The 70,444-nt window shown below is 45.9% G+C and overlaps 3 protein-coding genes across 18 annotated transcripts in view; 1 reads left to right on the top strand and 2 right to left on the bottom strand.

The window, feature by feature from the left end:
- IST1 (IST1 factor associated with ESCRT-III) overlaps positions 1-21,198 on the bottom strand; it is a 35,703-nt gene extending 14,505 nt beyond the window's left edge. For 4 of the 7 annotated variants that reach the window (XM_063611704.1, XM_055298512.2, XM_055298515.2 and 1 more), the window contains exon 1: positions 19,420-21,198. The gene's annotated coding sequence lies outside the window, so the exon portion shown is untranslated. The remainder of the gene's footprint in view (positions 1-19,419) is intronic. The other 3 variants (XM_063611705.1, XM_055298514.2, XM_055298513.2) reach the window with 2 other exon arrangements.
- A 6,463-nt stretch (positions 21,199-27,661) lies between these two features.
- Positions 27,662-69,501, bottom strand: ATXN1L (ataxin 1 like). 3 transcript variants are annotated; one of them, XR_010114151.1, is made up of 4 exons: positions 69,371-69,486; positions 67,412-67,473; positions 31,164-31,452; positions 27,662-29,332 (listed from the first exon to the last, which is right to left on the bottom strand). XR_010114151.1 is itself a non-coding variant. In XM_055298500.2 (3 exons), exon 3 carries the CDS (start codon positions 65,758-65,760, stop codon positions 63,691-63,693), a length of 2,070 nt encoding a protein of 689 aa, XP_055154475.1. In that variant the 5' UTR covers positions 65,761-65,877; positions 67,412-67,473; positions 69,371-69,501; the 3' UTR covers positions 58,169-63,690. The 3 variants fall into 3 exon arrangements, 2 of the variants coding, with proteins under 2 accessions (XP_055154475.1, XP_063467700.1); XM_055298500.2 differs by lacking the exons at positions 27,662-29,332; positions 31,164-31,452 and adding an exon at positions 58,169-65,877 and having other exon boundaries at positions 69,371-69,501; XM_063611630.1 differs by lacking the exons at positions 27,662-29,332; positions 31,164-31,452 and adding an exon at positions 58,169-65,880.
- Positions 30,401-55,866, top strand: ZNF821 (zinc finger protein 821). 8 transcript variants are annotated; one of them, XM_055298503.2, is made up of 9 exons: positions 30,401-30,668; positions 31,296-31,358; positions 33,128-33,245; positions 34,536-34,652; positions 47,190-47,315; positions 50,502-50,647; positions 51,308-51,412; positions 53,605-53,771; positions 54,881-55,866. In XM_055298503.2, exons 4-9 carry the CDS (start codon positions 34,613-34,615, stop codon positions 55,533-55,535), a joined length of 1,239 nt encoding a protein of 412 aa, XP_055154478.1. In that variant the 5' UTR covers positions 30,401-30,668; positions 31,296-31,358; positions 33,128-33,245; positions 34,536-34,612; the 3' UTR covers positions 55,536-55,866. The 8 variants fall into 8 exon arrangements, with proteins under 8 accessions (XP_055154478.1, XP_055154477.1, XP_055154481.1 ...); XM_063611682.1 differs by lacking the exon at positions 30,401-30,668 and adding an exon at positions 31,011-31,144; XM_055298502.2 differs by lacking the exon at positions 33,128-33,245 and having other exon boundaries at positions 30,592-30,668.
- Positions 69,502-70,444: the final 943 nt, after the last annotated feature.

Below are 70,444 nucleotides of genomic sequence, written 5' to 3'. Positions count from 1 at the left end.
AATAGCAGAGTTACAGTCAACAAAACCACCCCTCCTCTACCCACAAGACTTTAGGTTATACCATTGTGCACTGACCACTGTGCATTCTATTTCAAAACAGCACAATTTCTATTTCTCTAAATTTAAATTCTGGACTCAAACTTAAAAACATGTAATATCCAAACAAAAGATAGGTCAAACAAAGTAACTGAAGAACAGACAAATCAAAAGAGCACCAAAGAAAGAAAGAGCAGTAGGAATAGTACTGTCTACTAGTGAATTAACCACTAATAAAAAACATCAGACGTGTTTTCCTTTTGTAAAATTGCCCCCAAAAGCCTTTACCCTACATTTAAGAATTAACCTAAGTCCCAGGTTAAAATGGGGCTTTTATGTCATCAAGTATCTGGAATCCAGTAATTAAATTACGTTCAATCCATGCAGTAAGTATTTACTGATTACATGTATGTCAGACATTGGCTTGATGGAGATAAAAAGCATAAATTAAGGTACAGTCCTGGCTGGGTGTGGCGGCTCACATCTGCAATCCCAGCACTTTGGGAGGCCGAGGTGGGCAGTCCATGAGGTCAGGAGATGGAAACCATCCTGGCCAACATGGTGAAACCCCATCTCTCCTAAAAATACAAAAAAAAAAATTAGCTGGGCGTGGTGACGCACAACTGTAGTCCCAGCTACACGGGAGGCTGAGACAGGAGAATCGCTTGAACCCGGGAGGTTGAGGTTGCAGTGAGCCAAGATCATGCACTCCAGCCTGGAGAAGGAGCAACACTCTGTCTCAAAAAAAAAAAAAAAAAAAAAAAAAAAAAAAAAAAAAAAAAGGTACAACCCCTGTCTTCAAAGGAACCTGTATTCTACTGGAAAAACAACAAACAAACAACAAAAACTGGCCGGGCACAGTGGCTCACACCTGTAATCCCAGCACTTTGGGAGGCCTAGGTGGGCGGATCATCTGAGGTCAGGAGTTCGAGATCAGCCTGACCATCATGGAGAAACCTCCATCTCTACTAAAAATACAAAATTAGCCCGGCGTGGTGGTGCATGCCTGTAATCTCAGCTACTCGGGAGGCTGAGGCAGGAGAATTGCTTTAACCCAGGAGGCGGAGTTTGCAGTGAGCTGAGATCACGCCATTGTACTCCAGCCTGGGCAACAAGAGTGAAACGCCGTATCCAAAAATAAAAAGCTAAATAGTAGGGTATGTGTGTGGTGGCTCATGTCTGTAATCCCAGTGCTTTGGGAGGCCAAGGTGGGAGGATTGCTTGAGCCCATGAGTTCAAGACCAGCCTAGGCAACACGGAGAAACCCCATCTTTACAAAAAATACAAAAATTAGCTGGGCATGGTGGCATGCACTGTGGTCCCAGCTACTCGGGAGGCTGAGCCGGGAGGATTGCTGGAGTCCCAGAAGCAGAGGCTGTGGTGAGCCGAGATCACACCCCAGTATTCCAGGCAGGGTGAGAGAGCAAGACTCTGTCTCAAAAACAAACAAACAAAAACCAAGAGCTAATTGCATGTAAAGAACTCCTATAACTCAATAACAACAACGTGATTAAAAACTGGGCAAAACACTTGAAGACATTTCTCCAAAAATGATATACAAACGGTCAACAAGCATATCAAAAGTGCCAATATCATTAATCTCTAGAGAAAGGCAAAATGAAATCACAATGAGATACCACCTCACACACATTAGGATGGCTACTCTCAAAAAAAAAAAAGAAAATTTCAAGTACTGATGAGGCTGTGGAGAAAATGGAACCCTTGTGCACTGTTGGTGGGACTGCAAAATGGTACAACCATTATGGAAAAACAGTATGGCGGTCCCTCAAAAAATTAAAATTAAAAATAGAACTACCATATAATCTAGAAATCCCACTTCTGGTATATATCCAAAAGAACTGAAAGCAGAACTTTAAAGAGCTATTTGCATACCTATGTTCCCAGCAGCATTATTCACAATGGCCAAGACATAAAGGCAACCCAAATGGCCACTGAGGGATGCATGGATAAACAAAATGTGGTCTACACATACAACAGAGTACTAATCAGCCTTAGAAAAGAAAGGAAATCCTACCTACCACATGCTACAACATGGATGAACTTTGAGGACATCATGGTAAGTGAAATAAGCCAGTCACGAAAAACAAATACTGTAAGATTCTACTTGTGTGAGGTATCAAAATTCAGAGAAACAGAAAGTAGAATGGTGGTTACCAGGGTCCGGGAGTAGGGGGAAATAGGGAATTGTTTAATGAGTACAGAGTTTCAGTTTCGAAAGATGAAAAGTTTATGGAGATCTGTTGCACAACAATGTGAGTACACACTACTGAACTCTACACTTAAAAATGGGTAAGTTGGTAAATTCTGTCATGTTGCCATGTGTTCTTCACCACAGTTAAATTTTTAATTCTCAAGAGCTAAAATAAAACTATTAACATAGCATAAACATAAAAGAGTATTTTAGGCCGGGCACGGCGGTTCACATCTGTAATCCCAGCACTTTGGGAGGCCGAGGTGGGCAGATCACGAAGTCAGGAGATCAAGACCACCCTGGCTAAGATGGTGAAACCCCGTCTCTACTAAAAATACAAAAAATTAGCCGGGCATGGTGGCGGGCACCTGTAGTCCCAGCTACTTGGGAGGCTGAGGCAGGAGAATGGCGTGAACCCAGGAGGTGGAGCTTGCAGTAAACTGGGACCGCGCCACTGCACTCCAGCCTGGGCGACAGAGCGAGACTCCGTCTCAAAAGAAAAAAAAAAAAAATTTATAATGGAGATAGAACACGCCTTTTTAAGAAGAGACATAAAATTATTTTGTATGGAAAAATTACTTAAACTATAAAAAAATTAAAAGGTAAGCAATATTTGGGGGGAAATCTACCATGGAGATTATTCTAAACTTGATCATGATGAGTGAGAAAACTGGTGCATTCTCAAACTCCTGCTGGAAATGTAAACTGGCACCAGCTCTCAAGGTCACTCTTTCAAACTTCCAAGTTTGGCCAGGAGCAGTGGCTCACGCCTGTAGTCCCAACACTTTGGGAGGCAGAGACTTGAGCTCAGGAGTGAGACTAGCCTGGGCAACATGGTGAAACTCCAACTGTACCAAAACTACAAAAATTCGCCAAGGCATGGTGGTGTGAGCCTGTAGTTCCAGCTACTTGGGAGGCAGGAGTGGGAGGATCACTAGAGCCTGGGAAGTCGAGGCTAAGGTGAGCCAGGACTGTGCCACTGCACTCCAGCCTGGGCAACAGAGCAAGACCCTGTCTCAAAAAAAAAAAAAAGAATATTGAAGTTTAAATGTCTATCCTGAAGAACAGTTCACATTCATATGTATACAGAGGGGAACATACAATGATAAAATCATCTAAATTCCAACAATTAGAAACTGATTAAATTAAGACACATCTATTTTATGGGATACATGGCAGTAGCTTTGTTTTGTTTTTTGGTGTTTTTTTTGTTTGTTTTTGAGACAGTCTTTTGTTGCCCAGGCTGGAGTGTGGTGGTGTGATCTTAGCTCACTGCAACCCCTGCCTCCCAAGTTCAAGCAATTCTCTTGCCTCAGCCTCCGGAGTCTCTGGGATTACAGGCATGAACCACCACACCTGGCTGATCTTTGTATAGCAATAGTTTTTTTTTTAAAAAAAAAGGTAACGTAGCATTCTAAAACATTTTAGCACACAGCAAGCACTCAGATAATAACTGCCGAACAAATGAAAGGGAGGAGCTCCAAGATGTGTTACTTTTATTGTTTTGTTTTTGAGACGAGTGTCTCACTCTCGCCCAGGCTGGAGTGCAGTGGCACAATCAGAGCTCACTGCAACCTCCGCCTCCTGGGTTCAAGCTATTCTCCTGCCTCAGCCTCCCAAGTAACTGAGCTTATAGGCACGCACCACCACACCTAGCTAATTTTGTGTATTTTTAGTAGAGACGGGGTTTCACCATGTTGGACACGCTGGTCTTGAACTCCTGACCTCAAGTGATCCACCCACCTCAGCCTCCCAATGTTTTTTTTTGTTTGTTTTTAAATCAAGCTGAAAAGTAGCATACACATTATAATACTACCTCATACACATACATAAATGCATGGAGAAGGGGCCTATAAGAACAGGTATTAACATTTTAATGGTGTTAACTCTGGAAAGTAAAGCTGAAGGAAAGCCTCAGTATTTTCTCTTATATACTCCAAATTGATGAATATTTACAAAAATGTATTCACATATATTTGAGTAAGAATGTTTCTATTAATACTTAACAACCCTTGCCCTTATGAAGTACAGTAGTATCCCCTTATCCAAAGGTTACGTTCCAAGACCCTAGTGGATGCCTGAAATTGCAGATCATACCGAATCCTATACATAGTACCATTTTTTTTTTTTTTTTTTTTGAGACAGAGTCTTGCTCTGTCACCCAGGCTGGAGTGCCCAGCACAATCTCAGCCCACTGCAAGCTCCGCCTCCCGAGTTCACGCCATTCTCCTGCCTCAGCCTCCGGAGTAGCTGGGACTACAGGCGCCCGCCACCACACTCAGCTTATTTTTTGTATTTTTAGTAGAGATGGGGTTTCACCTTCTTAGCCAGGATGGTCTCGATCTCCTGACCTTGTGATCCGCCTGCCTCGGCCTCCCAAAGTGCTGGGATTACAGGCTTGAGCCACCACGCCTGGCCAGTACCATGTTTTTCAATCTGATATCCAAGAGGGCTAAGTGACTAATGGGCAGGTAGCATATACAGTGTGGATATGCTGGACAAAGGGGTAATTCACATCCCAGGTGGGATGAACAGGATGGCACGAGATTTCATCAAACTACTCGGAATGACACACAATTTAAAACGTATGAACCGTTTTATTCCTGCAATTTTAGACCACACTTGACGAAAGTAGCTGAAACCCCAGAAAATGAAAACATGGATAAGGGAGGACTGCTGTACATCAAGGCCTTTTATTATATAACCAAGATAACAAATCAACTCCCACACAATTTATTTTTATCAGCAGTGACTGAAATTAGAAGACATTAACCTAAGGAACATTATCCAACTTGCCATTAAATTACTCAATATACCCATGATTAATAAGGTAATTAGGTTTAAAAAGGTACAAAAAATATTCCTGAGTATGCCTCTATCATAGGTCCTACAAAGATCTTGCCCTTAGTAGACAACTACTCCAGCTTAAACACGGATACACCAAACTTGTCAAGTAAACAGTGACATTTCTAAGAGAAGGATAACCTAAGGAGTTATTCTCAAGTTTTCATTTACTATTTTTTATAATCCTAGAAGTGAACATGTTAAGAAAGATAAGATTATACCTGCCAGACTGGCAAAAATTAGAAGTAGGATTTCAAATATTGGCCAATATAAATGTATAAATTGATATGACCATTTTAGACACTAATTTGGCAGTATTTAATGAAAAGTATGCTTTAATGAAAGGTATCCATATACCTTAAGACACAGCAATCCCATTCCTGGACACACACCACCAAAGAAATTTGTACACAGCACCATGAAGACACATGTATGCATTTTGTGGTAGTACGGAAGTAGAAGAATGCTAAGTGTCCATTTCAACAGGACAAATGAGGCCAAGTACAGTGGTCCATGCCTATAATCCCAGCAGTTTGGGAGGTCCAGGCAGGAGGATTGCTTGAGGCCGGAGTTCAAGACCAGCCTGGGCAACATGGCAAGACTCTCTCTACAGAATATTTAGAAATTAGCTGGGTGTGGGGGTGCACGCCTGTAGTCCTAGCTACTTGCAAGGGTGAGGTGGGAGGCTCACTTGCTGCCAGGAGGTCAAGTCAAGGAGGCAACAGAGAGCTATGTTCATGACACTGCACTCCAGCCTGGGTGACAGAGTGAGACCCTGTATCCAAAAAAAAAAAAAAAAAGGACAAATAAAATTTGACCAAAACATGACAGAATACCATGCAGCAGACAAAACTAATTAAACAGCTGTACTTAAAGCAACACTGGTGGTCCTTAAAAATAGAAACAAAAAATGTAAGGAACAGGGTTCTAGGTTCAGTGTCTCTTTCACTGAATGAAGCTGTAAAATCTGAACAGAGTGCATGTAGCAGCTGAGAACTATGAAAACTAACAGCAGAGGGACAAAGACCACAATTTGAAGTACCAATAAACTGGCAGCGAGTTTATCATTTTTCCCTCTGATGTTCCCCGGCCTGGATGCACAGCAGGCTGAAACCCAGAAACGAGCATAAGCAGACAGAAAGAGCATCAAGAGCTCTCTAGTCCTGGCTTGAGGAACTAGAAAGGGGATCCCTGCTACAGACAGAGAGTGGGTGATACCCACTGGGAAAATCTCAACTCACACATCAACCTGAGACAACACCAACGTTGGAATTAACTGACAAAGACTTTAAAGCAGCTACTATAAAAATGCTGGCTGGGCACAGTCGCTCACGCCTGTAATCCCAACACTGTGGGAGACCAAGGCGGGTGGTGTTCGAGACCAGGCTGGCCAACAAGGTGAAACCCCTCCTCTACGAAAAATACAAAAATTATCCGGGTGTGGTGGCACACGCCTGTAGTCCCAGCTACTCAAGGGGCTGAGGCAGGAGAATCGCTTGAACTGGGGAGGCGGAGGTTGCAGTGAGCCGAGATCGTGCCATTGCACTCCAGCCTGGGCGACAGAGCAAGACTGTCTCCAAAAAAAAAAAAGCCGCAACAAGTAAGGGAAATTTATCTTGAATGGAAAGATTAAAAAGTAAAGACAGGCCGGGCGCAGTGGCTCACGCCTGTAATCCCAGCACTTTGGGAGGCCGAGGCGGGTGGATCGCGAGGTCAGGAGTTCGAGACCACCCTGGCTAACATGGTGAAACTCCATTTCTACTCAAAATACAAAAATTAGCTTGGTGTGCTGGCACATGCCTGTATTCCCAGCTTCTCAGGAGGCTGAGGGAGAGAACTGTTTGAACCCAGGAGGCGGAGGTTGCAGTGGGCTAAGATCACACCACTGCACTCCAGCTGGGCGACAGAGCAAGACTCTGTCTCAACAAAAAAAAAAAAAAAAATTAAAGACATAAAGAGGAAACAAATCTTAGAACTAATCCTTGCTTCTCAGGAGGCTGAGGCAGGAGGACTGCTTGAGTCTAGTTGACTAGCCTGAGCAATATGGTAAGATCCTGTCTCAAAATAAAAATAAAAAATCTTAGAATAAAAAAATACAAACCAAACAAAGAAACTGTATGGACTAAACACCAGAATGGGAAATGACAGAGAAAAGAGCCAGGACATTTGTAGGTAAGCCAATAGAAAGTATCTAATCTGAAAAACAGAGAAAAAAATTGAAGAAAGTGAACAAAGCCTTACAAATCTGTAGGACAACAGCAAGGGGTCTTAACGTCTTAGTGACAGTTGGGTCATTAAATCCCATAAGGGGGCCGGGCACAGTGGCTCACGCCTGTAATCCCAGCACTTTGGGAGGCCGAGGCGGGCGGATCACAAGGTCAGAAGATCGAGACCACCCTGGCTAACACGGTGAAACCCCGTCTCTACTAAAAATGCAAAAAATTAGCCGGACGTGGTGGCAGGCACCTGTAGTTCCAGCTAGTCGGGAGGCTACGGCAGAAGAATGGCATGAACCCGGGAAGTGGAGCCTGCAGTGAGCCGAGATCGCACCACTGCACTCCAGCATGGGCGACAGAGAGATTGTCTCAAAAAAAAGAAAAAAAAAAAAAAAAAAAAAAAAATTCCCATAAGGATAGGAGAAAGAATATTTTTATTCTTTAAAAACATTATTTAAAATACTGCCTTTCTCAGATCTCAATTTAAAAAAAAAATACTGCCTGAAAACTTCTCAAATTTAGCAAAATATATTAACTCTACAGACTCCAAAAGCTTAGCAAACTTGAACCAGACAAAATCCAAAGAAATTCATGTCCAGACTCATAATCAAACTGCTAAAATCCAAAGATAATTTTTTTTTTTTTTTGAGACAGAGTCTCGCTCTGTTACCCAGGCTGGAGTGTAGTGGCACAATCTAGGCTCACTGCAACTTCTGCCTTCCAGGTTCAAGTGATTCTCCTGCCTCGGCCTCCCGAGTAGCTGAGACTACAGGCATGAGCCACCGCACCCAGCTGACAGTTTTTTAAAATATTGAAAGCAGTCAGGGAAAAACGATGCATTATCTACAAGGGACCTATTAAATGACTGTAGATTTCACTTCAGAAACCAGGGAGACCAAAAGGAAGCGAAACAGTGTTTTTAAAGTGCTGAAAAAAAAAGAACTGTCAACTTAAAATTATATATCCAGGGAAAATATCCCTCAAAAATAAAGTCCTTCTCGGATGAGGGAAAACTAGTAAGAGAATTTGTCACCAGTAGATCTGCTGTGAAAGAATTGCGGGCCAGGTCTGGTGGCTCACACCTGGTAATCTCAGCACTTTGGGAGGCCAAGTCAGGTGGATCACCTGGCGTCAGGAGTTTGAGACCAGCCTGGCCAACATGGTAAAACCCCGTCTCTACGAAAAAAAATACAAAAAATTAGCTGGGAGTGGTGGCAGGCGCCTGTAATCCTAGCTACCCAGGAGGCTGAGGCAGGAGAACCGCTTGAACCCAGGAGGTAGAGGCTGCAGTGAGCCGAGATCAGACCATTATTGCATTCCAGCCTGGACAACAAGCGCAAAACTGTGTCTCAAAAAACAAAACAAAACAAAAAGGCCGGGCGCGGTGGCTCTCGCCTCTAATCTCAGCACTTTGGGAGGCTGAGGTGGGCGGATCACGAGGTCAGGAGATTGAGACCATCCTGGCTAACACAGTGAAACCCCGTCTCTACTAAAAACACAAAAAATCAGCTGGGTGCAGTGGCGCTCACCTGTAGTCTCAGCTACTCGGGAGGCTGAGGCAGGAGAATCGCTTGTACCCAGGTGGCAGAGGTTGCAGTGAGCCGAGATGGCACCACTGCACTAAAGCCTGGGTGACAGAGCGAGACTCCGTCTCCAAAAAAAAAAAAAAAAATTGCTCAAGAAGTTTTTAATGCAGAAAGGAAGTGACAACCAGAAGGAAACCTGGAACATTATAAAGCAAGAGTTACAGAAATGGCAAATATCTGTTATAGATGGCTCTGCAAGTCTCTTAAAATATGTTTGACAATTAAAAACAAAACCAGTACTGTCTGATAAAGCTTTCAATGTATGTAAATGTAATACATAAGATAACCAAAACATTATGGGATAAAGGGAAGAAGGGTAAAGAGATCATCTACAGAATAGTAAGGTTTTCATGCTCCACGAGAAGTGGAAAAACATTGACTGGAAGTAGCTTATGAAAACAAGTTTGGCTGTGTGAGGTGGCTCACGCCTGTAATCCCAGCACTTTGGGAGGCCAAGGCAGGTGGATTGCCTGAGGTCAGGAGTTCAAGACCAGCCTGGCCAACATGGTAAAACCCCGTCTCTACTAAAAATACAAAAAATTAGCTGGGCATGGTGGTGGGCGCCTATAATCCCAGCTACTAGGGAGGCTGAGGCAGGAGAATCACTTGAACCCAGCAGACGGAGGTTGCAGTGAGCTGGATGGTTCCATTGCACTCCAGCCTGGGCAATGAGAGTGAAACTCTGTCTCAGAAAAAAAAAAGAAAAGAAAAGAAAAGAAAAGTTAAGTTCATCCATTGTAATCCCTAGAGCAACCACTAAAAAATACTATATGGCCGGGCATGGTGGCTCATGCCTATAATCCCAGCACTTTGGGAGGGCGAGGCAGGTGGATCACGAGGTCAGGAGTTCGAGACCAGCCTGGCCAACATAGTAAAACCCCATCTCTACTAAAAATACAAAAATTAGCCCGGTGTGATGGCACGCACCTGCAGTCCCAGCTACTTGGGAGGCTGAGGTGGGAGAATCTCTTGAACCCGGGAGGCGGAGGCTGCAGTGAGGTGAGACCACGTGACTACACTCCAGCCTGGGTGACACAGTGAGACTCCATCTCAAAAAACAAATAAACAAAAATACTATACAAAAAAAGCAAAAAAAAAAAATTTTTTTAATGGAATTTAAAAATGTGTTCAAATAGCCCAAAAAGCAAGAAACAGAAACAAAAATGAGAGAACAGAAAACAAATAATAAAATGTAGACCTAAACTCAAACATTCAAAAATTACATAAATGAAAATGGTATAAACACAATTAAAAGACAGATATTGTGAGAATGAACCAAAAAATGATCCACTATATACTGTCAACAACAAATACTTCAAATATAATAATGTAGGTAGTTTAAAAGTAAAGTATAGGAAAGGTATATATGCAAACACTAATCAAAAGTTGGAGGCCAGGTATGGTGGCTCATGCTGTAAGCCCAGCACTTTGGGAGGCTGATGTGGGAGGATCGCTGGAGCTCAGGAGTTCAAAACCAGCCTAAGAGCAAGATCTCATCTCTACAATTAAAAATAAAAATTAGCTGGACATGGTAGCATGTGCCTATAGTCCCAGCTACTTGGGGGGACTGAGGTGGGAGAATCGCTTAAGCCCAGGAGGTCAAGGCTGCAGACGGCCATGTTTGTGCAAGTGCACTCCAGACTGGGCAACAGAGCAAGATCCTGTCTCAAAACAACAACAGGCCGGGCGCAGTGGCTCACACCTGTAATCCCAGAACTTTGGCAGGCCGAGGCAGGTGGATCACTTAGGTAAGGAGTTCGAGATCAGCCTGGTCAACATGACGAAACCCCATCTCTACTAAAAATACAAAATTAGCCAGGCGTGGTGGCATAAGCCTGTAATCCCAGCTACTTGGGAGGCTGAGGCAGGAGAATCGCCTGAACCTGGAAGGCAGAGATTGCAGTGAGCCGAGATCACACCACTGCACTCAGCCTAGGCAACAACAGCAAAACTCCGTCTCAAAACAACCACCACCACCACCACCAAACAAACAGAACGTTGGAGGGGTTACATTAAAATCAGACAAAGTAGACTTCAGAGAAAGGAAAACCAGGGATACAGAAGGACATTACATAAGCATAAAAGGGTGAAGTCACCAGGAAGATACAACAATCCTAATTGTGAATGCACCCAACAACAGAGCTTCAAAAACACAAAGCAAAAACAGAGAGGAAAGGAGAAATAAATCTAATTATAGTTAGAGGCTTCAACATACCTCCCACCGTAATTGATCAACCTAGCAGACAGAACACAAACAAGGACAGAGAACTGAACACCACCACCAACTGACGGCATCTCATTGACATTTATAGAACATTACACCCAACACAGCAGTGTACATAGAACATTCACGAATGCAGGACATAGCTGGGGTTCTAAAACCAAACTTAACAAATTAAATAGGACCACGCATGGTAGCTCTCACCTATAACCTCAGCTACTTGAGGCTGAGGTAGAAGGATCGTTTGAGACCAGGGACCAGCCTGAGTAACACAGTAAGACCACGTCTCTATTAAATTTTTAAAAAAGAAGAAAACAAAACCCAAATTAAATAGAATTGAAGTCATACCAAGAATGTTCTTTAACTGTAATGGAATTAAACCAGAAATCAACAGAAAATCTCTTAACATTTGGGAATTCAACAATATACTTCTAGATGAACTGCTTGGAGGTCAAAGAGAAAGCTTCAAGTGAAAAAAATTTTTAAAGGGTTATACTGAAAAAAAATTATATATATAACAAATTTGTGGGATGTAGCTAAGGTAGTGCTTAGAGAAAAATTTATATCATTAAGGTTTTAATTAGAAAAGAAGAGGCCAGGCTCAGTGGTTCACACCTGTAATTCCAGCACTTTGGGAGGCCAAGGGGAGAGGATCACTTGAGGCCAGGAGTTTGAGACCAGCTTGGACAACGTAGCAAGGCCCCATTCTCTACAAAAAAATTAAAACATTAGCAGGGCATGGTGGCACACATCTGGAGTCCCAGCTACTTGCAAGGCTGAGGCAGTGAGCACAAGAGTCTGAGGAGGCAGTGAGCTATGATCATGCCACTGCACTCTAAGCTGGACAACAGAGCAAGACTCTGTTCTCTCCAGGAAAAAGGTCTCAAATTACTAATCTAAGCTTCCACGTTAAGGAACCAGAAAAAGAGCAGAATCAAACCAAAGTAAGCAAAAACAACAAAAAGAAAGCAAAAATCAATGAAATAGAAGAAAAAATAGAAAAAAAAAATCAGAGAAACTAAATGCTGATTCTTCAAAACGATTTTTTAAAAACTGACATACCTATATAACAAACTCACAAAGAAAAGGAACATATAAACATATAAATTACCAGTATCGGGGATGAAAGGGTGAATATCAATACAGATTCTGAAGACTTTTAAAGGCGGTATTATAACCAACATATATCTATAAATTCAACAATTAAATGAAATAAACAAATCCCTCAGAAACTCAAAATTTACTAAATTTGAAACAAAGAAACAGAAAATACAGCTGCACTAGATCTATTACAAAAATTGAACCTAGGCTGGGCATGGTGGCTTACGCCTATAATCCCAGCACTTTGGGAAGCCGAGGTGGGCAGATTACTTGCGGTCGGGAGTTTGAAACCAGGCTGGCCAACATGGTGAAACCCCATCTCTACTAAAAATACAAAAATTAGCCAGGCGTGGTGGCAGGCATCTGTAATCCCAGCTACTCAGGAGGCTGAAGCAGAAGAATTGCTTGAACCCAGGAGGTGGAGGTTTCAGTGAGCCGAGATCACACCACTGCATTCCAGCCTGGGTGACAGAGCCAGACTTTGTCTCCAAATAAAAACAAAAAAAAAAAAAAAAAAATTAAATCTAAAATTAAGAATCATTTCCAAAGAAAATCCAGGCCCAGGTGGCTTCTCTGGCAAATTCTATCAAACATCTAAGGAAAATCAGTACCAATATTATATGAACCTTCACAACTCTTGGGCTGTTATGAGAATTAAGTGAAAATTTGTAAAGAAATTAGCACATTGTGTTATATGTACACAGTAAGCACCATGTAAACATTTGTTAAATAAATTCCAGTCAATGGACCCATACTTTAAAAAGTCTTAGCTCTTCATCTAAAGATTAGCTAGCCTTTTTTGTGTGTTTTATGTTAAAATGTTTAAGGCATGCTTTATATCTTTTTCCCCCAGTTTAACAATCCTGATTAATCTGTTTCAATCTCACCTCAAGACAACTGTTTCTTACATACTGCCTAGCACAGTATGTCCCCCCACATTGCCTAGTACAGTGTTTTGTTCAAAGCTGTCACGCATGTATTATGTTGATTAGTAAAAAATTTAATTAAAAACCACATGCTTTTAAAAAATTCTGCAAATTGACATAATCTAGTTTTGTTTTAGAATTAAGGAAAGAAGGCCGGGCGCGGTGGCTCACGCTTGTAATCCCAGCACTTTGGGAGGCCGAGGCGGGTGGATCACGAGGTCAGGAGATCGAGACCACGGTGAAACCCCGTCTCTACTAAAAATACAAAAAAATTAGCCGGGCGTGTTGGCGGGCGCCTGTAGTCCCAGCTACTCGGAGAGGCTGAGGCAGGAGAATGGCGTGAACCCGGGAGGCGGAGCTTGCAGTGAGCCAAGATTGCGCCACTGCACTCCAGCCTGGGTGACAGAGCGAGACTCCATCTCACAAAAAAAAAAAAAAAAAAAAAAAAAAAAGAATTAAGGAAAGAAAAGCAATTTGCTAAACTATTTTGTTAAGTACTGAGGATTTTTCAACTATTCGACAGATCCCCATCTTATGAAGAAATTAATCATTAAAGACAATGACAGTAAACCACAAAAGTAATAACTAAAGGATATATCCTAAATGATTACCAGTACATTAAATAAATTAGACTAAAAATGAATTTAAAGCAAAAGACTAGGCAGGGCGAGGTGGCTCACACCTGTAATCTCAGCACTTTGGGAGGCCAAGGCGGGCGGATCACGAGGTCAGGAGATCGAGACCATTCTGGCTAACACAGTGAAACCCCGTCTCTACTAAAAATACAAAAAATTAGCTGGGCGTGGTGATGGGTGCCTGTAGTCTCAGTTACTCGGGAGGCTGTGGCAGGAGAATGGCGTGAACCCAGGAGATGGAGCTTGCAGTGAGCCGAGATCGTGCCACTGCACTCCACCCTGGGCAACAGAGCAAGACTCCGTCTCAGAAAAAAAGAAAAAAAAAGCAAAAGACTGACTTAATTACTATCTCAGAATTTGAACCTGTTTCCAAAGCTAAACATAACATAAACTTTATCTTGTATAATTAGGAACATTAATTTTGGAGATAATAACCTACAAGTTAATAAAATATTCTAGTCTACATTCACTATTCATATATACATTAACAAACATATAAACAAATTTTTATACATATGTGATTATATACACATCACATACTAACACTGTCCAGTAAGTAATCTAAAATTTTTTGTGATTCAGAGGTTACTCTAAAATCACTCTGTGCTTCAACATCTTTACTGTCATTCACTCACTCACCAAATATTTATTGAGTGCTATTCTATTAAGCACTGTGCTAAGCCACTGTCTACAACAGACATTCAAATGAGAGCTTCCTTAGCCTTCAAGGGGCTCACAATCAAATGAGTATAGCTGACATAAAAACAACTATAAGACAAGTAAGCAATTATAACATAAACTCTAAAAAATGGTTATGAACTAGTGACCACAATACTAGTTCTCGGTATTCTGTTTATATACATACTTATCTTTACTAGTGTAACACCATTATTTTTATTAATGTCACACATGGATCAGCAGCCCAATCCTTCACTTTACTCCAATTCTTAACACTGGCACAGCAAACCCATCTAGTTCCTCTTTTATCACTCAGCTTGCTGAGACTTCGGGAGCTAGATAGCCTCTCCATCCTGAATGAGCAAAGTAAAACGGTGGACTGAGTCCTTCCTCTTAGGATATTTGGGGGAGGAAAAGAATCAGAACTGCTGCCCAAAATAGTGAAGCTGCCCAGAGGTAGTGATCCTGAAAGTTCTATTCAAAGTAGTAGTAGCTAAAAGTAGCCAAAAAAAAAAAAAAAAAAAGACTTCCTAACGGAGTAACTTCAGTGTTTGTAGCTCTAAAAGTACGAAGTGAGGAGGGGAGAGAGAAGGTTCAAGAGTGGCTACAGACACTCCAATACGTCCAAAAGCTTTTGGTTTTGAAATGTATTATTTTATCTATTCTGACCTTTTTTTTTTTTTTTTGAGACCGAGTTTCGGTCTTGTTGCCCAGGCTGGAGTGCAATGGTGCAATTTCAGCCTACTGTAACCTCTGCCTCCCAGGTCCAAGCGATTCTCCTGCCTCAACCTCCCAAGTAGCTAGGATTACAGGTGTGTGCCACCACACCCAGCTAATTTTTTCTATTTTTAGTAGAGATGGGGTTTCACCATGTTGGCCAGGCTGGTCTCAAACTCCTGCCCTCAGGTGATCCACCCGCCTCGGCCTCCCAGAGTGCTGGGATTACAGGTGTGAGCCACCGCTCCCAGCCTGAGTTTTTTTTTTGTTGTTCTTATAAAAGAAGTAATTCGAACAAATTTAGGTATGACCACTGTATTGCAGTTATGAAGATGTGACGTTAGAGTAGAAACAGACACAATGAGGTGCTAGGACACATTTCCAAGATAATACAGCCCAATTCCTTTATCTTTTTAAAAATTTTTATTAGTAGAGATGGGGCCTTGCTATGTTCCCCAGGCTGGTCTCCCAACTCTTGGGCTCAGCAATCCTCCCGCCTCAACCTCCTGAAGTGCTGGGATTATAGGCATGAGCCACCACGCCTGGTGGTCCAGTTCCTTTAGAAGCATTACATGTACAAGTGGCACCAAGTTTACCGTGTATTTTCACACTATAATCAAATCTTCACTGGCCAAACTAAGACTGAAAATTTAATTTAAAAAAAGACTATAAGATCAACAGCATCATGTGTTATTCACAAGAAAATAAGGCTTCAGAATTCAGAGACCATCAAAATTTTCTTGAAGGAGCTATAAATACTGAAATGCATGGGCAATACAAAAGTATCTTCATCTTGTTCTCAATAAAATTGAGATAAAAACATTATGGAAAATTCATTGGGTCTTTTACCAAGAGTGGTTTTTTTTTTTTTTTTTTTTTGACACAGAGGCTTGCTCTGCTGCCCAGGCTGGAGTGCAGTGGTGCCATCTCGGCTCACTGCAATCTCCGCCTCCCAGGTTCAAGCGATTCTCCTGCCTCAGCCTCCCAAGTAGCTGGAGAACAAGCACCCCGCTAATTTTTGTATTTTTAGTAGCGACAAGGTTTCGCCATGTTGACGAGGCTGGTCTCGAACGCCTGATCCTGTGATCTGCCCGCCTCAGCCTCCCAAAGTGCTGGGATTACAGGCGTGAGCCACCACTCCCGACCTGAGTGTTTCTTTTTTTGTTGTTTTATTTAAGAGAGTCTCACTCTGTGGCCCAAGCTGGATCTTGGCTCCCTGCAACCTCCGCTCCTGGGTTCAAGCAATTCTCCTGCCTCAGCCTCCCAAGTATTACAGGCGCCCGCCACCATGCCCAACTAATTTTTGTATTTATAGTAGAGACGGGGTTTCACCATGTTGGCCAGGCTGGTCTTGAACTCCTAACCTCAGATGATCCGCTCACCTCGGCCTCTCAAAGTGCTGGGATTATAGGCATGAGCCACAGTGCCCCGCCCCAAGAGTGTTTCATTTTTTTTTTTTTTTTTTGAGAGAGAGTCTCTGTCACCCAGGCAGGAGTGCAGTGGCCCAATCTTGGCACATTGCAACCTCCACCTCCCAGGTTCAAATGATTCCCCTGCCTCGGCCTCCCAAGTAGCTGGGATTATAGGTGCCCACCACCACACCTGGCTAATTTTTTTGTATTTTCAGTAGAGAAGGGGTTTTACCATGTTGGCCAGGCTGGTCTCGAACTCTTTACCTCAAGTGATCCTCCTGCCTCAGCCTCCCAAAGTGCTGAGATTACAGGTGTGAGCCACGGTGTCTGGCCAAGAGTGTTTCTTAAGGCATAGTTTTACAAAGCTATACTCATGGACTGAGCAATATAGAATCCTTCTCATAGAATCTTGTTACAGTCTAAAACCTTGTAGTAGACGCTGTCTAATATTCCACTCAGTAATAATTTTTTTTTTTTTTTTTTTGAGACAGATTTTCACTCTGTCACCCAGGCTGGAGTGCAGTGGCACGATCTCAGCTCACTGCAACCTCCGCCTCTCGGGTTCAAGCAAGCAATTCTCCTGCCTCAGCCTCTGGAGTAGCTGGGACTACAGGCCACACCAACACTCCAGGCTAATTTTTGTATTTTTAGTAGAGACAGGATTTCACCATGTTGCCCAGGCTGGTCTCAAACTCCTGACCTCAGGTGATCCACCCACCTCGGCCTCCCAAAGTGCTGGGATTACAGGCATGAGACACCGTGCCCGGCCTCTACTCAATAAGAATTTTCTTACTAATTCTCCAAACTTTTGACATCTGTACCATATAAATAATGCTGAAATAAGTATTCATGGGCATATTACTTTTCCTGTATTTGGAATGACTAATTATACTACTCTTTCTTTTTTCTAGTTTTATTGTAAAACCCTGGGACTTGATTCTGATTATTTTACAAGAACCACAGCTTAAATCAAACAAACTAGAGATGGAGATTCTGGAGCTCCTGATAATTTAGAAGCCAGAGACATAAGAACAAAGAGGGAGAATGAAAAAGTATTTGGACAAAATAATAATACTATTTTTAAAATAAGATATACGAAACTAGATGACTTTAAAATGTAACACTAACACTGGGGATTCAAAATACTTCTAATCCCAACACTTTGGGAGGATCACTTGAGCCCACGAACTCAAGACCAGTCTGGCCAACATTAAGAAACTCTCCCCTCCCGACCCCGACCAAAAAAAAAAAAAAAAAAAAAAAAAAACCAGGCGTGGGCCTGTAGTGTCAGCTACTACTCTGGAGGCTGAGGTGGGAGGATCATTTGAGTCCTGAAAGTCGAGGCTGCAGGGAGTGCACTACAGCACTCCAGCCTGGGAAACAGAGTGAGACCCCCATCTGCAAAACAAAAACAAAAACAAAAGGAAGTGTTTTAATTTCTTTTTTTTTTTTAAGACAGGGTCTCACTCTGTCCTCCAGACTGGAATGCAGTGGCACGATTACCGACTCACTGTAGCCTCCACCTCCCAGGCTCAAGCAATCCTCCTACCTCAGCCTCCCGGACTACAGATGCGGGCCTCCACGCCTGGCTATGTTTTTATTTTTGTGGAGAACGGGGTTTTGCTATGTTGCCCACGCTGTTCTCCAACTCCTAAGCTCAAGTGATCATCCCACCTAGCCCTCCCCAAGTGCTGGGATTACAGGGGTGAGCCACCACATCTGGCCAGTTTTATCTTCTAATGACTATTACCAAGTCCCCCTATCCCAGAAGTTTTGAGGAAGCAAATTTCCCACAAACTATTGGCTTGTAGGTACAAAAGCCAAAAGGCTTCTACTGGGAAAGGAAAGGGAAATATATACATATACATTTCAACTATTATTAAATTAGAAAAATGCAGACATAGGAGGGGTATAGATAAAACAACATTAGGCATGAGTTGATCGTGTTTGAAGCTGGATGAGAGAATTCATTATACTCCTGTCTGCTTGAAATTTTCCATAATAAAAAGTTAAAATATTACACATAATTTTAAAATTCAAGTTTCCCCTAAAGATCTGTTTAAGATCAGACTTTAAGTTTACTACGACAGAGAGTGTCTTCTGTAATTAACCTACAGCTCCTGGGTCCCGACCCTCCTCAAAGTTTAGCTGTTGAGTTTCAAGAGCTCACCTCCAGCACCCCGGAAGAGAAGCACCGAGAAAAACAAAGACGAGAGGCGCAAGGATCCTCCCAAGACCTCTCACCACACACGCAGGGATCCGAGAAAGCGGGCAGAGGCCGCTCCTTACTTCACCGAAAGAAACTGTAATTTTCTCAGGCCAAAGTGGACCCAAGTCCGTTCCCCCAGCCCAGCAACAAGCCCAGGAGACCACCCCGCCCAGTGGAAGCGGCCCGGACTCGGCGACATCCGCCTCTCGCGGCACTGGAGGCTCCGACTTCCCGAAGTCTCCCCGTGCCAGAAAAGACGGAGCAGGGATGTCGCCGAGGAGCCCTCGCCGACGCCGCGGCGTTTCCGCCCCAGGGAAGACACACCTCGGGGCAGGAGGACTAGGTGAAAGTTAAGCGGCTTCGAGTATCCAGGACCAGCGGCCTCTGAGCCGCTCGCGGCCCTGCCACGCCCCCAACCCAGGCCTGGGCAGCCTCCTGCGCCGCGGGCCCTCGAGGGCCTGACCCCCAATCTGACCCCCACTTCCACTATCCTTCCCTTTCTCCTCAGCTGCCCCCTGCGAAGTCGTTTGAATCCCGGGCCCTAGCGCTAGCTAGAGACCGCTAAATCAGGAACGCAGAGGGAAGAGGAAGACAGAGACCTCTGACGCCGAGGATGCCACACTCACCTAACCGAATCCTGCCCTGAACACAGCAGACACCGACTTCAGGGTTCACCATCCAAAATGGCGGTTTCCTCGGCCTCAGCACAGCAAACACGGGCGGAGGGATCCACGGGGCCGATATGGCCACGCCCTCCTTTCCAGGGATTGGCTGCGCGATCGCCGCTGCCGGGACCCACGCGCTGACTCGGGGCACCCTCCCTCGGTTTCCTTTGGAGTCGGCGCAGCCGGGGACTACTTCCCGCGGCGGAAGCATGGGAGACTATGGGAGAAGCGCCACGCCGACTGAGTCGGCTGCTGGGGGCGCGCCCTTAATTTCGCTCTGGGCGTGGTGTGGCCAGCCACAGCTGTTGATTCTCGGACTCTGCCCCCACTGCCTCACCGCGCCCAGTGCCTTCGTTCCGGATTCTTCCATAACCGGCTCCCAGTACCGCTTCTCTGACGCCGGGAGTTGCTCCCTGAGGTTTGCTGCCGCCCTTCGCTGGACTTTCCCCCGGGTGGAGCGGCCGAGCGGGTTTCGAAGCCTGCGTATCCCTGACTCTTAACCCAGCGCCTCCGTGTTCCTCTACGGGCTCTACGCGTTCCCCCGCCCCGCTTTTAAGGCGTCCGGTTGCCCTTTTGACCAGACCAGCATCGCTCCGGTCTGTGTGGTGTAATTCAGTAGTGTTTCCTCAGCACCACATTCTCTGGCGATTTCCCTAATTTATCTCGGTATTCAGAGAAAACTTTTTCCTTGGTTACCTTTGTTTAACTTGAAAACCATTATCTCTGCTTAAGCTTGGAAGGGGCCTTCCCAGTACTTTGAAATGCGGGGCGGGAGGATCGCTTGAGCCCGGGAGTTGCAGACCAGCCTGGGCACCATAGTGAGACCGCATCGCTACAAAAAAAAAAAAAAGCTGGGGGGGCGGCAGTGAGCACTCGTGGTCTCAGCTACTCGGGAGGCTGAGGCAGGAAGATCGCTGAGCCCAGAAGGTCGCTGCTGCAGTAAACCGTGATCACGTCACAGCACTCCAGCCTGGGCTACAGAATAAAAGAAAAAGGGCCGGGTGCGGTGGCTCACGCCTGTAATCTCAGCATTTTGGGCGGCCGAGGCAGGTGTATCACCTGAGGTCGGGAGTTCGAGACCAGCCTGGCCAACATGGAGGAACCCCGTCTCTACTAAAGATACAAAATTACGCATGGTGGCACATGCCTGTAATCCCAGCTACTCCGGAGGCTGAGGCAGGAGAATCGCTTGAACCCGAGTTACAGTGAACCGAGATCGCGCGATTGTCTTCCAGCCTGGGCAACAAGAGCGAAACTCCGTCTCAAAAAAAAAAAGGGAAAAAAGAAAAAGAGGCCTCCAGAAGGAAGTCATCTGCTTCCTGCTGTAGAAGCTGCATCTAACGCTTGTACCGGGGCAGTCATATGACAAGTAGGAGCTAGCCGTTACCATAAGATGTTGATGTGAATTTAGAAATACTGTCTTTATAAACGTTTGCAACATTTCAAGATAAAACCAGGTTCCATGCACGGTGGCACATGCCTGTAATCCCAGCACTTGGGGAGGCTGAGGCAGGTGGATCACCTGACGTCAGGAGTTCAAGACCAGCCTGGCCAACATTGTGAAATCTCGTCTCTACTAAAAAAAAATACAAAAAAATTAGCCAGGCGTGTTGGCACATACCTGTAATCCCAGCTACTCTGGAGGCTGAGGCAGGAGAATTGCTTGAACCCAGGAGGCGGAGGTTGCAGTGAGCCAAGATCTCGCCATTGCAATCTAGCCTGGGCAATAGAGCAAGACTCCATCTAAAAAAAAAAAAAAAGTGCGGATTTTTTTGGCTGGGCATGGTGGCTTATGCCTGTAACCTCAGCACTTTGGGAGGCCGAGGTGGGTGGATCACCTGCGGTAAGAAGTTCGAGACCAGCCTGGCCAACATGGTGAAACTGTCTCTACTAAAAATACAAAAATTAGCCTGATGTGGTGGCAACACACCTGTAATCCCAGCTACTTGGGAGGATGAGGCAAGAGAATCGCTTGAACTTGGGAGGCGGAGGTTGCAGTGATCTGAGATTGTGCCACTGCACTCCAGCCTGGGCAGCAGAGTGAGACCCTGTCCCCCCCCCCCAAAAAAAAAAGTGGGCCAGGCGTGGTGGCTCATGCCTGTAATCCTAGCACTTTGGGAGGCTGAGGCGGGTGGATCACCTGAGGTCAGGAGTTCGAAAGCAACGTGGCCACATGGTGAAACCCCATCTCTACTAAAAATACAAAAAAGTGGCCGGGCGCCGTGGCTCATGCCTGTAGTCCCAGCACTTTGGGAGGCCAAGGCGGGAGGATCACGAGGTCAGGAGATCGAGACCACCCTGGCTAACACGGTGAAACCCCGTCTCTACCAACAATACAAAAAAAAAAAAAAAAATTAGCCAGGGGTTGTGGCGGGCACCTGTAGTCCCAGCTACTCCGGAGGCTGAGGCAGGAGAATGGCGCCAGGAGGTAGAGATTGCAGTGAGCGGAGATCGCGCCACTGCACTCCAGCCTGGGTGACAGAGCCGGACTCTATCTCAAAAAAAAAAAAAAAAAAAAAAAAAAGCCAGGCACGGTGGCTCATGCCTGTAATCCCAGCACTTTGAGAGGCCGAAGTGGGTGGATCGCTTGAGGTTAGGAGTTCGAAACTGACCAGGCCAACATGGTGAAACCCCATCTCTACTAAAAATACAAAAAAATTAGCCGGGCGTGGTGCGGGCGCCTGTAGTCCCAGCTACTAGGGAGGCTGAGGCAGGAGAATGGTGTGAACCCGGGAGGCGGAGGTTGCAGTGAGCCGAGATCGCACCCCTGCACTCCAGCCTGGGTGACAGAGCGAGACTCCATCTCAAAGACTGAAAAAAGATAAGCTAAAAGTATCATTGAGCCCCACCTAACTAAAAGTGACTTTTTTTTTTTTTGAGACAGAGTTTCGCTCTTGTTGCCCAGGCTGGAGTGCAATGGCGCGATCTCAGCTCACTGCAACCTCCGCCTCCCAGTTTCAAGCAATTCTGCTGCCTCAGCCTCCTGAGTAGCTGCTACAGGCCTGCACCACCATGCCTGGCTATTTTTAGTAAAGATGAGGTTTCACTGTGTTGGTCAGGCTAGTCTCAAACCCCTGACCTCATGATCCGCCCGCCTCGGCCTCCTAAAGTGCTGGAATTAAAGGCGTCAGCCACCGCGCTCTGCCGATTTTTTGTATTTTTAGTAGTGATGAGGTTTCACCATGTTGGCCAGGCTGGTTTCGAACTCCTGACCTCAAGTGATCTGCTGGCTTCGGCCTCCCAAGGTGCTAGGATTACAGGCGTGAGCCACCGTGCCCAGCCGACATGATTCATTTATTCGTTTAGAAAAATTGCTTTCAGGCCGGGTACAGTGGCTCATGCCTGTAATCCTAGCACTTTGGGAGGCCGAGGTGGGTGGATCACGAGGTCAGGAGATAAAGACCATCTTGGCTAACGCGGTGAAACCCCGTCTCTACTAAAAATACAAAAAATAAGCAGGGCGTGGTGGTGGGCACCTGTAGTCCCAGCTACTCGGGAGGCTGAGGCAGGAGAATGGCGTGAACTCAGAAGGTGGAGCTTACAGTGAGCCGAGATCGCGCGACTGCACTCCAGCCTGGGTGAGAGAGCCACCTCAAAAAAAAAAAAAAAAAAGAAAAATTGCTTTCTACTCGGGAGTTGTAAAGATTTAGCAATCATCACCTGTGTCCTGGGCTTTAACAAAACCTACCTGTCTATTTAGATCCTGTAATATATCAACTGTGAATTGTACCCCAACAAGCCAATTATTCGAAACAGTATCTCTGAGGGAATTAGAAAACACAACATTATCTCTGTCCCTGGCTGAACAGACAAGTTTCATTCAGAAGCTAAACATGCTGAAAAATAAACAGTTCCCCTTGAAAATCCAGTTTTGCTGTTGGGACAAATGTTAACACAACATTTCTTTGGTAACTAACCAGGTGCTTTTTTTGTGTAAATGACTATAACTAGTAGCTGTAACTACAACCAGATACAGTGTTTGAGCCCAATAAAATAAGAATCTGTAACAGGCCTGCAAGCCCTAATCAGCCAACCTGTTTTGTGTACAGCCTCTCCAGCTAAGAATGATTTTTATATTGTTAAAAAGTTAAAAAGCAGGAAGGGGCTGGGCGCGGTGGCTCACGCGTGTAATCCCAGCACTTTGGGAGGCCGAGGCGGGCGGATCACGAGGTCAGGAGATGGAGACCATCCTGGCTAACACGGTGAAACCGTGTCTCCACTAAAAAATACAAAAAAAAAATTAGCCGGGCGTGGTGCGGGGTACCTGTAGTCCCACCTACTCAGGAGGCTGAGGCAGGAGAATGGCGTGAACCTGGGAGGTGGAGCTTGCAAGATTGCGCCGAGATTGCGCCACTGCACTCCAGCCTGGATGACAGAGTGAGACTCCCTCTCAAAAAAAAAAAGCAGGAAGGGGAGGAGCATGAATGTGTGACAGTGACTTTATGTTGCCCACAAATCCCAAAATATTTACTATGTGGTCCTTTATAGAAAAAGTTTGCTCACCTGTAATCCCAGCACTTTGGGAGGGCAAGGCAGGGGGATCACTTGAGGTCAGAAGTTCGAGACCAGCCTGGTCAAAATTGGGAAAATCTGTCTGTATTAAAAATACAAAAATTAGCCAGGTGTGGTGGTGCACTATAATCCCAGCTACTCAGTAGGCTGAGGCAGGAGAATCGCTTGAACCCGGGAGGCAGAGGAGGCTGCAGTGAGCCGAGATCGTGCCACTGCACTCCAGGCTGGAAGACAGTGAGATCCTGTCTGAAAAGAAAAAAAAAAGTTTGCTGACTTCTGCATAAAAGTACTACACATTGTGTAAGAGAAAGAAGGGAAAGATGATGGGCATAGAGTTATTTCCTTTGTTTTAACTATTAACATTTAGACTAAAGAATATACAATGAAATAAAAAAAGAAAAAACAATAAAAAAAATATACAAGGATATAGGAACTGCTCTGGACATCTTCCTAAAGCCTAGGAAAAAAAAAAATCAAGATCACTTGTTAAAGAATCTATGAAACAAGTCTTCAGAGAACTTATTAATATCACTAATTAGGGCTATATACAAATATTAACTTATCTTTGTGGCATTTTACAGTTTACAAAGCACCTAGAAACACATTATCTCAATTTCAGGCTGACATTTCTGTGAAGCAGCTGCAGGTCAAAAATCATTTTTTTGTCTTTGTTTTTGTTTTTGTTTTGTTTTGCCTGAGACAGGGTCTCACTCTGTTGTGCAAGCTAAAGTGCAGTGGTGCAATCATGGCTCACTGCAGCCATGATCTCACGCCCAGATGATCCTCTCACATCAGCCTCCTGAGTAGCTGGGACTATAGGCGCATGCCATGCCACCATACCTGGGTAATTTCTTGTATTTCTTTTGTAGAGATGGGGTTTTGCCATCCTGCCCAGTCTGGCATTATCAGGTCAGGTTTTTTCGGGTTTTTTGTTTTTGTTTTTTTTGTTATTGTTTTGTTTTGTTTTTTGAGACAGAGTCTCACTCTGTCTCCTAGGCTGGAGTGCAATGGCGCCATCTCAGATCACTGCAACCTCCACCTCCCAGGTTCGAGTGACTTTCCTGCCTTAGCCTTCCGGGTAGCTGGGATTTACAGGCGTGCGCCACCATACCCGGCTAATTTTTGTATTTTTAGTAGAGAAAGGGTTTCACCATGTTGGCCAGGCTGGTCTTGAACCCCTGATCTCAAGTGAGCCATGCACCTCAGCCTCCCAAAGTGCTGGGATTACAACAGGTGTGAGCCACCGCACCCAGCCATTATCAGTTTTTATAGGAGGAAAGTGAAGCTTAAAGCTATGAAGTGACCAATCTAAGGTCAACAGCTATAAATGCCAGGATCAGATCTTGAACCCAGACTTTGACACTCAACATCGTATATTTTCTTTTCATTTATTTACTATTTATTTTAAGACATGGTTTCACTCTGTCATCAGGCTGAAGTGCAAGGGTACGATCACAGCTCCCTGCAGCCTCAGACTCTTGGGTTCCCATCTCATCCTCTTAAGTAGCTTGGACTACAGGTACATGCTACCATGCCTGGCTAATTTTTAAAAAACATTTTTGTAGAGACAGGATCTCACTATGTTGCCCAGACTGGTCTCAAACTCCTGGCCTCAAGTGAGTCTCTCACCTCAGCCTCCCAAAGGCATGAGCCACCTCGCTTGGCCCGATTATATACTTCCTGTATATCCATGTTTCCATAATAATTTCCAGCCCTGTTTTACTTTCAATTTGTGTATATGGAGTTTATCAATACGTGAAAATAAAATGCATTAAATCACAGTTATTACTGTGACTTGGGTTCATATATAAGATCAAAAAAGTTTTCAAATCAGGTTGTTTTTACATTTATCATCATTGTAATCATCTAGAAAACGTAATTTTTCCTTAAATGAACTCAAAGGCATGAAAACTTATAACTCTAGATTCTAAATATAAACACAAAAGTTTAAACATTGTCCTTTAAAATATCAGATTTTTATCAAGACTGTATGATACTGGCATAAGGATAGGCATATAGGTCAATGGAATAGAACTGAGAGTCCAGAAATAAACCCATACATTTATAACCAATTGATTCTCAACAAGGATACCAAGACAATTCAAAGGGGGAAAGAACAGTCTTTACAACAAATGGTGCTAAGAAAACTGGATAACCACATGCAAAAGAATAAAATTGCCCCCCACCCCGGCCTCACACTATGCAAAAACTAACTCAAAATGGATCAAAGACCTAAATGTAGGAGCTAAAATATAAAACTCCTAAGAGAAAACATAGGTGTAAATTTTCATGACTAGACGGTGATAGTTTCGTAGACATGGCATCCAAACCACAAGCAATGAAGGAAAAAATAAATTAGACTTCACGTAAATCAAAAACTTGTGCTTCAAAGAACACTATGTGCCGTGACAGGGATACCAAATAAATAAAAATAAATTTTAGGCCAGGCGCAGTGGCTCATGCCTGTAATCCCAGCACTTTGGGAGGCTGAGGCGGGGAGATTGCTTGAGCCCAGGTGTTCCAGACCAGCCTGAGCAACATGGTGAAACCCCATCTCTACAAAAAATACGAAAAGTAGTCGGGTGTGGTGGCGTGTGCCTGTAAGGGCATGCCTGTAGTCCCAGCTACTCGGGAGGCTGAGGTGGGAGGATCATCTGAGCTCAGGGAGGTCAAGGTTGCGGTGAGCTGTGATCACACCACTGTGCTGCACTCCAGCCTGGGCAAGAGTGAGACCCTGACTCCAAAAAAAAAAAAAGATAACCCATTTAAAAATAGGCAAAGGATTTGAATAGACATTCTCCAAATAGTCAATAATAAGCACATGAAAGATATTCAACATCCTTAGTCATTAGAGAAATGCAAATTAAAATCACAATGAGATATGACTTTATATCCACTAGGGTGGCCATTAATATCAAAGACAAACAATAACAAATGTTGACCAGGTTGTGGAGAAATTGGAAACACCATATGTTGCTGGTAGGAATATAAAATGGTGCAGCCACTTAGGAAAACAGTTTAGCACTTCCTCAAAAAGTTGAACACAGAGGGCTGGGTGCAGTGGCTCATGCCTGTAATCCCAGCACTTTGGGAGGCCAAGGCGGGAGGATCACAAGGTCAGGAGATCAAGACCATCCTGGCTAACACGGTGAAACCTTGTCTCTACTAAAAATACAAAAAAAAATTAGCCAGGCGTGGTGGCGGGCGCCTGCAGTCCCAGCTGCTTGGGAGGCTGAGGCAAGAGAACGGCGTGAACCCAGGAGGTGGAGCTTGCAGTGAGCCGAGATCGCGCCACTGCACTCCAGCCTTGGCGACAGAGCAAGACTCCGTCTCAAAAAAAAAAAAAAAAAGTTGAACATAGAGTTACCATTTGACCAAGCAATTCCACTCTTAGATATATGTATGTACCCATGTCCATACATAATGTAAAGACATATGTTTACACAAAAACTGTACACGAATGTTCATAGTAGTATTATTCATAATAGCCAAAAAGTAGGCCCAAGCCAAATATCGTTCCACTAATGAATGGATAAATAAAATGTGGCACATCCATACAACAGAATATAATTCATCCATAAGAAGGAATTAAGTACTGATATATGCTACAACATGAATGAACCTTGAAAACCTATTAAGTGACAAAAGCCAGATTAAGTGACAAAAGCCAAACACGAGAGGTCCCATATTGTATAATCAATCACATTTATATGAAATGTCCAGAATAGGCAAATCCATACAGACAGAAAGTAGATTTGTGGGTGCCAGGAGCTGGGGGAAGGAAGAATGGGGAGTTACTGCTACTGGGTATGGGATTTCTTTTTGGGGTGATGAAAATATTCTGGAATTAGAGAGTAGTGATGTTGTCAACCTTGTGAATGTACCAAAACCCACTGAATTGGACACTTTAAAAGCATGAGTTTCATGGTATGTGAATTATACCTTAATTTAAAAAAATTTAACATGAAGTTCTTAAAATCCTCCTACCTTTATTGTTGGAATATAGAACCCTAACAAGGTCATTGTAGAAGCCAACAAATATAAAATGGATTAGGAAGATATTTAAAGTGGAAAGTTAAATAGTTGAAGTGGCAAAATGATGACATAACTGTGAGTAGATTGGGAAAGTAGAAGCAAGTGAAGCTAAAAAAATATATATGGTTAATTAAAAGGTCTTCTAGATGTAGAACAAGTTTAGGTGAAAGCAGAGGAAAAATAAATTAATTCTTCTTTTTTAAATAGACAAGGGTTTCACTATGTGGCCCAAGCTGGCCTCAAACACTTGGACTCAAGTCATCATACTATCTCAGCCTCCTGAGTAACTGGGACTATAGGTGCCAGCCACCATGCCTAACTTAAACTAATTATTTATTTAATAATTTTTTCATTATTTGGTTGTAATCCTGAGTCACAACACCTCTGAGAAATTTTTAGAGCACAGGAAAGTTATAAGAATAGCATTATTATGATCTCATTTTATTTGGAAGTCAAGGAGATGGAACAAGCTGCCCAACATTACATAATAATAATGCATCCAAGAAATTTCACTGGAGGCAAACTTTACCTGTTTGCTACTTTTCTGTTGAAAATGTCAACTAAGTCAGCTTTAAAGTGACATAATAAAGCCATACCTGTATCCCTCAGTCCAAACTGATCAAGAATTACTGTTAAATATAAAAGCCAGTGTGTATTCTAGGTTGTATTCTTACACAAAATAGTACAAAACCTTGCTGGTTGGATGATAATATTCCATTTTCTGTCTACTTGGAAACTAAGTTTTTAAATGAAATTAAAATGTTTCCTTGATTGAAGTTAAACAATAATAATTGCTATCTAAGTATCCCAATCACAATAAATAAATGAGTGAATGATGAATGAGCTATTTATCACAGAATTGTGAAGGACCAAGATCCCTCAATGTAGTCATTCTATTACATTGAACACAAGATGCAGACAATGAGATCATCTCATAAAAGATTTGGGGGAAAGACAATTTGCAAGAATGTTCTATGCAAATACCAGGACTTGTCACTTTATCAGCAAATGTCAGCATCCTCGTTAGCCCTGCCTTTGTGCGGCCAGTAATCACGAAAAACATTTGCATGACGCTTTTAGCCATTTGTTTTACTTAACTGGGACAACAACCCTCTGAGAGTAAAGGCCAGGAATTATTGCATCATTATCCATTTGACATCTTAGGAAGCAGAGGCTCAGAACAGGGAAGTGACTTGCCCAAAGTCAATAGGCTGGTGGGTGGCAGAGCTGGGGCTCAAAGCCGGATCTTCTAATACCAGATCTCATCTTCTTTCCTCTGCATTCGCTACTTCTCCAGGTAAGCGATGTCAGGGCAGGCTCAGACATTCTAGAAGAGAGGAAGAAAAGAAGGCAACAGGAGCTAGGAGAGAGAAGGACGTGGACAGGAGGAGGTGTTTGACTAGAAGTGCGTCCAACCAGGCCGGGCACAGTGGCTTATGCCTGTAATCCCAGCACTTTGAGAGGCCGAGGCGGGAGGATCACCTGAGGTCAGGAGTTCGGGACCAGCCTGGCCAACATGGTGAAACCCCGTCTACTAAAAATACAAAAATTAGCTGGGCGTGGTGGTGCACACCTGTAGTCCCAGCTACTTGGGAGGCTGAAGCAGGAAAATCGCTTGAACCTAGGAGGCAGAGGTTGCAGTGAGCCAAGATCGCGCCATTGCACTGCAGCCTAGGTGACAGAGCGAGACTCTGTCTCAAAAAAAAAAGGGTCCAACGGCTCTCCATTGCCCCCAAACATCCCTCACGTGACAACAGTGCCACAAGTTTCCCTGCCCCTGGGTCTGCAGCCAATGTTATTTTATCAGTTGAGAATCATGTCAGAAAATTAAATGCTCAAAAGAAATCTCAAGATTTCCCAGCCCTGAGGTTCTGACAGCTGAACTTGGCCCCTCCCACCAAGGCCCGTGGTCACATTCAAAGCCTCGGTAGCCGAAGCCACCGCGAAGCGTGGGGGAATGAGGCGAAGAGGGTTTGTGATGGTGGTGGGGATCCGGGCTAAGGTAGGGCTAAGGAGAGGGGGTGCCTGCGGCGGAGCTGTGGTTGGGGGATGTGGGTTTTGTGGCTGAACTCAATGGTGGGGTAGGAAACCAGGATCGGGGCTGGGTAGGGTGGCGTTTACACGTCCAGGAAAGTCTGGGGGAACTGAGCGGCTGAGACAGACAGAGAAAGACCTGGGAGTGGGCGAGGCGGGGGATCCCGGAGCCCTGGAATGCGGGCAAGCCCCTCTCGGGCGCCCGGGATTGGGCGCTCCCCGGAGCCCCTCCTCTCCGGAGCCCCTCTCCTCAGGCCCCGCCCACAGCGCCGGGCGCGCGCCGGGCCGCGGGGAGGGGGACCTGGCGGGCGCGGGGGAGGGGGAGAGGGAGGCTCGTGCACGCGCCTCACTAGCTGCGGGTGCGCGAGCCGCGCGCTCCCGCCGCCCGCGTCGCCATCTTTTTCCCCCTCCGTCTGTCTGTCTGCTGTTGGCTTTGTCCGTCTGCAGCGCCGCCCCTCGGCTCCCCGCCACCGGCTCGGCCCAGAGCCCCTTCCGCTCGCCGGGGCCCAGTCCCGGAGCGCCCCGGCCCGGCTGGCTTGGGCTGCGGTCCCGCGTCCATTGTCCGGCGGTCCGTCTGTCCGGAGGCGGGGCCCAGGGACCCAGAGCGCAGCGCAGCGCCGAGGCGCCGGGTAAAAAGACCCCCGAGCCCTCCCTCCAGGTCCGGGCTGGGGATGCGGGCTCCTCGCCCCCTCGCGGCCGCCGGCTGTCGGTCCTTTTGTCTCCGCTGGGGAGAGGGCCGGGGGCCAGCTCTGGCCTGGGGGGGCAGCCCGGGCTCACCCTCCCCGCTTCCAACCCCGATTCCTCCCCGGCCGCTCCTCCTGCTGCCTCTCGGGCGCGAGGCGCGGGGTGCGGGGCCCGGGGGCTTTTGCGCGGGCCGCGGGCACCCCGCCTCCTGGGGCCCGGCGGGGACGGCCCCGGCGTCTGACAGCCTGGGGTGGAGCTGGGGGAGGGGAGGATGGGCGTGGGCGTGCAGACCGGGGGGTATCAGTCCCCGCGTCTGGGTCTCGCAGAAAAGCTTCTAAATTTAGATTTCGGAGATTGTGTTGTCTAAGGGTTTGTCTGAGCCGCCTCGGAAGACCTCCGGCTCTTGTCAGGCTCTCGTCTGGTAATTGCTGGGAATTTACCTGGGCTCGTGCTTGAAGAAGCAGAGGGACCATCTCGGCTGATTAGACACACGCCCCAGACCCAACCCCACGGGTCAGGTGAACAGCCAGGCGGCTAAGTGACCAGCTTTCTTGTCCTCTCTTTTTTGGCAGATACAGATCATTTGGATTCAGTCGAGTTTGCTTTGCTCCGTGGGAACTGCACCAGAGCTGGAGGTGGGAACGCACTCTCTTTTCATCAAGCTGAGATTTCACCCGTTTTTTTTCTTGCTAAAGTCTGTGGTGTGCCCTAGACGCTGCAACCTAATACCTGTGGGAGAGCAGAGACAGTGTTCAGGGGAGACGTTGCACCTTCCCAAGGACTCTTAACCTTGCTCTGAAGACGGACAGAACTGCTTTCCTTTTAAAATGGAATCCCTTTAGACCTGAATCTCACCGTTTACCTATCTTCCCAGCCCATGTTCAGGCAGCTATCTATTTACATTTTTGGTTTGGTTTCAGATTTTGGTTTGGAAATTGAGGCAGTGTTAAAAGTAAAACAAAATGAGTGACCTTTAGGGCTGTACGTCTCTGGGTTTTATTAGCTTTAACTGCCTGTAAAACAGTCATCTGGCCTCTGAGATCTTGCTTTGTGGTCAAGAGTGTCCTTTCAGCGCCATTTATTTATTTACTTATTGATTTTCAACAGCCCATGACCCCACAGGCCTGTTTTTGTGGGTGCTTTTGTTATTATTTTCGTTTCCTTGTGTGGGAGGGGACTGTAATTGCTTATTTTTCTCTTGATCACTCAGGTGTGAAGTCCCATTGGGTACCATCTGGTCAGTTCCCCATTTGGCCACTAGGAGGATTATAAGATGCAGCGGGCACTGCTGATTTAAATACGCAGATACTCATCTCTGTCTTTTGACTTGGAGCTTTAATATTGAAATGTTGCCTGGTTCAAATTTTGGCCTTCCTTCAGAAGGGACTTTATTACCTTTATCTTACAGTTTCAATTTCTGATCTTGAAGGGAGAAAATATAAAAATTAGTCATATTCTGTTTTTTCTTCTATAATAAAGTATATATATATTTAGCCAAAATAGATTATCATATTAGAGGAGTATATTTTATTTTTTAAAATTTCTATTTATCTTTTTTTTTTTTTGAGACGGAGTCTCGTTCTGTCGCCCAGGCTGGAGTGCAGTGGCTCGTTCTTGGCTCACTACAACCTCCGCCTCCCGGGTTCAAGCAATTCTCCTGCCTCAACTTCTTGAATAGCTGAGATTACAGACATGCGTCACCACACCCAGCTAGTTTTTGTATTTTTAGTAGAGACGGGGTTTCACCATGTTGGCCAGGCTGTTCTCAAACTCCCGACCTCAGGTGATCCACCCGCCTCCGCCTCCCAAAGTGCTGGGATTACAGGCAAGAGCCACCGCCCCTGGCGGTTATTTATCTTTTTTTGAGATGGAGTCTCACTCTGTCGCCCAAGCTGGAGTGTAGTGCCTCCATCCCAGCTCACTGCAACCTCCCCTCCCCAGGTTCAAGCGATTCTCATGCCTCAGCTTCCGGAGTAGCTGGGACTTACAGGTGTGCACCACCATGCCCAGCTAATTTTTGTATTTTTAGTAGAGGTTTCACCATATTGGCCAGGCTGGTCTCAAACTCCTGGCCTCAAGTGATCTGCCTGCCTTGGCCTCCCAAAGTGTTGGGATTACAGGCGTGAGCCACGGTGCCTGGCCATATTTTTAAAAATATTAATAGAGCCTTCATTTCATTACCTTTCCACTTGGTGATTCCACACACATATAGGAAATCCAAAGTGTGATATTCATTCACTGCTTCCGTGAATAAAACAACTACTTGATTAGAAAAAAATGACATACACAAACAAAACTTAGAGAACATACACTATCAGCACTCAGTATATTGCCATCTAAATAGTTAAAATTGATTTTTATTGTATACATTTAGAATTTTATTTTGTTTTGTTTTTAATTAAAGGTCTGAAAAAGAACTGTGTTTGATATGCAGATATGCTAGAAGACTGCCTGAAAGCTGCTTCCTTTGCCACTTCCTGTGGAGGCCTGTCTTTGCCATTTGCGGTTTCTTTCTTCTTTTGGTAAGGGGAGGCAGGATCTGATTATAGGTTTGAGGTCCTTCTAGCTACATAGAGGAGTTAGTTGGCATAACAGGAGGTGAGTCTTCATTAACTGGAATACAAAGTATAGCTAGCAGTAGTCTCCCATAACTCCTCTTAAGGCAATAAACTATGATTTTATATTTGCTTATTCAATGTGAGTATAACTCAAGAAGGCAGGAACTGAAAGAAAACTTAGAGTGTGACCAGAGCCATATTCCTGTCTTTGGTAGGAAAGACAATCCCTTTTTATTCTCTGTCTTTATTCACGCTATCTTTCTAAGAAAATGACACAGCTATCGATACTAATCCATCTCAGATTCTCTAACAATGCTTAAGGCTGGGGCACTCTTTCTGTGGTTAATCAGGAACCTTCAGGCTTACGTATATATCCCCTCCTATATGGGGTGGGGAGCAGATGCATGTCTTGGTAGCATTTTTCATTTGGGGAACTTTTCTCTTTGTTCCTCCCACTGGTCTCTTTGCTACCCAGAGGCTAGATTGAGAAGAGCCTCTAAAGTTACTAACTTTGACCACCTCTCTGGAATGTGTGAGGAGGGCCAGGTGGTATTCCACACTGGGGTGTTGAATTAGTACTCATCAATGTGGATGGCATATGTCTCTTCTGGTGACAGCCCATCTTCAACATAAGAAGTTTGATTTGCTTAGTGCCATGTCATTCACAGTGCAGCATAGCATTGCGCCTGTATCACCAGATAAAGGCTTTATTTCCCATGCTTTTCTTATTTACAGATGCCTGTTGAGACATTTTCTGTCTCGCAGGGATGTGATGCCTTTGCTACCTCTAGGCAAGATAACATCATGAAAAATCCGCTGGTGTAGACTGCAGGGCTTGACTTCCAGTGGGCATGTGACGTGTGAGCTGCCTCCCTCTTTGGCTTCCTTTTGCTTCCTTTTGCAATTCATGGGGGTTATCCCCTTGAGCCCACAGTACTTCTAACCCTGGTTGCCTGAGTTTTACTTCCTCTTTTATCCTGTGACCTTGATCGTGATCACTTAACAGTATTCTGGATTCCAAAGATGGATTTAGAGTATAATTCTCTAAATCCTCTGAGGGAGTCCCCTCTTAAACTTTCTGGACCTTGATGTTAGGCTAGAGATTTATTCATTTCTTTTCTTTCTTTCATTAGTTCAACTATTTATAACTGGTGAGTTTTATATGCTCAGGAGCTGTTTTTTAAAGACATCTTTAAATTTTGTATAACTGCTGGGGAAAATGACATGTGCTAACAATAACCTTTTTTATTGCAGGTTAGCATCTTGCAAGGAGGTAGTAACATATCCAGTCGTGAAACTGGGAAAGACCAGAGCTCTTGCATCAGGGAAACATGTCCCGTCGGAAACAGACAAATCCAAATAAAGTTCACTGTGAGTATCGGGCTTTGTCTTCTGGAACCTGGGAATGGTGAGGGGTGGAATGGAAGAGTAACCTGAATTTAGGGGAGAGGCTCACACTAATTTGTGAAGAAGAAAAGTTTAAATGTAAAACACAGTTTGTTGAGCAGAAGAGAAAAAAAGAAAAGGGAGTAAATATTTTGGAAATGATGGATTTAAAGTGTGTTTGGTTGCTGGGGGAGGTGTTGGAAACGTATCTTAGGGGTATGTATACTTGATATATCTTTACTATAACCTTAACAAACAGTTATAGGATACCTACTCTGTGCAGATCCTTGTGCTAGATGTCAGGGCTGTAAAACAATATAAGATCTATAAGACCGTATTGTAACCTCAGATATATAAATATGAATGATAGTATATGCTAAGTGCCAAACAGATGCTGCAGATTGTATGTACTAGAGAAGTTCGGAGGAAGGAAGTTAAGAGAGCTCAGTGGACTGAAGTAGCAAGGGGAATGCTTAATGGAAAAGCCTCTAGACCATGTGCCTGAGCTGGGCCTTAGAGGGTAGAAAATGGATTTGAAAAAAAAAGAGGCAGGGAGAGGGAACATCAGGTAGGGAAAATGAAGTGAGCAAAGACAGAAGCGGGAATCCACGTGTTCAGAGGACAAGGAGACTTTATATGAAGCAGAGGTTTCATTTGTTCAAAAGTTAGAAGATGTGAGGTTAGAGATGCTTAACTCTACACTGTGGAAGCCTGAATGCCAGGCCAAGTTCAAAGTTCATTCTATAGTCTGTAGGGAACTACTGAAGGTTTTTAAGCAGGGAGAGGGGAGTGGCATTTAGAATACAGCGTTTTGGTACTATGAAGCAATTTGTGGGATGGATCACAAGAGGGAGAGGCTAGAAACCAGAAGGCCAGGTATACACTATTACCTTGTGTTGTTTTCAGCAGTGTCACATGCATGTTTTTCTTTGCTTTTTTTTTTTTTTTTTTGTGACAGTCTCGCTCTGTCACCCAGGCTGGAGTGTAGCAGTGTGATCTCTGCAACATCCTCCTCCCGGGTTCAAGTGATTCTCCTGCCGCAGCCTGCCGAGTGGCTGGGATTAAGGTGCTCGCCACCATGCCCAGCTAATTTTTTTGTATTTTTAGTGGAGACAGGGTTTCACCATGTTGGCCAGGCTGGCCTTGAACTCCTGACCTCAGGTGATCTGGCCACCTCGGGCTCCCAAAGTGCTGGGATTACAGGCATGAGCCACCGCACCTGTTGCATATTTTATTTCAGTAATTGCATAGTAAACTTCTAGAAGGCAGAGACTATGTGCCATATGTATTTCCTTATATATTCTCTCTACTTCTAGCACTGCTCATAGAAGGTGTTCAAAAAGTGCCTTCTTAAATTGACATTAATATCTACTCAGATTTGAGATAATTAGCCATTTTCCTATTATCTGGGAAGATAATCATTCCCACCCAAATGTTTGTTAAAAAGACAAATAGTGGCTGGGCACGGTGGCTCGCGCCTGTAATCCCAGCACTTTGGGAGGCCGAGGTGGGCCATATCACCTGGGGTGAGTTCGAGACCAGTCTGGCCAATGTGGCAAAAAACCCATCTCCACTAAAAATACAAAAAAAATTAACCAGGTGTGGTGGCAAGCGCCTATAATCCCAGCTACTCTACTCGGGAGGCTGAGGCAGGAGAATCACTTGAACCTGGGAGGTGGAGGTTGCAGTGAGCTGAGATCGTGTCACTGACTCCAGCCTGGGCAAACATAGTGAGACTCCATCAAAAAAAAAAAAAGACAAATAGTTCCCTATTATTATGGACTGATTGAGTAAAGTGCAGCAACATTTGAAGAGAATTGAGAGGTATAACAGATGAAAAGTTTGTAAAAAACAAAAAACCTATATATGTGTGTGTGTATATATATAAAATATATATACATAATATATATACTATATTACATATAATATAGTATATATATTATGTATATATGCTTAAATATAGCATATATTATATGTAATATAGTATATATATTATATATATATTTTTTATTATTTATTTATTTATTTATTTATTCTTTTTTTTTGAGACAGAGTCTTGCTCTGTCGCCCAGGCTGGAGTGCAGTGGCGCAATCTCGGCTCACTGCAAGCTCCGCCTCCCGAGTTCACGCCATTCTCCTGCCTCAGCCTCTCCGAGTAGCTGGGACTACAGGCGCCCGCCACCACGCCCGGCTAATTTTTTTTTGTATTTTTAGTAGAGATGGGGTTTCATCGTGGTCTCGATCTCCTGACCTCGTGATCCGCCCGCCTCAGCCTCCCAAAGTGCTGGGATTACAAGCGTGAGCCACCGCGCCCAGCTATTTTTTATATGATATATATAATTTTTTTTTTTGAGATGGGGTGTTGCTCTGTTGCCCAGGCTGGAGTGCAGTGGCATGATCTCAGCTCACTGCAGCCTCGACCTCCTGGGCTCAAGCAATCCTCCCACCTCAGCCTCCCGAGTAGCTGGGACTACAGGTGCATGCCACCACGCCCGGATAAATATTTGTATGTTTTGTAGAGACGGGGTTTCACCATGTTGCCCAGGCTGGTCTTGAACTCCTGAGCTCAAGTGACCTACCCACCTCAGCCTCCCAAAGTGCTGGGATTATAGGCATGAGCCACTGCAGCTGGCTAAAACCCTACATTGGAGAGGACAGATTAGTCAAGTAGTTGACAAGATAACTAAAATTTCTTAAAAACATACTATATAGGCTGGGCGTGGTGGCTCACCACTGTAATCCCAACACTTTGGGAGGCCAAGGCAGGAGGATTGCATGAGCCCAAGAGTTTGAGACCAGCCTGAGCAACATGGCAAAACCCTGTTTTTACAAAAAAATACAAAAAACCTAGGGCTAGGGGCATACATCTATAGTCCCAGCTACTCAAGAGGCTGAGGTGGGAGGATGGCTGGAGCCTGGGAGGTTGAGGCTGCAGTGAGCCAAGATTATGCCACTGCACTCCAGTCTGGGTGACAGAGTGAGACCCCATCTCAAACAAACAAACAAAAACCAAAAAACTATATCCCAGGCACTATGCACTTTATCTGAATCTTACTGGGTTACTTCAAGGTAGAAGACAAAATAGTATAAACAGGAATTAAGAGGGTTTTGATATTTTATACATTAATGAGATTACAATAGCAAACCTCCATATACAATTCTTTCTTCTATTTAAGTCCTGGAAAAGTGTAAAACAGAACCAGTTGGATGCTTCTAGGAGTATACTCTGGAATGGGGATGTGCAAAGGCTACTTAATACACAGATGAGTGGTTTAGGGAAGATTTAGAAATTGCTGCTAAAACAGCAAAATGCAGTGGGCTTGCATGTGAGGATTGTCAAGGAAGATAAAATGAAGTATCTTTAGCCGAGCTCGGTGGCTCATGCCTGTAATCCCAACACTTTGGGAGGCCAGTGCAGGATAACTTGAGGCCAGGAGTTCGAGTGCAGCCTGGGCAAAAAGGCAAAACTCTATCTGTACCAAAAATACAAAAATTAGCTGGGCAAGGTGGCACACACCTGTAGTGCCAGCTACTTGGGAGACAGAGGTGGGAGGATTGCTTGAACCCAAAAGGTCGAGGCTGCAGTGAGCTGAGAGAGCTGAGATCATGCCACTGCACTCCAGCCTGGGTGTTGGAGTGAGATCCTGTCTCCAAAAACAAAAAGAGAAAGAAAAAAATGAAGTATTTTAGCATAGGCCATCCATCACAGGGGTTTAGGATTGTTTCTCCTCTCTGGTTGATAAAAGACACAAGTGGCCGGGCACAGGTGGTGCACGCCTGTAATCTCAGCACTTTGGGAGGCCGAGGCAGGTGGATCATGAGGTCAGGAGTTTGAGACCAGCCTGGCCAAGATATTGAAACCCCATCTCTACTAAAAATACAAAAATTAGCTGGGTGCAGTGGCGGGCGCCTGTAATCCTGGCTACTCAGGAGGCTGAGGCAGGAGAATCACTTGAACTTGGGAGGCATAGGTTGCAGTGAGCCAAGATAGTGCCACTGCACTCTAGCCTGGGCAACAGAGCAAGACCCCGTCTCAAAAAAATAAATAAATAAATAAAAAGACACAAGTGTGACCCCAAGAAGGCATCTGGAAAGGTACTCTTAGTAGAAATGATAGGTTCACAAACAAGGCAAGTATAGAAGTTGGATGTTCACCTACAAAAGCCATCTGCCGAAGAGCCTGGTTAGATTTGAGGAAAGTAGCTGGTGGGGTGATGGTGTGATTGTAGTAAGGCCAGCGGAGCCACTTCAGGCTTGTGTGGCCAATGTCTATGCCCACGTAGCATATATCCATAAGCTCCATCTCCCTGCACCATAGTCAAAGCCAAGATGAGCTAGTAACGGAGTTGAAAAATAGATGGAGGCCAGGCGTGATAGCTCACGCTTGTAATCCCAGCACTTTGGGAGGCCAAGGTGGGTGGATCACCTGAGGTCAGGGGTTTGAGACCACCCTGGACAACATGGTGAAACCCTGTCTCTACTAAAAATATAAAAATTAGCGCCGGGCGGGGTGGCTCACACCTGTAATCCCAGCACTTCAGGAGGCCGAGGCCAGCGCATCAGGAGGTCAGGGGATCGAGACCATCCTGGCTAACACGGTGTAACCCCGTCTTTACTAAAAATACAAAACAAACAAACAAACAAATTAGCCGGGCGTGGTGGCAGGTGCCTGTAGTCCCAGCTACTCGGGAGGCTGAGGCAGGAGAATGGTGTGAACCTGGGAGGCGGAGCTTGCAGTGAGCCGAGATCGCACCACTGCGCTCCAGCCTGGGTGACAGAGCAAGACTCCGTCTCAAAAAAAAAAAAAGAAAAAAATTAGCTGGGCATGGTGGCTCATGCCTATAATCCCAGCTACTCGGGAGACTGACGCAGGAGAATCACTTGAGCCTGGGAAGCGGAAGTTGCAGTGAGCCAAGATCACACCACTGTACTCCAGCCTGGGCGACGGAGTGAGACTCCACCTCAAAAAAAAGGAAAAAAAGAAAAACAGATGGAAAAACAGGCCATGGAGGTGGGGAGAATATCACATATCCACAGTTGCAGAAATGAAGTTAGAGTCAAGCGAAACAACACTGTTTTGAGGTGGAGTAGGTGGGAGTTTGCAGGCTCTTCGGAGGTGGCCATTACAAGGGCCTTTACTGCGGGGCTGTGAGCACAGATGTTCAGCTACAACTAAAGAGCAGACCCCCAGGGAGGGGCTGTTTTCAGTGATGCATTTGGTCAGGGAGCCATGAAGGCTTCTCAGGTGATACACTAAGCTTGACTAAAGAAGAAAAGACCCTGAGATTTGCTAGTTTCAGAGGACCTTCTATTTATTTGTTATTTGGGAACTGAAGCTGACCCTACCCTTTTCAAAAGATCATCTTTTCATTGCGCATGACAATAGTGGCAAGTAGAAATAGGTAATTTCATTTTCTGACCATGTGAGTCTCCTATCACCTTGCAGTGAAATAGAACCAAGTAAATATATTTAATTTAATGCTGCTTGTCTATTAAAAGTAAATGAAATGAGGCCTAGCGTGGTGGCTCATACCTGTCATCTCAGCACTTTTGGAGGCCAAGGCAGGCAGATCACTTGAGGTCAGGAATTCAAGACCAGCCTGGCCAACAAGGCAAAACCCTGTCTCCACTAAAATCCAAAAAAATAGCTGGGCATGGTGACACACGCCTGTAATCCTAGCTACTTGGGGGGCTGAGGCAGGAGGATTGCTTGAACCCAGAAGGCAAAGGTTGCAGTGAGCCGAGATCATGCCACTGGACTCCAGCCTGGACGACAGAGCGAGACTTGGTCTCAAAAAAATAAATACACAAAATAAAGTAAATGAAATGGACTCAAGGTCTGGGGGGCAGGAAAGTCTGCATTAAGCTTTGCTTAAATATAAAAGTTAATTGACACTTGAGCAGAGTAATGGCTGAGTTTCATTAGATCTGCCTTCTGGGAAGATGAAGATTGTGTGGCATGAAACTAATAGGCCACCTAAAGGGATGTATTAAGAATTCCCAGGTTGGGCTCAGTGGCTCATGCCTGTAATCCCAGCACTTTGGGAGGTGGAGGCAGGTGGATCACCTGAGGTCAGGAGTTCAAGACCAGCCTGGCCAACATGGTGAAACCCTGTCTCTACTAAAAAAATACAAAAATTAGCTGGGCATGGTGGCGGGTGCCTGTAATCCCAGCTACTCGGGGGGCTGAGGCAGGAGAATCGCTCTGACCTGGGAGGTGGAGGTTGCAGTGAGCCAAGGTCGCGCCATTGCACTCCAGCCTGGGCAACAAGAGCAAAACTCCATCTCAAAAAAAAAAAAAAAGAAGAATTCCAGCCGGGCATGGTTGCTCACACCTGTAATCTCAGCACTTTGGGAGTCTGAGACAGGAGAAGTGCTTGAGGCCAGGAGTTCGAGACCAGCCTGGGCAACATAGTGGGACCTGATTTCTACAAAAAATTTAAAAAGTAGCCAGGCACAGAGCTCATGCCTGTAATCCCAATACTTTAGGAGGCTGAGGTGGGAGGATTGTTTGAGCCTGGGAGTCCAAGGCTGCAACAAGCTATGATTGCACCACTGCACTCCAGCCTGGGTGACAAAGCAAAACCCTATCTCAAAAAATATATATATATTTAAAAAAAAGAATCTCACTGCTGTAACCCAGCAACATTTGATGGATCCACATTAGAAGCCAGTGGGCAGCTGCTTTGGCACTCACTGGGTTTTTATCAGGACTGTTTTTATGTCTAAATCACTGGCATGATCCTTTCCTCAGAAATATCTGGATAGACTTGTATTTTGCCCACTTCACTTCATTAATAGACTCGTTACAGAGCTTTTGGAATAAAAGCCCAAAATTGTTATTAGTTATGGAAAAACTGCTGACGGGCTGAAATCTGTGTTAGACCTTTTCCCTACCTCCTTCCCCATTTTACCCCTTCTGAGTACAGTTTTTTTTTTTTTTTTTGAGACGGCATCCTGCTCAGTCGCCCAGGTGAGTGCAGTGGCGTGATCTCAGCTCACTGCAACCTCTGCCTTCCAGGTTCAAGCAATTCTCCTGCCTCAGCCTCCCAAGTAGCAGGGATTACTTGTGTTCGTCACCATGCCCAGCTAATTTTTGTATTTTTAGTAGAGACAGGGTTATGCCATGTTGGCCAGGGTGGTCTCAAACTCCTGATCTCAAGTGATCTGCCTGCCTCAGCCTCCCAAAGTGCTGGAATTGCAGGCATGAGCCACCTCGCCCGGCCCTGAGTACACATTTCTGTCAACTACTTGTAGAAAGGTTGAAAATACAGTCTGTTGTACACTTTCATTTAGTGTGTTTGAACTAACCAAACCGCTAAGCAAATGAAAACCTCTTTTACTTGAGAGACTTTTGCTTTCAGATTGTAAAACACATGAGTGACTTAAAACTTTCAACTTAAACTAAAAGCTTTACAAAGAGGAGGAATAAAAGCCTTTGAAGTCCTTTCTCTTATAAAAAGCACAACTTGCTTTGTTTTTATTCATTCTGTTAGCATCCTCGTGAAGTAAATGGCTATGTTCCCTACCTGCGATAGGACCGTGGATTACAAAGACTGTCAGCTAGAAATGGAATCCTAAGCTCCTCACTCCAAATACTAGCTCATTTTTCCTGAATTGGATATCTGCTCTCTTTTTTTTTTTTGAGACAGAGTCTCGCTCTGTCGCCCAGGCTGGAGTGCAGTGGCGCAATCTCAGCTCACTGCAAGCTCCACCTCCCGAGCTCACTCCATTCTCCTGTCTCAGCCTCCCGAGTAGCTGGGACTACAGGCGCCCACCACCACGCCAGCTAATTTTTTTGTATTTTTAGTAGAGAAGGGGTTTCACCGTGTTAGCCGGGATGGTCTCGATCTCCTGACCTCGTGATCTACCCACCTTGGCCTCCCAAAGTACTGGGATTATAGGCGTGAGCCACCGCGCCCGGCCTATCTGCTCTCTTAAAGAATGTTCCAGCTGCTTTACTTAATTGTAGTCAGCTTGAAATTACATTGTTTAACTGCACCAAGGACCCAGGAGAGAACTGTAAAATCTTTACCTTTCTAATAACTTTCTTTTTTTTTTTTTTTTTTGAGACGGAGTCTCGCTCTGTCGCCCAGGCTGGAGTGCAGTGGCGCAGTCTCGGCTCACTGCAAGCTCCGCCTCCCGGGTTCACGCCATTCTCCTGCCTCAGCCTCTCCGAGTAGCTGGGACTACAGGCGCCCGCCACCACGCCCGGCTAATTTTTTGTATTTTTTTAGTAGAGACGGGGTTTCACTGTGGTCACGATCTCCTGACCTCGTGATCCGCCCCCCTCGGCCTCCCAAAGTGCTGGGATTACAAGCGTGAGCCACCGCGCCCGGCCTATTTCTAATAACTTTCATCTCATTCCTCTCATCTGTTCTCCAAACTTGCTTACATGGCCTTGTTCTTATCTGGTCTGAAAAACCTTAACCAGGCCAGGCGCAGTGGCTCACTTCTGTAATCCCACCACTTTGGGAGGCCAAGGTGGGTGGATCACCTGAGGTTGGGAGTTCGAGACCAGCCTGACCAACATGGAGAAACCCCGTCTCTACTAAAAATACAAAATTAGCCGGGCATTTTGGTGCTTGCCTGTAATCCCAACTACTTGGGAAGCTGAGGCAGGAGAATCGCTTGAACTCAGGAGGCAGAGGTTGCAGTGAGCCGAGATTGCGCCATTGCAGTCCAGCCTGGGTGACAGAGCGAAAAACTCTGTTTCAAAAAAAAATAAAAAAAAAACCGTAACCAAATTGCAGACAAAGAGTATTTTCTTGATTTTGTATCAAAAAAAAAAAAAAAGGGAGAGAGAACACCTTGGTTTTTATTGTGAGAGTGTAGTTGACTCTTAGCTATTAATAGACAAATAAATACACATATTAAATAAGATGGCTGCCCTACATTAATATCTAGGGACCAGAGGATTTTTTTAAACCTACTCCAAAGGTCTCAAGACAGAAGGGAATAATAGTTCTAACATTATAAAAATAGGCAGTTCTGTAACACTTCTTAATCACTAGTATCTCCATAGATCACATTAGACATTATACGGCAGTTAACATGACATGCTTTTAGCAAGTCTCACTGCCTTCTTATGAAGGGATAATTCTGGACAATTTTATTTGGAGATTAGGTAAATAGTAACTACTGGAAGATAATTCACATGTCTTTTCTTATGAGGTCTGCTAAAATTGCTTCTTTTTTATGGTTTTTACATATTTTGCTTTATGGTGATGTTTAAAATAGGAATAGTCCTGAGGAATAAAGTTCACCTTTATTCTTTTTCCCAAGTCAGGAATAGACTAAAATATAAGAACACAAGCTTTTCTTTCCAAATTGCCAAAAAGGAATGACAGAATTAACTTCTCTCGGTTACACCAGGTGAGATTGCCTAAGAGTCCTAGATAGGCAAGTTGTATTGAACAGACTCCTCTCTGTTCCATGAAAGCCTCAATATTTAGACAACATCAATAGAAAAAAATAACTTTTGAGCTCAAGTTGGAGACGAAACTGAATTACTGACTCATCTTGAAAGGTACATATCCTTTTAGATGTCTTTTTACTAATCCAATGGTGAATCCAAGAAAGAGGATAGAATGTTTATTCTTAGTATGTTCTAAATCTAGCTGGTTTCTGTCTAAGTTTCTTTGGAGACCAGAAGTGTCACTGATGAGAAAGGTCTTCCCCTTGATAATTATGTGCTAGTACATAACATGTTCCTTAGTGCTATGTCTGCCCATAGCTCCTAGGTCTGAAAACATGCACCTACCCCAAAGAATTCAGTAACTATTCCAGTTGGCCCTTGGCCAGGCACAGTGGCTCATGCTTGTAATCCCAGCACTTTGGGAGGCCGAGGCGGGAGGATCACTTAAGGTCAGGAGTTCAAGACCAGCCTGGCCAACATGGTGAAACCCCATCTCTACTAAAAATACAAAAATTAGCCAGGCACTTGTGGTGGGCACTTTTAATCCCTGCTACTCAGGAGGCTAAGGCAGGAGAATCTCTTGAACACAGGAGGCAGAGGCTGCAGTGAGCCAAGATCACGCCACTGCACTCCAGCCTGAGACTCTATCTCATATTTAAAAAAAAAAAAAGTACTAATTGGCCCTGGTCTTGTTGCAGTGTAACCAACACGGAGAAATTAAGTATTTCACTTCTGCAAAGGACAAGGAAGTATTCCCCCATCGAATTCATTTTTTTTTTTTTGCTTTCTCTACCCAGTAATTTATATCCAATGTGTCATCTTGGATATTGTAAAGACGGGCTTAAAACAGCTTATTTTTCCTTTCCTTGAGGGATATGTAGCTAAGAGTACACTTTAACATGAACCACCTCCATTCCCAATGACAGTATGAGTCATAATAGCCATAATGTTAGTTACTGTAATCCAAGCATGATAACTCATGATGTGGTATCAGAACCATCATTTTTCCTTTGATCATATACTGGCCCTGATAACATAATTTTGCTATTTGAGTTGTATGTATCCGTTTCTCATGGTGTGAAGGAAACACTAACACTAGGATCAGAGCCATTCTCACACAGAGATAAGAGTTTGTTTTCAGCAAAACCATCTGAGGAAGCTTCTAACCTTCTAATTACATCTCTATTAGAAGGCGGTTAAGGAATGTAGACATAAGGCTGGGCGCAGTGACTCACACCTGTAATTCCAACACTTTAGGAGGTCGAGGTAGGGGGATCCCTTGAGAGCAGGAGTTGCAGATCAGCCTGGACAACAAAGTGAGACCCTGTCTGTACAAAAAATAAAAATATTGCCAGGCATGATGGTGCACACCTGTAGTCCCAGCTAATCTGGAAGCTGAGGAGGGAGGATTGCTTGGGACTGCGAGGTTGAGACTGGAGTAAGCCATGATCACACCACTGCACTGTAGCCTGGGGGAGAGAATGAGACCCTGTCTCAAAAAGAAAAAAAAGAAAAAGGACATTACAGTTAGATCTGAGTTTGAATACTTGGTTCCACCGTTAACCTTAGTTTTCTCCTAAGTAAATACAGATAGTAATACCTACCACACAGAGTTTTGCAGAGAATTAAGGTGAGGTGATAACTACAAAACAACTTACCATAGAGCCTGGAGCTTGCAAGTGTCAAACTATTATTAGTGTTTGGTAGCTGGCATATAATAGATGCCCAATGAATGTTTGCTGAACGAATGACTAAGGGGAATCACATGAAGCCTATTCCACATCAAGTCTTTCACTGCCCAAGGTCTAGGAGTGCAGGTCAGCTCACCATTTAGTTCCTCCCACGTCATTGTATCCTATCTCAGAACCTGAGCCTGTGTACTTTCCTTTCTGTCTTCAGCAAGAAAGGGCCTGGCTATTGTCAGACATTTCACTAGGGCTTTTTATTATTCCCTCTTGCTGGCTGGTGAATGGGGACTGTAGTTTCTACTCTGACTGAGATAATAGAAACCTCAAGAAACCCAACTCTCTTTTCTCCTTATGCCTGGTCTCCTGGAAATAAAAGGGCACTTATACTAACTCTTCAGTAGCCTCATGGATCCCAAGCAGAGTTCATGAGAAGTAAATGCAAAATCAAGGATAGGTCCGGGGCTTCGGGATACTACATTTAAAAAAAAACTGCACCGGCTGGGCACGGTGGCTCACACCTGTAATCCCAGCACTTTGGGAGGCCGAGGCAGGCAGATCATGAGGTCAGGAGATTGAGACCATCCTGGCTAACACGGTGAAACCCTGTCTCTACTAAAAAATACAAAAAAATTAGCTGGGCATGGAGGCGGGTGCCAGCACTGTACTCCAGCCTGGGTGACAGAGTGAGACTCTGTTTCAAAAAAAAAAAAACTGGACCAAGAAGACTACATGAATATTATTTGTTGTAAATTAGCAGTGTGTTTCAGGAAGTTTGTTCTTCTGCAGAAGTGAGTTCATATCCTTCTTCTAGTCCACTATTCAACCAGTTGTTAATTTTCTCATGGCTAATTATGATAAACGTTAGAAAGAATGTCAAGGAAGAACTTCCAGAGTACGTTTTGGAAGAAGAGTGGATGAAAGATGGGGTTAGAGACATTGTTATTTAGAAGGATGATTTGAAGCACTTGTTTATAGTCAGAGATAAGACACTGAGTCAAGACCATAATGCTAGTACATTAAAGTACAAAGACTTGGCCCAGATTTGTTGCCCTGTCTTCATCCCATCACTTTGCCCCTTCTTGCCTCTATCTTCCCAATCCTAATGGAAGGTTGTAAATGGATTTGAGAGTCTGCAGTTACATTTGTGAAGTAGCAGTTGATCACCTTTTGAAAGGAGTCAAGACTAGGAGGATTTAAGAGGAGCAGGTGATGCTTTCTAGAGCATCTGGCTTACTGCCCAGGAAGAGCAGCTGCACCCAGAAGCTGTTGGAGGCAGCAAGCTGACTTGGAGTTGAATGACTCCACCACAGGGTACCTGCCTGTCTCCTGCCTTTGAATGGTCTGACCTTCCAACCAGCTTGCCTGGGGATATGCTGCCCAGCTGGTGGCCTGACTATTTTTCCTTGTGACCACCAGGGGATCAAGTATTTGCTGGGCTAGAAGAGCAAGCCCGCCAGGCGATGATGAAAACTGATTTTCCTGGAGACCTTGGCAGTCAGCGACAAGCTATCCAACAACTAAGAGATCAGGACTCCAGTAGCAGTGAGTTCTGCACCTTCTGGTAATGACTCAGGGCAATGGGAGAAGAATTATCAGAGTGTGTGTGCTCTGGGGATTGTGCATGGGGGTTGGGAGAAAGACATGAAAAAGGAGATATGTGGATCCTCAGTGTCCCCAAAGGTGGTCTAAGGTGTGTGGGCATATGTTTATCCAGAAAAAGAGGACAGGTTTGGCATTTTATTTATATATATATATATATATATTTTTTTTTTTTTTTTTTTTTTTTTTTTTTTGAGGCAGAGTTTTGCTCTTGTTGCCAAGGCTGGAGTGCAATGGCGTGATCTCAGCTCACTGCAACCTCCACCTCCCAGGTTCAGGCAATTCTCATGCCTCAGCCTCCTGAGTAGCTGGGATTACAGGCATGCACCCCCACGCCCAGCTAATTTTGTATTTTTAGTAGAGACAGGGTTTCTCCATGTTGGTCAGGCTGGTCTCGAACTCCCGACCTCAGGCGATCCACTCGCCTCGGCCTCCCAAAGTGCTGGGATTAGAGGCGTGAGCCACTGCGCCTGGCCGATATATATATATTTTTAACTTATGGACTACAGGACTTGGCACAGTGCCACATACAGATAGGTGTGTTGGTTGTGATAGGCAAGGATATAGGAATAAATAGTGCTCAAGCAGTCCCTGGGTTAGGTCAAATGAAAAGAAAAAATATCCCTGTCTCCTAGGATCTATGTATTTGTAATCAATAAAACATAAGGGTGGCATTAATGAAACCTTGCTTGAAGGCCCAGTTTTAATGTTAAACAAGAAGATTTGCTTAGTAATGAGGTTATGCAGTGTATAAAATGCTAACGTCAAGGTCTTCCCATACCAATTCCCTAAGAAGATCCCTGTGGTTAAGACAGTAGCTGTTACCAGTTGAGCCTCATGGATTGTCTGTCTGTCCTGTGACCTGTCTGAACAAACACGTCTTGAGATGTGTTTTCCTAGGAAGATTTCAGCACTTTCCCCACCTCATCCATTTGATATTGGTTATTATTAGTACGAATTCAGAATGACTTTTCCAATTTTTCACCACATTTGAGGCTGGGCTGGGTGAAAACGGAGAGAGGACTCTGCAACCTTCTAGGAACTTGTTTCCACCCAAGCTAATAATTAAGCAACATCAACAACATAAAATAATTTAGAAATTAATTGCTCAGGCACAGAAAAATGAACCCAAACATGTCTGGAAAACCTATGGAAGCCACCACTTTCTTGAGTAGCAGGTGGGAATTACAATATCTGCGAAAGTCTAATAGGTTTCCATTCTTTTTTTTTTTTTTTTTTTTTGAGACGGAGTCTCGCTCTGTTGCCCAGGCTGGAGTGCAGTGGCACAATCTCGGCTCACTGCAAGCTCCGCCTCCTGGGTTCACGCCATTCTCCTGCCTCAGCCTCTCCGAGTAGCTGGGACTACAGGCGCCCGCCACCACGCCCGGCTAATTTTTTTGTATTTTTAGTAGAGACGGGGTTTCACCGTGGTCTCGATCTCCTGACCTCGTGATCCGCCCGCCTCGGCCTTCCAAAGTGCTGGGATTACAAGCGTGAGCCACCGCGCCCGGCCTAGGTTTCCATTCTGAAGGATGTACTATCCCCGTAGACAGTACACATTTTAAAAAAATTTTTCTAGTAGCGAGATATATTTGGATTATTGCAAAATTACAAACATATATTTGATATATCACTTTATATTAAGTTTACAAGTATTTCAAATAAGCTGGTGAGAAAACATGGTGTGATGGAATCTGTGCCAATCCTTCATTATTGAGTTGGATTCAAATGAAAGGAGCTTTGGGCTAGGGAATAAGACACACAAACCATAGCTCTTTCTAGGCCCCAAATCCAGTCCACCAATTGCCTGGAGTATCTAATAAGGACACATGTAAGTACTAGCAGATGATTTGGTTAGACCTTCTCATGAAGAAAGGGAATGTAACTAGTTTTGCCCAGGAAGAAGGGAAATATGTTGCTCACATACTGGTAGATTTAGATATTATGCAAAGGGTAGTAGAGAAGACAGGCACACTGTTAGCTAGGAAATCTGAGTCTCTTGCGGACAGCCTGGTGAGACTCTGCCCTGTATTTCTCTCTTGCTCACATTAGGCCCAGAAGTCCAGGATCCAGGTGGGGTTAAGATAGGGCTGGAGTGTGACAGCTTCCCTAGGCTTGGCTACCTCTTGTGATCTTCAAGGTACTAGCACTTTATTTTTCCCTTTCAGAAAGAACTACATTTGTTATTTGTTTTTCTGATCCGTTTTCATTTTCTATTTTATAAGTAATAGAGAAGAAAAATCAGCTCACATAAACCTCGCAGTTTCCCCAGCCACAGGCAGACCTCCCCATAGCCGCATCCTACCCCTAAAACTAAAACAAACACAATTCCTTTGTTAGTCACAAGAAATTACATTTCATCCTAAAGAATGGCCCGTTCCTTCCACTTAATGCATTCAGTTACCCATCAGATAATCCAGATAATCAACAGAAACAATGGACTTACTTAGTTTAGAATGCTGTGTTACAATAGTAGAGTAAGAACCGAGTGAGTCGGATACCACTGCAAAGTGCCTGAGGTTGGTTGCTGTGCTAATTTTTCCACTGTAATGAGCAGCCCTTTCCCCATAAAGTGACATCATTTCAAACTAATTTACTACTGCTTCCTCTGCTGGTAAGAGGGAAGAAAAACTTGATGTTTCTGTAAGTGTGCCTTGGGGTTTGCTGGGAAAGAAGAGATTAGTGGGGTTCAAAGTAGAATAGTATAGTGACACCGTGGAGAAGTTGTGCAGGGGACTCGTGGCGAAATCAGTGGAAAGTGTTGGTGAGTCAGAGGTGGTGTACAGTGGGAATGAGCTCAGTGTAAGGTGCTTGGGGAGGTGTGATTTGAAGTGTGAGATATTTGAAAACCGTGAGTCAGAAAGATTATTTTTATAATCATGTAGAGGGCACGATAACCATTTCCAATGCAGTTTTGCCTCACATCTTCCCTTTACGTGTGTATGGCATAACAAATGACAGCTATAGCTGGTTTCTACTTGACATAATATGTACCCAACAAAACTATATAAACTATATTATGGAAGATCTGAACATGTTTTCTATTATAACTGCCAACTCTAGGGTGGAGAGCAGCTCAGGATGTATTCATGCAAAAATCAGAACAAGTGACCAGTTTGTGTGTTCCAGGTGACAGTGAGGGTGATGAAGAGGAGACCACACAAGATGAAGTCTCTTCCCACACATCAGAGGAAGATGGAGGGGTGGTCAAAGTGGAGAAAGAGTTAGAAAATACAGAACAGCCTGTTGGTGGGAACGAAGTGGTAGAGCACGAGGCAAGTGACAATGGCCGCTGGGTCCAGGTCCAGCAATGCCCTACCCTTCTGCCTGCCCTGATGCTGCTCACCCCGGTGGCACAGTCTTGCCTCTGATTTTCTCCTGGGCCTGCACAGGAGGCCTCTTCCTTCATGGCACCAGAACCCACACCTCAGACTCTCAATTCTTGCCACACTCAAAATTCCTTTTCCATCCATGAATCACTGCGCCCATGCACAGCTCTCTTTCCTACAGCTCCTCACGTCTTTCCATACAGGAGAGCCACTTTGGTGAAGTAGAAAGCTGATTTCCCAAGGTGGACTCTTGAATGTGCTTGCAAATCTAAGTCAAGGTGTCACCTGGAGTGCCACCTTCTCACTAACTTGTTTCCTGAGGATTCCTGAAAGGAACATGACAGGAAAAACGCTACCCCTGTCTGCGGAGTTTATCTTCAGGGAAAAAAATCGATTGGCTCTCTCTGAGGCAATCCTGTGTCCTCATGGCTGCAAGCCATAATTCCCTTTCAACTATTACTTTTTCCTTCAGCCCACAAAGGGAAGCTAAGAATAACATGTGCCATCAGTCTGCATTCCTTTTAACAGGATACCCTGTTTAAAAAGCTGGGGCAGGGAAGAGATGAGTAAAGAGTCCTAATGAGTTGCCTGTTTGTTGAATCACAGGTCACAGGGAATTTGAATTCTGACCCCTTGCTTGAACTCTGCCAGTGTCCCCTCTGCCAGCTAGACTGCGGGAGCCGGGAGCAGTTGATCGCTCACGTGTACCAGGTATGGATTGGGGAGCTGTGTGCTCTGGAACACAAGTGTGGGCAGCTTGTCTGTAGCCCAGATCTTGGTTTGGCCTTTGTCTCTCTCTGGCTCCTGAAGGAGACTTGGGTTGTCGCTTCTGTTAAGATTCGTCTTAGGGAGGCTGGACGCAGTGGCTCACGCCTGTAATCCCAGCACTTTGGGAAGCCGAGGCGGGTGGATCACTTGAAGTCAGGAGTTCGAGACCATCCTGGCCAACATGGCGAAACCCTGTCTCTACCAAAACTACAAAAATCAGCCAGGTCTGGTGGCACGCGCCTGTAGTCCCAGCTACTCGGGATGCTGTGGCAGGAGAATCGCTTGAACCCAGTAGGTGGAGGTCGCAGTGAGCCAAGATCACGCAATTACACTCCAGCCTGGGTGACAGAGTTAGACTCTGTCTCAAAAAAAAAAAAAAAAAAAAAAAAAAAAATTCAGCCCAAAGCCAGGCGTGGTGGCTCACACCCAGAATTCCAGCACTTTGAGAGGCTGAAGTGGGGAGGATTGCTTAGTCTCAGGAGTTCAAGACCAGCCTAGGCAACATAGCAAGACCCCAGCTCTACAAAAATTTTTTTTAAAATTAGTTGGGCATGGTGGCATGCACCTGTAGTACCAGTTACTTGGAAGACTGAGGTGGGAGGATAGCTTGAGCCTAGGAGCTTGAGGCTGCAGTGATCATGCTTCAGCTAGGGTGACAGAGTGAGACTGTATTAAAAAAAAAAAAAAAAAGATTCTGCTCCAAGCTTCCAACATTTTAGAAAATAAATGAGATATATTAGATAAACGTGTTCTGGGTTTCTGGGCAGACACACTGTGAAAATTAAGTGATTTTTTTTCTAAATTATTTAATGCATATTTTAAATAGTGAAATAGAAACTAATGTATACTAATAATGAGGGCTTTGTGTTAAAGAAAAGAAAATTAGTTAACATGGGCCAGGCGCAGTGGCTCATGCCTGTAATCCCAGCACTCTGGGAGGCCAAGATGGGCGGATCACTTGAGGTCAGGAGTTCAAGACCAGCCTGGCCAACATGGTGAAACCCTGTCTCTCATAAAATACAAAAAAATTAGCCAGGTGTGGTGACGTGCGCCTATAATCCCAGCTACTCGGGAAGCTGAAGCAGGAGAATGGCTTGAACCTGGGAGGCGGAGGCTGCAGTGAGCTGAGATTATGCCACTGCACTCCAGCCTGGGTGACAAAACGAGATGTGTCTTAAAAAAAAAAAAAATTAGTTAACACAAATGGTGTGTTAAAAATTAGTGTGAACTGAATACCAGACTTCTGTGTTCTTTTTACCATGATCCAATCACAGGGCACCTGTACCTCCTGGTCGGTGTTGACAAGGCATCAGCACACATGGCAGCCTGGGCTGGACCATAAATATAGTTGGTTCATGAGGACAGGTATTTCTTCAGAAGACTATCTTGAAAAGATTGAGAAAGCAAGATATAAATACCTGTTGCATACCAGTATTCCAGGCCAGCTTCTAGATTTGGCCTTTATTGTTCCCTTAACATGTATTTGTACCTGCATAGTGTGAGCCAGGGAAACAGAGAGAAATTAACCGAGACATGAATTCCTCTTAGGCTCTGAAGAGGCCTCTGGCGCCCCACTGTTGCTGGTTTTTTTTTTTTTTTTTTTGAGACAGAATTTCACTCTGTCACCCAGGCTGGAGTGCAGTGGTGTGATCTTGGCTCACTGTGAACTCCACCTCTCAGGTTCAAGCGATTCTTTTGCCTCAGCCTCCCGAGTAGCTGGGACTACAGGCGCCTGCCCCCACACCGGGCTAATTTTTGTATTTTTAGTAGAGATGGGGTTTCACCATATTGGCCAGGCTGGTCTCGAACTCCTGACCTCATGATCCACCTGCCTCGGCCTCCCAAAGTATTGGGATTACAGGCATGAGCCACTGTGCCTGGCCCCCACTGTTCCTTAAGTCAACCACATGTCCCAGAATGTAGGCAGAGCTCAAGCTAATGAAATCTAAGCAGTGGTCTAAATGGCCAGGGCCTCTAATGTAAGAGACTGACTTTTCTAGGGGCTAAACAGAATACTTGCAAGTTCCTTATTCTGAGACTAAAGAAAGGGGACATTTCCCAAAAGTCATTTCTAAGTGGGTGCAGATTGTCCTGGAGGTAGCACAAGACTGACAGATCAAGGCTCTGTTTTACAGCACACTGCAGCAGTGGTGAGCGCCAAGAGCTACATGTGTCCTGTCTGTGGCCGGGCCCTTAGCTCCCCGGGGTCATTGGGTCGCCACCTCTTAATCCACTCGGAGGACCAGCGATCTAACTGTGCTGTGTGTGGAGCCCGGTTCACCAGCCATGCCACTTTTAACAGGTCAGCTGGGCACTTATCCCTGTTGTGCTGGGAGCAAATTACTGGGTGTGAGTTCTGCTTTCTGAAGTCAAAGCGAAGGCTAGAGATACGTAATGCAAAGGCAGCTGATGCATGCTCCTTGGAAGTACAAGTAAGAAGGCTAGGAAATATGCCTATTCATTCACGTAGCCCCAAAGGAAAATGAATTCCCATTTATTTTCCCATCAGAATATGTTCAACTAGAAAGAGATGTAGGCAATTCCAAGAACACTCATGATAAAGCATGGAGAAAGAAGTTATAGGGTAGAGAGGACCCTGGCATGAGGATGCAGTCTCCACCGTATCCTAGGAAGACTGGAACGTTGTGTCCTTGTCCCGTTTGTCTAGTGTACAGTGCAGAGTCTGCCTTTGCATGCAGGCAGTGCGAGGGAAGGAGGTGAGTTGGTGGCCCTCACCTTGCCTGAAGGAGGTCTCCACCTCCAGGAGCCTCCATTCCCGCAGCAGGACTGCCCCTGCAAAGCTCTTATCAAAACCATTATTCTGGCTTGAGTGAAAACGCCAAGGGTTTGTCTGATTTCTGGTGCATTGCTGTGGCAGGTGGCTCAGTCATTACCTCCAGATGGGCTTTTAGAGTTGGTAGACACCCAGCCGGGCGCAGTGGCTCACGCCTGTAATCTCGGCACTTTGGGAGGCCGAGGCGGGTGGATCACAAGGTCAGGAGTTTGAGACCAGCCTGACCAATGTGGTGAAACCCCATCTCTACTAAAAATACAAAAATTAGCTGGGCATGGTGGCGTGCGCCTGTAATCCCAGCTACTTAGGAGGCTGAGGCAGGAGAATGGCTTGAACCTAGGAGGCGGAGGTTGCAATGAGCCGAGATTGCGCCATTGCACTCCAGCCTGGGCGACAGAGCGAGACTCTGTCTCAAAAAAAAAAAAAGAACAGAGTTTGTAGACAACTCCCGCGCGAAGAGAAGGGATGGAGCAGTAGAAGAGGTCCACCAAGCATTCAGACTGACCCCTTGTGCTGAGAGTGGAGCCACTGGCCTCATAGGAAAAGAACAAGGCAGGGCTGGAGTCCCGACTCTTGCTAGAAGGAAACACTAACCATCCAAAATGTTTGTTTTCCAGTGAGAAACTTCCTGAAGTACTCAATATGGAATCCCTACCCACAGTCCACAATGAGGGCCCCTCCAGTGCTGAGGGGAAGGACATTGCCTTTAGTCCTCCAGTGTACCCTGCTGGAATTCTGCTTGTGTGCAACAACTGTGCTGCCTACCGTAAACTGCTGGAAGCCCAGACTCCCAGTGTACGCAAGTGGGCCCTACGTCGACAGAATGAGCCTTTGGAAGTACGGCTGCAGCGGCTGGAACGAGAGCGCACGGCCAAGAAGAGCCGGCGGGACAATGAGACCCCTGAGGAGCGGGAGGTGAGGCGCATGAGGGATCGTGAAGCCAAGCGCTTGCAGCGCATGCAGGAGACAGACGAGCAGCGGGCACGCCGGCTACAGCGGGATCGGGAGGCCATGAGGCTGAAGCGGGCCAACGAAACCCCGGAAAAGCGGCAGGCCCGGCTCATCCGAGAGCGAGAGGCCAAGCGGCTCAAGAGGAGGCTGGAGAAAATGGACATGATGTTGCGAGCTCAGTTTGGCCAGGACCCTTCTGCCATGGCAGCCTTAGCAGCTGAAATGAACTTCTTCCAGCTGCCTGTAAGTGGGGTGGAGTTGGACAGTCAGCTTCTGGGCAAGATGGCCTTTGAAGAGCAGAACAGCGGCTCTCTGCACTGAACCACACCATCCTGCCTGCCCTCCTCCCCACCTACCTACCCACCTACCCACACCCACAGCCACGAGGACCAGTGCTGCTGCCACCCACGAGGCCGTCCTTGCTGCCAGAGGCAGGCCTGGGTTTGTTGCAGGTGGACCTGAGCAGCCCTTGCATATGGGAGCAGGATGATGGGGTCAGGAGGGACCTGGCTCAAGGCAGCTCTGGACAAGGGAGCAGGCAGTCCAGAGAACTGGCCTCCCCAGCCCACTGCCACAGGCCGTGCTTCTAGGACTGTGGGGCCCCTGTGTGGCCCATGAAGTTGTGAGGTCAAATAAATTAATTTTATCTTTACTGCCCCTTTCTTGCTTTTCTTTCAATGTCATTCTAGCAAATGAAGTGATCTAGGAGAAACCTGGGTGGAAATTTTCAGACAGTGGCTTCTGGTGGCTTGCCCTTTTCTTAGGGAGGGTGCTCCTCAGCTTAGGCTGTCCAAGCAGAGGTCCTTATTTGGGCCTTTACAAGTTGCCGAGGAATTAGCATGACACCAAAGAAAGAACCGATGTTGACTGTGATGATTATTCCCACAACCGTAATGAAGATTCCTGTGGTCCCAAGGGCTATTTAAACCTAGCTTTCCTTTTCCGAACTCAGAAGTCTTTCCTCATAACTGGTGTTTTCTAAAGACTATGCAATACCTTCAACTAGGTGTGCAACTTTTCCCAGCAATATTGTCGAACATTTACAATTCTAGACAGTAGTCAGCTGCATCTAGCAATAGGCTCATAGAAATAGCTCCAATATTAAGGTCCACAGCACCAAGAAACTCATGTTTGCATTTTATTTGTTCACCAGAGGCAAGGTAGGAAAATAAGCTCACTGAAGAAAATCCAGAATTAAGGTGGTAAGAGAGCTCAGGTCAATAGTGGTTAAGGCTAGGGCAAAATGATTACTCTGGCAGGTTGTATGACTGCCAAACCATGGAGGAGACAAGAGCTGAGGTCATTTCTAAAAAGTTTCTGTGATGGTACAGAACAGGCACAGAACTTTCCTAGCCTGCACCAAAGGTTGTGTTCAGTTTAGATAATTATAGATCTTGTGGTCCAGAAGGAAGTGCCCTAGTTAAATTGTAGCCAGAAAAATAACTATGCCAGGAATGTGGACTTCTTCCAATATCTTAACGGGGAAACTTGGATTCCTCTCTGACCTCCGTAGGTCTAAGGCTGTTTAACAGTGTCAACTGACCCCCACCAAACTAGGGTTTTTTTTGTTTTTTTTTTTTTGAGACGGAGTCTTGCTCTGTTGCCCAGGCTGGAGTGTAATGACGTGACCTTGGCTCACTGCAACCCCTGCCTCCCGAGTTCAAGTGATTCTCCTGCCTCAGCCTCCCGAGTAGCTGGGATTACAGACACATGCCACCACACCCGGCTACTTTTTGTATTTTTAGTAGAGACACGGTTTCGCCATGTTGGCCAGGCAAGTCTTGAACTCCTGACCTCAGTTGATCCCCTGCCTTGGCCTCCCAAAGTGCTGGGATTACAGGTGTGAGCTACTGCACCCTGCCTGGGGTTTTTGAGAAAGGATATCACTGTCACCTAGGCTGGATTACAGTGGCAAGATCATAGCTCACCATAACCTCTAACTCCTGGACTCAAGTGATCCCCCTGCCTCAGCCTCCCAAGTAGCTGGGACTATAGGTGTGCACCCCCACGCCCAGCTAACAAACTAAGGTACTTTCACCAAGCAGGCTAAAATACTTGTTTTAAAAATACATTTAAAAGAAAATACTTAGTTGGTGTGCTTGTAATCAATCCCAGCTACTCGGGAGGCCAAGGACGAGAATCACTTGAACCCGGGAGGTGGAGGTTGCAGTGAGCTGAGATTGTGCCACTGCACTCCAGCCTGTCAACACAGTGAGACTCCATCTAAAAAAAAAAAAAAAAAAACTACTTAATTGACCCAAATGCCTTTCTCTCAGAGCTCCATACTGGAGTCCTACCAGGGATGCTTTAAAATGACTGAGTCCTCACTATGTGCCACAGGTGATTCTGAGCGCTTTACATAGATGATCTCAATCTTCACAAGAAACTGAATTCATACAAACTCAGGAGTTGCATCTCTGGGTTGAGTAGTGCCCTGCCACTTACTAGCTGTGTAACTTTGGGGAGGTTACTTAACCTCTATGTCTTGGCTTCCCCATCCACAAAATGGAAATAATACTAGCAACAAATACTTGTCTGTACATATAAAGCACTTAGGATATTTTGTAGCCCATAATAAGTGTTCCAAAAATGCCATTACTAGTGGCAAGCTTTCTAAATTTTAGGCAGTAGCTACGATTGGGGCTGACTTATTCCAGCAATTTCTGGTAGTATTCCTGAGTAAAGAATTGGGGAGAAGGCCAGCAGCGAAGGCACCTACAGATCCTTGTGATTCCACTAGAATCTAAGTCTTCAGGTAGACTTTGGGGTCTCTGAAATCCACACCAACAGAGGGCAAAGACCATGCTTGAGGACAAGCTCATGCCATCTCCCTTGAGCTCACCGCACAAATATAGGCACCATTTGTGTTCCATTACAACTGCTCCCACAAAGGTTTCTATCCCTCACCCCATGGCCACCATCTAAGGCTGGAATAGGAAGAAGGCGCAAACACCAAAAGGAAAAGCTAGTAGTTTATATAGATAGATATATAGATATATAGATATTGATAGATATTGTGTTTACATAGTCCACAAGTTAAATGCAGGTATCCATAAGAAGAGCATTAACAATAAAAATACAATCTGTGTGTAGCCAAGTACAGAGACTTAAAATGGTAAAACAGCAAAAAGGATCTCACAAAAGTACAAATATACAGTACAAATTGATTTATTTAAAACAGTTACAAAAAAGCACAACAAAATAGAGATTATCCTTAGAATTATTAATGCTTTGTTAAAGATCAGGTAGGATTAGAGGGTAAGAAATGGTATTGGGTGGAGGGAGCACCTGACTAGTTCTAAGGCTTTAGATACAATGCAGTTGATTACATATTAATTCAGCCATTACATACTGGGGATAGTAGATGGGGGATCAGTAATTTATCTACAGGGAACTCCTACACAGATCCATCCAGACCTCCCCAGTGCCATCCTTCTCCACTCCTTAGGACCCTAAAGCCACCTGGATGACAACATTCCCATCCTTTCTCCACCCCATTCCCTATCCATATATTCTTCCCTCGCCTAAGGTGCTGTGCAAGCTGAGAGCAGTCTGCTCTCTGCAGCTGGATCATATACTGTTTTGGCTACAGGGATCCTGTGTGACTAAGAAGGTTGTAGGGGACAGCCTTATTTTAATACTTTAAGTTAGCCATGAGTACAGTCAGTCCCTCCCCCAACACAATCTTGATTCTCTTGAATGCAAGTATCAGTCAAGTGAGGGATCAACCCTGCCTTCAGCAATACCAGCAATGCACTAACCACTCACAGCTCACAACTACGTGCAAACTCCCTGTCCAGGGGGTGGGTGTAAAACCACTGTGTCATCAGCTCACACTCTCTCTCTGAAGAACCTCAGTCCCCATGACAGTCATAAAGACAAATAAATGCTTGCAAGTTTGACAATAGGTAAAGGCACATGGGCTGCTGCCACACACAGTGTAGGCAGGAACCCAATTTGAGGCCATCTTCACTGCTGGGCATTTGCAGTGGAATGGCTTTGGGATCACAAAACTTTGAGTTCGCAATCTACCAGGGAGGGATCTAGGTTTAACTGGAGAACTAATAAACCTTAGTGTGAAAAGTGCATTTATGACTATTGTTCCTGCTGGGGAGGCAGCAGGGCAAACCGCCAACACCTCTCCTCCTTCCGCCCCAGGCACTGTGCATAGTCTGCAGCTAAGGAGAGAGTGCAGTCGACTCTAGCATCTCTGGGGCCAGTGTCATCCTAGGCACAGAACAGGCTTCTGGTCCAAAGATGGATCCTAGAGTTGAAAGAGCAACTGACAGCTGCAAAGACCCAGATGCTTATTTTATTATTGCATAATGTGGGAGACCTTCCCTACCCCAGGGAAGCTGGAGGGCGAAGGCTTCCCAGCAAAGGGCAAACAGGTTCCTGATCAACATCCAACCTAATAAGGTTCAGCTCCTCAACTGTAGTGTACAACTTTTGCCCATCTCGAAGGTACTACAGCTTCAGTGTGGTTTAGTAAACTTAGCCTAGGAGGCCAAGATGTCTCCCTAAAACTTAGTCTCTGTCCTATTTACTTTGTTTATAAGACTGTGACCTAACTTCCCATGGCCAATTCAATCAACTAGGTTATCTTTACTCCAATGGACCCAGGCCTTTTCCCAGTCAATCCATGTCCAACCCTTCATCTCCAGCGTCATCACTCAACTCTTCAATATGCCTGCTTGCTGCAGGTTTAAACCACACCACCATCCTGTGCTTCCCCCTAAATCACCCATGATGCCCACAGGTAAAAATAAAACTAAACCCCACTTGAGGTGCTATTTCAGCCAAACTTTAAACCCTCTCCAAACTCCAGAATCCACCTAACTGGAGCTGGACGAACTTCACTGGGATGCTGGCATGGGCCCTAATGTGGTTCCCTTCATTTAGTTTTTAAAACAGGATACAAGATACCACAAAGGAAATAAGTTAATACAACAGAAGACACCACTAGTAGAAACCTGCTTGTTTCTCCCTCAAGATAGTCAGACATTTGGAGCCAAAGGGCTCCCAACAGCAATGAAGCCTTATCCCTTTGGATTTACCAGCCCACCAGCAGCATTTCATACCATCCCTATTGAACATGACTTTGCTATAAAATAACATGGCCTAACACAGGTAAGAATGAACCAGACGCCTAGACTTAATCTACATGGCCAAAGACATGGAAGGATAGGGAGTTGTAGAGGGCAGCAGGCAGGACAGTGAGCGGACAGCAGCAGTGGCAAAGCAGCGCAGGGCAAAGCCCTTGGTGTTATGACCAACTGGGACCAAGAATATAGAAGGATCAGCCCAGATCGGCTGGGGGCCCTCCCCTCAGGTACAAGTACTCAGCTCTGAAATCCCAGAGCCCCTTCCCCCCATGCCACCTCTTCCTCATGTACACTAATCTTGATAGGAATGATTCAAGACTTGGCTTATTATCCATCCATGACTGGGTTCCCCTATTCCCAAATTGGTATACACATTTTTATACAGCGCCAGTCAGCAGTCCTCCTTTCTATTCCTAAGAGCTGGAAACGTCCTACTGCTGACAAGAGACAGGCTCTGGCCCTTGTCAACTGCTCACTCCTAAAAAGTTGACAACTTCCCACTAAAATACTCTCTAAAAACTGCTCTCATGTCTCCTGCAAACTCAGGAAATTCCTATAAGGAAGAATGGACACACCACAGGTTAGTCATATTTTTCATGCCTGGAGGAAAAGACTAAACTAGAGGTTAAAGGCAAGGGGGAGGCCACAGCTCTGACCGAGATTTACAGCACAGAGCTTCTTTTCCTGGGGACCCTATTTTATGAAAGATACCTTTGCAGCTCAGCAAAATCAAGTATTAATATGTTATATATGCATGGAACGATACTGTGATATTACCGGAACTGCTGGTATTGCTTCACCAGCAAGAGACAGCAACAGAAAGGTCAGGGACCAACTTGCCAGGGTCCTCAAGAATTTCTCTTTCCAGAATTCAGTGGAAGTTACCGGGTTGGAAAGTCACAAGTAGCCCAAGTGCAGGGTGATTTGATCTAAACTAATTGGTCTGTATCTGGTTAGACACAGGTTTGCCCCATAAGGAGAAAGCTCAGCTTGTGTCCTTGCAGACACTGCTTGAGCATCTACCGTGTACACGTCACTAAATTCAGTTGATGAGCCTTCCTATGAAGAAGGACGCTTGTGAGAAACCCGTGCAAACAATGAACTCTAGGAATGAGTTGCTCATGAAACAGCCAGAGATGAGACCTTCTCCCAAGGCCTTCTCCTCATTTAAGGGGATTCCTCAAGACTCAACCCCACAGGCCCCCACTGTAGGAAACAAGCCAGAGAAAGCAGCATTCAGAGAATGGGGGACAGAGAAGGGGAAAGATATCATCCTAAATGCAGTACAAAGTTAGTGTCTGGTTCTGACACAAACCAGATACTGAAGCACTCGCGGTCAGGTCAGCAGCTTCCTTTGATGGACCCCCAAAAGCTGACTGACCAGGCAACTGCTTTCAAGGAATGAAACAGTGGAGTGTAGGGCTTGTAGCAAACAAGCCAGTTTCAGTCACTCTGTTCCCCCAGGAGAACAACCTTTAGCACCTGAACACTAAGAATGACTCCATTCTCAGAACTTCCCCTCCCCCCAGGAGGTAGGTAAGATTATTTATCCCCATTTGGCAGGTGGGGAGGAAGTGAAAGAGCCAGAGTTAACAGGACTTGCCGAAGTCCTTGACAGAGCAGAGATCAGACCTCAGAGGTTTGGACTCCTGATGCCGGGCCAGGTCTCAGCCAATCCAAGTATATCTTATAAAGGACATGCCAGGATCATAGCCTGGGAGAAGTCTAACCAGAGAGCTGCATGGACAATACCCTGAGTTGCCTTCAAGAGTCTAAAGACCCCCAAAAAACAAACAAAAAAACCCACCCACCTGAAAGCTAGTGGGGGAGCCTAATTCCCAATACCCAATGGAACCCCACAGTCTGAGCTGATGCTAAAAGTTGTGAAGAAAATGTGGGATTAAGACATTGGCGGGGGGTGGGGGGGGGTGCAAATGCAACTAAGATTGAAAATACTTTTTGCAGAGGAATATACCACCACAAAATGACATCTATTCAGGTATTGAAATGTTATCAAGACTATCCTAGAATCTTAGAGCTGGTGGTGGGAGGGGATGGCTTGGAGGCACCAGAATGCTGGGAGAAGCAGTGGAATAAGATGGGAGGGGCATATGGGACGTGTGAAAATGCCATGATGGGCACTGCCCAGCCACGCATTCGCCTTGGCCTAGGGCATAGTTCCCTTCTTGTTTCTTCACCAAGCTGTTTGGCAGTGGAAGTGGAGGGGACATGATTTTGAGATTTTAAAAATAGAGATTATAGCTGAAAGGGAAACCAGAGAGACCCCTACCCACCAAAAACTAGAGGTCTTGGTCAGAGTGGACAAAACCAACTTTGCAGACAAGGAAAGGCAGTGCAGCTACAAATGAGGCCCAGGTCACGACACCATGCAGAGGTCAGGGCAGCAGGAGGGTGGGGGTGGCGCAGGCACTTAGGCACAACACAGACAAAGGTGGGGGGTCGGTGCCTGGGAAAAAGGGTCTACTAGTTCTGTCTAAAGTCACCATTACCAGCAAGATTCTGTGAGATTTCAAAGTGGGTCTGGCATGCTGAGTTGGAGGAGCTTTGTTAGGTGAGCTACCTTTCCAGAGGGCCTGCCTAGAACCCAGTCAGCCTGGCTATCAAGTCTTTCTCCCAAAGTCCCCTGACTGAGTCCCTGGCAAGGTAGTACTTCACTCTAAACCCTGAAGGGGCTCTCCCTCCGGGCCCCCGTGCTGCTAGAAGCCTTGTAGGCGGAATGGTGAGGAGAGATGGGGAAGGGCTATGAAGCAGAGGATCAAGCAGAGTCCTGTAGATGAGAGTGCTCCTCCCCCACACACCCAGCCATAGACATCTGGAACAAAATCACCCTTTAAAGTGCGCATCTCTCACAAGAAGGGTTCTGGGTGGGAACCCTCTTATTTCCAACCTTGGGGCCTCCTGCCCTTCCACCACAAAAAAGAAAAAAAACTTCTGACAGTTTAACTGCTACTATAAGCTGTGGATCATCATTTTTGGCTCTTTCTTTACTCCCTCCCTCTGCCATCTGCTCCCAAAGCCTGGACTTTCTCTTGCAGGAGCTAGGGATGGGGAGGAAAGAACAGGGAGGCCTTGATTTTGGAATGTTTCTTCTCCTGTGTGCACCCCCTTCCTTCCTTGCCCCAGGCCTGCTGCTCCCCATCACAACACCCTCTGGGGTTGTCCTGAAAGGACACCATGGGATAATGAGCAACAGATCCTGCCTTGGGAGGCTGACTTCATGCCTCCCCTTTCCCCCAAATCTCACTGCCAGGAAAGCCATTCCCTGCTCGGCGTGTGCAAATCCTCTGCCTGCTCACGGCAGCGAGGCGAGGCTCTGGGGTAAAGCCCCAGTCCTGGTCTGGGGAAGAGGTTCATTTTCCCGCATTGGAACGCCCTTCGATGGACAGCTTTACCTCCTGTGGAATGAAAGAGGGACGGAGCAGCGCAGCCCGTGCCTCCTCCCCTTGCATGCTGTATCTTTGGAAGCTCGGGGCTGGCCAGCAGGCCTGAGCACCGGACTCAGGCTGGGAAGGCTCTACCACACGGGAGCCCTCTCCTGCCGGCTGGCTCTTCCCCTCACTGTCACATAGCTCTCTGGGTCCCAAGACCGTCCTCTCAGGCCTTTCTCTGGGGGCACCCAGCTGGCCTGGGGGAGCACAGCTGGCCTGAGAAACTGAGTTACTGTTCAAGCTCTGTAAACTGATAGAGATGCAGACATCTCCCACCTGTAGCCGATGGCAGGGCAGAGAGAAGAGTTGTGTCGTCCGCCCAGGGCTGCAAGAGGACCAACCCTGGCCATATACAAAGAAGGGGTGCTCGGGGGGCACCTCGATGCTCACTTTGCTCTGCTGCTCACCAACCACAAAATGCAGCATGACGAATCCAGGCCATTGGCTCTCCTGAATGTCCACGACCGTGCTAGAGTCAATCTTCAGCCCCCCGCTCACTTCAGCACTGCGCACAAAATCCTGGGTCTGGAGGTCCTCCACCCGCTTCAGCTCTCCCGTAGCCAGCTGGATGATGGCGCCTTTCATGAAATGGGAAGGCAAGTGGGAGGAGGTAATGGGGGGCGGCGTTGGCTCCTTGTCTGGGAAGGTGGCTCTGGCCTGCACGTCCAGACTTGATGCTACCAGGATCTCCGAGCCCACAGGCAGCAGGCCTGAGTCAGTTCCAGTGGGCACCAGGTTGCCATTGGCTACAACCATTGCTTTGGGTAAAGGTCTATGTTTTACTGGTTCCTGATGGGACTGAGGGTAGAACCCACGGGCCTGACTTTTCTCTGCCAGCTCTGCAGGGTTCCTGGCTGACCCTCGCCCCTCACCCTGATGGTCGGGGGTATGATGGGATAGATTGAGGGGGCTGGGTTCCTCCTTCCTCTGAGCTGCCACCACACGATAGTCCTGAGAAGCTAAAGCGCCAACCACCCGCTGGACCTCAAGGTCAGTGTCCGGGGTCCCCCGGTGTGCTGGTGCCGCTACCTCCACCCGTGGAGTCTGAGAACCTGAAAACAACTGTCCATCCACCACACATTCTACCACTGGCACCAGTCCCTGGCCTTCACCCTTGTTGTTGGGGGAGTCAAGGGCTTCACTTTCCCGTCTTACTAAATTTCGCTCTCGTGGTCTCTGTCCTCCATTTGCAGCAGCTGCTTCCAGAACAGACTGGCTCTCCTGAGGGGTAAGAACTGGGCTGGCACCTGCTGGAGGGGTTTCATGCAAAGTATACCCAGCAGGTAGCCTGGACATCTGATAATAAATGGGCATCCGACCTGGAGCAAGGTCCAGCGGCTGAGTATTTGAATGATGTGGCAATTGCCCAGGTGGGGAGGTGGCAGAGGGAGCTTTGTTAAATGAGTGGGCCGGGGAGGGAGCCTGTGGGGGAGGAGTGGCTCCTTCAGCCAGAAGTGAGGCATATGGCACAAAGTGTGGAAGGTGAGAGGTGGCAAGGTTGGCAGAAGGAGACAGGAGGGGACTCGGTAGGAAATTAGGTGGCACAGCATAGGGAAGGCTATAAGGAGACCCAATGAACTGCAGCGAGGTGGATGGGAGTTGAGCATAGTGGATTGGAGGATAGTGGATGCCTGGATGTTGAATTAGTGAAGACGCTACATTAAACGTTGGGGGCAAGGGACTCATATTCACCACAGATGGGAGGCCAGTTGGTGAAAAGGTGGCAGGCGGCACAGCCACCTTATACAGCATGCCATACTGGTCCACTGTCAGACCGGTGATGGCCTCAGCTCCATCACCCCCCAGGCTGACTCTGGCTCCTGCCTGGCTCTGCCCAGCCACCACAACCCCTCGGGACCATTCAGAAGCATCACTGGAGGGTGTGTGGTTAGTGGAGCAGCTGGTAGTTCTCCCCATATCCTCGCTGGTCACGGGGAGGTCTCGTTTCTTTGGTGGAAGGCATTCCTGACTCCTCTCATGAACAGGTTTCATATTGCTTTGTGGTGTTCCTGGAGCCTGGAAGGAGTCGGCTTGCTCCCTGGGGCATCAGAAGGGGCTTCTCTGTAGCTTCCCTGTACCCCTCTCTGCTTCTGGCTGGGGTGCCCACATCTGCTAGGGAACAAATCAGAGGCAAAGAAAAGTAACCTAGGGATGAGCCAAGACAAAGGAAATAGAAAGAACTGTGCCATGGAGGAAGATGTAACAAAGGGGACTGTTAGAAAATAAGGAGGAAAGAGAAAGGGGCAGACAAGGAGGCTACCCCCAACTCATCCAGCCTGGGACATGAGAGAAACAGTCCGGGAAACCACAAGGCACAAAGAGCTACAGGGACAAGCATTCACCAATGCACAAATAACCTGTGGGCTCCACAAGCCCAGAGAGACCAACAGCTTCACGGTTAGTCATGTGTCTCATGAGCACCTTGTCTCTTTTCTGCCTTCTTCCCAAAGGGGGCTTTGAACACATGGTTTTTCCTGCCGGCTCTTTTGCTTTTTTTTTTTTTTTTTTACACATGGAGTTTTGCTCTTGTTGCCCAGGCCAGAGTACAATGGTGCAATCTCAGCTCACTGCAACCTCCGCCTCCCGGGTTCAAGCAATTCTCCTGCCTCAGCCTCCCAAGTAGCTGGGACTACAGGCATGCACCACCACACCTGGCTAACTTTGTATTTTTAGTAGAGATGGGGTTTCACCATGTCGGCCAGGCTAGTCTTGAACTCCTGCTCTTGGGTGATCCGCCCACCTCAGCCTCCCAAAGTGCTGGGATTACGGGCGTGAGTCACAGCGTCTAGCCTCCTGCTGGCTCTTTTTCTTAAGTTTCTCCTTTTGCTACCAAACATGAATGTGCCACCTTCTTTCCTGAACATATGACCTCATCCTTGCTTCCTTTCTGTAGCCTAATTTGGGTTATGATCTCTACTACTATCCCAAGCCTGGCTAAAAACTCTGTTCCTCCTTTGCCTCATCTCATCAGTACCTCAAGGACCTAGGTGTCAAAACCCTCAGGTCTGCTTGTGTTTTTTTTTTTTTAAACTTTGCTCCCTAACCAGGTTATGAAAATTAACATCTTTGCCCCATGAAATAATACATTTTATCTCAGCCTCTATATAGTGAAAGTGATTAAACTAGTTTGCTGTCAACTTGTTTCTCCTCTTCACCAAAGAACAACAAAATTCTTCCGACCTTACGTACACTTCCGGTTCCCTAGTCTCAAAAGGCTTCTTTTCTTCTCAATGATTACCTTCAGTTTGCCTTCTCTATTCATTCCCTTTCTCTTTTCTTTGTGCTTTCTTTTACCAATAGCTCCTTCTCCACTGTAGGTCTGCTCCAGGCACCACGCCATGAAATTCTGGTTCCATTCCTCTAAACATGCCTGTTTTTTTCCCCGTATCTGTATGATTCATAAGAAAGTTCTCTTTCCCTTTTCTCTAATTGTCACCTTTCACAAATGCTTTTGTCTATTGTTATAAAGCAACTTTTTGGTCTGAACACTTCAATGCACATGAACTTTGCTGCCTATTTCTTCCAACCAGGTTCCAGTTCTTTGGATCTGAAAAGAGCTTTCTATATTATATTCTGTTCTGTTTTTCCACTGTGACATCCCGGATATTTTCCTGAAAGAAGGAATTCAAAGTGCCGGTATTACCTGAGTTTCCAGTGGTGCTTCTGAGCAGCTGTAGTAAGTGTCCTCCCGGCTGGCTCGGGAGCCTAGAAGATAGAAACAGGAATGGAGTAAGCGGCTGCCTGACCTCTGATTCTCCCCAGGGTCACCATGAAAGGTAATTCCAAAGCATTAGAGTATACACGTCCTTGCCTCATCTTCTTCTCCACAGGTAAACGGTACATTTACCCAGAGTGCCCAGGCAGTTGAACAGAGAGAAAAACATCTCTAATACTCCAACTTGTAAGAAGACATCCCTGAAAAAAAATTTCCATGTATCAAATTTCACTGGTTTTCCTTAACATCATTTCCCTAACATCTACCTGTGCCTGTTCCCCAAAGGTTAAATTTGCTGCAATCCAAATTTCAGATAAATGCACAAATAAAAATGGAAGCTTTAACACTGTTCCCATACTAACAATGGGAAGCAGGAAAAATCAACTCTGATATTTCCCCTTTATTCTGGGCCTATGAAAACATAAATATGGAGTTATTTAAATGAAAAAAAGCAGCATTAGATGAAAAAGAACAATTATTTATGTTTCTGGGGCAGAAAAAGAGGTCAGGGGGGAGTCACTCAAGGGGAAGACTTATTAAGAGATTTTCAGGGTTAAAAAAAAATGAGCGTGTGTGTGTGTGTATGTAAAATTTTCTGAGTGACAACTTTATACCAAGCGCTGAATCAGGTATCAAAGAAACTGAAAATATTGCCTTGGTCCACAGCTGGCTAACAGTGGTAAAACAAAACTACCACTAAACCATCACTATGTGAATCTACACTTGCCAGAAACGCAAAGCGAGAAAGAATGGAGCCTTAACCTCTGAAAACAGAGAAGGTAGTACAGATGAGTGAGTGCTCTGAGAAACTGACTATCCTGTCCAAATCCTACAGAACACTCTAAGCCTCAACCCAAACCGAATGCAACATTTCTCTCAAGATTGGCAAAGTGCAGGTGTACACAAAAGGTGGAAGGATAGGAAAACACAGTGGGATGACAAATTCCTAATTCCACAAACACATATTATTACACAGTGGCATAAATGATGCCTCTTTTCTCCACCAGCAGCTTTAGTAACTGAAAAGCAGTTTGCTTTCTTCTTCATTCCCAACAGAAACTGGGGTCATACTTCAATCCCAAAATGATCCTTCCTTTCTGTAACGAAAACTTTAAAGAAAACCTGCCTCCAGGTCACCCAGAGGTTAGCAAACACAGGCTAGTAAAAGGACTGAAAGAGGCAAAAGGTCTGCAGAAAGGACAACAAAGAGCCAAGCCTGTGCGCCAGGTTCCCACAACGCAAAACACACTTAAGAAGCCGAAACCTCCGCCTCTCGAGAACCTCACTGAGGATCTCAAATGGAAAACGTAGCTTGTGACCCCAACCGAGCTAACAGGCTGTTCAGGAGAGTTGCCAACGCTGCTAGCAGAGCCCGGAACCAAGCTCCTCATCACGCTTGGGTCGGAATCAAGGGGCTGAACCCAGCTGAAAACCCGAATTCTCTGCGGGCGAGAGGTGCGCCCGACAGAAAGGGAGAAGCTTGTCAGACTCTAGGGTTATGGCTCCCAGTGGTCCCGCAATCCTTGATCTAACAAGGGCAGGGATCGAAATTGGGAATTCTGCGTTTAGAGAGTAGGGGGTCCACCCTTCACCAAGGGGGCAGGGGCGAGGCCCTGCAGGCGACGCTTCCTTGTTTGGGGGCCCTTCCCGCCCCGCAGACTCGGACACCTTGGCTCGCAGGCACACCGCCGCCGGGGCCTGAGGCCGCCTTCCAGGCCCGGCCAGAGAGAAGCGCGAGGGGGTCTAGGTACGGCCTCTCCCCTCCGTCTGTCCGCGGTTCATGGGCCCCGGCCCGGCGGAGCAACGGGCTCCTGAGGGCCACTTCCTCTGGAGCACCGACCCCAGGCCTGCCTGGCCCAGGCGGCCACCACTTCCAAGGACACTCACCAGCCCATTTCACGGCGCTTCCCAGGATCCACCCGCTCGTCCCGGAGCCGCCGCAACCGCGGCCGCCGCCATCCCCGGCCCCGGAGCCGCCCCACACCCAGCGGCCCCCCCCCAGCCGGGCGCCCGGAGATGGCGTCAAGCGCGTCCCGCCCCCGGCGCGGAGAGATTGCGTCACGGCCGGGTTGGGAGAGCAACGCCCAGGACTCCCCGGGAAGGGAGGGTGCTACACTCCCTTCGCGTCGTTCGTTCCTTCTGATGGGTGAACAAACTCCTCTCCCTGGGACCGGGTCACGTGAATGGGGCTGGGCCCGGCCCCCTCAGCCTGACCCCACAATGACCCCGCAATCTTTCCGCCTCAGTAAATTTTGGGGGTTCCCAAACAGAGCCCCGGGGCGTGGTCATCGGCGACCCCCCATTTCCTGGACTTCTTGTCCTGACTTGTGCAGCCTCTTCTGGGGAACTTCGGGGAACCCCGAGGTGACCTAGGCTCAGGAGAAAAGGAGATACCTCTTACCTCTTGGGGACCCAGGTGGAGATAGGAAGTCTTCTTTCTTTTCTTTCTTTTTTTTTGGAGACAGAGTTTCGCTCTTGTTGCCCAGGCTAGAGTGCAGTGGCGTGATCTCGGCTCACCCAACCTCCGCCTCCCAGGTTCAAGCAATTCTCCTATCTCAGCCTCCCGAGTAGCTGGGATTACAGGCATGCGCCACCACGCCTGGCTAATTTTTTGTATTTTTAGTAGAGACAGGGTTTCTCTATGTTGGTCAGGCTGGTCTTGAACTCCCGACCTCAGGTGATCCGTCCGCCTCGGCCTGCCAAAGTTCTGGGATTACAGGCTTGAGCCACCGTGCCAGGTCAATAGGAGCTCTTTAAGTGTTAAGAAGTGGCCCCCGAGGGAGCTAAGAGAGTGAACGCCACTCGGGATCTAGGGGAAGGTGACAAGGAGTGGAACACCTGAAAGTTTAGAGAGAGCTTGGGGTTTAGTACAGTGAGAAGCAGCTTGGTTTAGTGGAAAGAGGGCTTGACTACTCAGTGAAATATTATTCATTACAAATTAACTAGTTATTCATTACAAAT

The sequence above is a fragment of the Symphalangus syndactylus genome, chromosome 11 (assembly GCF_028878055.3).
Source record: "Symphalangus syndactylus isolate Jambi chromosome 11, NHGRI_mSymSyn1-v2.1_pri, whole genome shotgun sequence".
Classification (NCBI taxonomy): domain Eukaryota; kingdom Metazoa; phylum Chordata; class Mammalia; order Primates; family Hylobatidae; genus Symphalangus; species Symphalangus syndactylus.
Note: the sequence above shows the minus strand (reverse complement) of the source record. Positions and strands in the feature narration are given on the sequence as shown.

Excerpts from the sequence above, each read along its gene's own strand:
- ZNF821 (XM_055298503.2), top strand. The coding sequence starts at position 34,613 with ATGTCCCGTCGGAAACAGACAAATCCAAATAAAGTTCACT. Across the intron at positions 47,316-50,501 it reads AGATCAGGACTCCAGTAGCA|GTGACAGTGAGGGTGATGAA; the intron begins GTGAGTTCTGCA and ends TGTGTGTTCCAG. Across the intron at positions 50,648-51,307 it reads ACGAAGTGGTAGAGCACGAG|GTCACAGGGAATTTGAATTC; the intron begins GCAAGTGACAAT and ends GTTGAATCACAG.
- ATXN1L (XM_055298500.2), bottom strand. The coding sequence starts at position 65,760 with ATGAAACCTGTTCATGAGAGGAGTCAGGAATGCCTTCCACCAAAGAAA.